The sequence below is a fragment of the Ambystoma mexicanum genome, chromosome 4p (assembly GCF_040938575.1).
Source record: "Ambystoma mexicanum isolate Mex_15411 chromosome 4p, UKY_AmexF1_1, whole genome shotgun sequence".
Classification (NCBI taxonomy): domain Eukaryota; kingdom Metazoa; phylum Chordata; class Amphibia; order Caudata; family Ambystomatidae; genus Ambystoma; species Ambystoma mexicanum.
Window position 1 is genome coordinate 1,069,280,413 of NC_090927.1, and position 72,089 is coordinate 1,069,352,501.

A 72,089-nucleotide genomic window follows, 5' to 3' on the forward strand; every position below is an offset into this window, starting at 1 on the left:
GGGTTTTCTTTATCCCCCATGGATGCTTTATGGTGACAGGACAGCACTGGAAAGCCAGTGATGCCAGCAACTTTATTAAAGGTTGCGCTTGAACAGCTACATTACCCTGTGCATGAAACTAGAGAACGTCCTGCTGCTAGTATTGCAGAAGACTGATTTATTCTAATTTATTGGAGCACGTTGCACTATTTATGGTGAATTGCATCGTCTGTCAAAAGTTTACTGCTGGGCATACACTGAGGACGATTAGAGAAGTAATACCTCAACCGAATGGTCCATTTCAGCATTTACATATCGACTATCTTGATATGCTGCAGACATGTAATAGATATAGGTATTGGTGGTGGTGTGTCCCTTCTCTGGGTGGATAGAGGCAGGTCTGTGTACACACCCTGATGCCACTTGCGCAGCAAATTTTTAGTGTGCAAAGTATTTCCAAGGTGGGGTGTGTGTGAGGTACTAAGATCTGATAATGGGCCACATTTTGATAATGACCTATTTGAACAGATAGAGCATTTACTGAGTATAAAACACAAGTTCTCTTCTCCCTATCACCCACAAGCGAATGGGATATGTGAGAGACTCAACAGCCTTCTCAAGGAAAGGATCACCAAGATTAAATTGACTTTGAAAAAGGGATGGCTGTATTGCCTAACCCCAGCCTTATATGCCCTTCGGAATCAGATAGGGTTGGAGCACCACCTCACCCTGCATGAACTAGTGACAGGGCGTTGAATGAGAATGCCCCTCTTACACCGTCTAGGAGTAAGAGTGATGCCCAGAGCATAGCCTAAACTTTAGGTGATGAAATGCATGATTATTTGACACGCATGACTTCTAGTATTTCTTTCATTTCAGATCAAGTCAAGCATCAGGGGGTCAGTCTAAGAACATGGAAGAAAATAATTTGGCAACCAATCCAAGTGAACTATTACCACCACCTAAGTTATATGCTGGGGACCTAGTGTTGATTAAAAAGTTTACCAGGAAGTGGCATGAGCCATGTTTCCATGAGCTTGGTTGCGCCTGAGCGACGTGAAGATTTATAAAGGCAAGACCTTCCCTCCCATTGTTGCTGATCCATAAGCAAGACAAGAAGAAGAATTTCCACTTGTGCCGACTCGATCGATGACCAAGAAGAAGGACGATAAAACAACAAGTGATTAACGTGTACTTTATTTGGACTGGAATTCAATAGGCAGTCCTTATGTTTATTTTTAGCAGGGACTGTGAGGACTTGCAGAGAATTACAAGAATTTTGAAATGAACTTTTAGAAATATATTAACGTAGATAATAATGCATCAGTGTTATATCTAAACGTCAGTTTTTGATCAGAAATTGGAAATAAGACCAGTATCCAGATTCATTTCATGGAGAATATTTGTTTTACGTAATCAAACATATGGTACCTGCCAACAGCGATGTTCACCGCCTTGTGGTTGCTGTCTTTGTGTTCATACTTCAATCTTACCCTGCACTTGTTAGAAGAGATGTTAATATTCACACTTTTTGACAGGATCCTAAGAACGGGCCAGTGATAAGAAGACTCCTTATTGCTATAATTGGACACATTTTACAGTTGCAAATATAAAGGAACTTGATGATTGTATTAAAAATGATTAATGAAGTAGATGGCATGATCATAGAGAATGAACAAGTTCGTCAAGCAGTAGGATGGTGTGAGAAATGGATGCCTAGATTTCGATGCATGATATATATTTGTATGATTGTTCTTGTTGTCTTTCTGTTTCTTATTTTTCACACTCCCTATCATCTTAGTACTTCTGCTGAAGAAAGAGTTCCTATGATTCTCCCCACTGTGAAAGCAAATAATGACACACTCTTTGATCTCTATAAGTATATTGGGAGACATAAAAGAGATGCAGAGGAAGATATTGAAGGGATAAATACCTATCTAGGTAATACAGCTCACCTGGGGAATAACATGTGGTACCCACACATGAATAATGTGGGGGGAAAAGCATCTGATGAGGGTTGCTATGTCTGCTCGCTCAACCCTATGCCATGAATACAGTAACGACTTTCATTGCAAAGGAGTTCCCAGAGCATAATGCAAAGTGCTTCAGCCATCTTACAACATGTACTACTCGAGGACAGTTCCAAGGATGTTGGGCGACCTTGTGTTGGAGATCAAAATGGTTGTATCCATACCAGGATGACTGCATCAAGACTCTACCATTGGAGAAGGTGCCTGGACGGAAAAGTTAGATGCTTGTGTATCCTGCCGCAGGACCAGGACAGGATGAGGTGATCATTGAAGAAATGAAGAGGATGAATTGCCCTGATGTGATGGAAGTAGCTGAATCACCTGAATGTTGGGAATGAACTCAATTATTGATCTATGGATGAGGGAATTCCAAGAAGGGATGGGAAGAATCCCTGTGCAGCTCATCTGCTGAAAACAGATTAAGTACAAGCGGTGCAGACGGTGAATGATGGATGATTAAAGTCATGGGCCAAGCACTCCAAACTATTGACATGGGTAGAAGACCAATCAGGCCCAGTAGTTGTAATCCCATTGGTTAATACGACAATATGTTTCCAAAGAAACAGAAAGAACAATGTGGGGTATACCAAAGAATGCAAGAGCACAATTGACGTCCCCAGGATGTGAGAAAGGACAGCCGTCCTTATGGATCGATATTGAGCTTGTGAATCTAGAGTTTATATGAGGGTGCCCAAGGATTGGGGCGGAGTATGTTACTTGGTGCTCATCCAGGTTCCAGCATTAGTGAGTCCTCATAGCGATCTGAACATTGGAGAATTCCCAAAAGTGGATGCCCACTTAAGAAAAAAAGATCACTTGAACTTCACCGACGGACAAAAACAGAAAATTATTTCTCAGCCAAATCGATATCAGCACAGGTTGTTCAGCAGGACTGCTATGATAACGATGACTATATTTATTCCTGGAATCCAAACAGTAGCAAATGCCAAGTGGTTACAAATCACTAGATGGGAGCTTCTGCAGACAATCAGTGCTACCATAAAATGATTCAATGCCATTAATAAAAGATCTGAGACCCATAGGACTGATGACCCTCCAGAATAGGTATGTCCTTGATATGATCACAGTGATGGAAAGAGGAGTTTGTGCCATCATGTTGCACATTTATACCTTCTCACGATTAACAAAATGGAACCTTGACAGAGGGCGTAAAATTGTTGACAGACCTGCATAACAAGATGGAAGATAAGACGGATGAAATTGAAGATGACAGTGGGTTTGCGTCCTTGTTTTCATGGATCCCTCAGTGGTTGGCAAACATATCCAAAGCTTTTGGAGTAATATTGGTGTTGGTGATGTTTGGATTCTGCGTAGTCAGATGGTGATTGCCCAATGCAAGAAAACAGCAAAGAAAGTGGTAGGGATGAAGATCATGGTCAATGACAAACCTGAAGCAAACGCCAACAAGATGACTGATGACGCTGTCAGGAAATACATAGAAGCCAGCATCCAAAGAATCATAAGAAGTACATGGGATAATGGGTCTATTGTACCCTGAATGGACAATGTAAATACATGACCTGGAGTGTGGATGAACATGTCAAATCAGCAAGCTCCCTGAGGGGGGTGATGAAGATATGGACGTCAAAGAAAAACTTCTTCAAGAGAAAATTACTGGGTATGGAAACAATTGAGGAGGTGGTTAAGGACTCGACCAGAGGGGAAATGTAGAGGATCAGCTACATGCCTCTGCAGGAAACCCTGCCCCCTACCTCCTATATGTTGGGAGCCTGAGATCATGCCATGTTTGACACCAGCAATTGTGCCAATACTGCAACATACGGTCGAAAGAAGATACCCATTGAGACAACCCTATCGAATGTATCCCGGAAGGGACAACAATTTGAGGGAGGAACTCCCTGAAGGAATATGAGAAGGAGCACAGAAAAGAATCCTGTGATGCCATAAGAGAATATGAACGTCAAATTGGGGCACTGGCTGAAGAGGATGTATAGATCCTGAAGAGAATGATGAATTAAAAAATCAAGTGAACCTTTAAATACCAAAAGAAGATTACATGTGCTCAAAATGCTTCAGAGAATCAACTGTTCAATAACAGTACAGACGCTGAAATGCAAGTAGACTAAGTCATCATCAAAGCTGGCTATATGTAGTGAATAGAATGCAGGCAAAGCCACCATTGTATAGAAGCTGGACATCGGTATCATGAATTAAGTAAGCCAGGACCCATGAAGAGGGAAGAGAAAACTAGGTTGAAGCAAGAATAAGCTGAATCGTGGAGCTGCATGACAAGGTTATCTGGCCTGGAGTCAAGACTGAAGCAGCCAAGGTCAGTTATCTATTCTCGAAAGGAGCGTGTGTGTGAAGTATGAATCGTCCCTTGTTAAGGTGCAAGGAGAGAACACCAAGAGTGCCAAGTTTTATTCATTTAAGACATTTCCAACCTGCAAAATTGACCAAATTGTGGTCTCCTGTCATGTGAGCCAAGGATGAAAATAAAGTTCGGACTTGGAGTTCCAAAATACGATAGTGAGTGCTCGCACTCCCATGTATTCTGAAGACAAAGATACTTTTGCCAGGCCATGTTCAAAGACAATCTTCGTGGCAGAAGGCTTGGGTGATGAGAGATGCTGGGCTAATTGAGTGGGGTGGTAGTGGCATGCTCTATTTCCTTGCACCTGGGTCTGGGCTGATGTGCTGCTAAGTGAACCAAATGTTCCAGACTTGGCACAAGCATGCCAACCAACTGTAGTGGACCATATAACAAAGGACCTTAAAGTTTGAAAACCAATGAAAAACCGTGTATCTAAAGTTTCTGAAAATTACATGTTTTAGGGGTAGGCATATGTTGTTGCACCTGACAGTCGGCAGCCAATTACAATCCTAGTTAATATAGATAATATACTTAGATGTTCCCCTTAAACCAATCCCGATCCCTAGTACATTTTTCATTATTTGCCACATAGTATGATGCCACCTCTGAAGTATTTTGGATATATAATCATTGTTTCGCGAAAAGATCACTGAGAGAAATTGAGCGTACATCCGTTGATGTTCGTTGTAACTCTCTGTTTTAGATAATTGTTAATAAACAGTGTTTTGCCATTTTCCTGAGTTGGTTCGGTTATTTGGACTTGGAGTTATTCTGTGTGATCACATCCATTACATATGGACGTTCCTAAAGGGCCCTAAGCTCAGGAGAATTGTGGGGGCCTTCCAAGCCGACACCGGGATTGAGTTCCAGGTTTATTGTGCGTAGTGCTGACTCCATAGGGGCTCTGATTGTGCATTGAATCTGGTTGTGCTGGGACTCCAATTGTAGCAATCACGCCACACCTGGGGTGGGGGGCATACATGGCTGGTAACGGCCCACCATCCCGAGACTAGGCAGGCCTGAAGGGAAGAACGGGCCTCAACGAAGACTGAAGGCCATTAGCGGCCTGTATTCCCCCCAGGTGGGATGTGATTGCAATTCGGGTTCTTTCTTTTTTCTGTTAGTTTCTGAGGATTGCCCTCTTAGTATTGAGTACAAAAACACTGGTGTTGAGACTCATGATTTTCTCTGATAAAGAAACACTTTTACCACAGCATTTTCTTAACTGTGCAGAATGTTATTGTTCATAAAAAGACCAATGTTGTTAAGCAACTAAGTTGCCAACTGTGGTTTTTGGAAAGATGGGGTGTAGTACTATCTTCTCCACTCAATCACCATATTCCTCAGTTCCCTTACCTATCTGCATTTGGAGTACTTGGAATCTAATCAACCACAGGCTTTGAGGTCCATGGCAAAAGCTGGCCGAATAGAACAATTCTCACATTTCTTGTTAATCATTGTATGATAAAATATGTTTAATCAACAGCATTCTGAATGATCAAACTGGAGCTCAGACACCATAGAAAAAAGCACATTGAAAAGTGTCGGTTACATCCTAGCCAGAGTTTCCCACTACTCCGGTAGCCGGTAGCCGGTGAAAGCAATGACAGTTCTTATACATCTAGATAGGCTGATTCTGTGCTCATGGCTGTAACTATAGTATCAACATATCAAAAACATCCTATAACTCACAGAAACACATACAAACTGAACAAAAAAGTAAGTGCCTGTGCCAAAACCCTGGACCTCCAGCTGTCTATATGTCAATGGAAGGTTAAGAATTTACCACAATGAGGAGCCACATCTCCTTGACCGGAACTTTAAAATGTTGACATGCCTATAAAATATATTTATTTAACAATAATTCACAGCAACAAAAGTTGACTGTTATTCAAAGTGGTCTTCAAAAATAGTTTAACAGTTAACAAAGGCAATGCTGGCAGTTTTGTTAGCTTTTAACTACACTTTCAAATTGACATTATTTTTGTTATACGTTTTGTTTTAAAAAAAACGCTCTCAAGTCTGTTTAAGTCCATGTTTTCTTCAAACTGAGTTTAATACAAAAACAAATCAAAATGAAGTGTTCAATTTGTACTGGCTTTCAGAATTAAGCTTGATTGTGGGAACAGTGGTCCATATTACGTTATTACATCATCATAGTTGGATTAAAAAAATCAATCACTCATTCCATGGCCCTCATTGATGGGAGACTCAAAGTGCCTCTGAGCAAACTTCCCAAAATAGTTCCCATAAGACCCCCAAATCCTTTTAGGAAGATTCAGCCAAGTTTTCAGGTTTAACAGAGGTTTATGACAAGGTTGAATCGCGGAACAAATCTCGATCTGGGATTCCGAGTGTTGAATCTCATGTCGAATCTACGATTGATCTCTTGATTTCGTTCAATAAGTCGGAAGCCTCCTAGAGGAAGTACAAGGTTACTCAACGGGTTCAGCTCTCTTCCTGGTCCCTTCTGGGTTTTGTTTGGGCTGTGAGAGAAAGAGTGAGTCACAGCAGGGTCATGATTGGAGGATGTTTGGTACATTTCAACAACTTTTTAATTTTCTTTTTTTTTTTTTATTGTATTTGGTAAAATTACAAACCTTTACAATTTACAAAACAAAAAAAAAAGAAAATTGCGAATACACATTTTTATAAATACAACATTTTTAAAAATACACATTTTTCATTTTTCCTTTTCAGTAACCACGATTCCTTTGCTACAATTCATGTGTAGTTAAAAGTTTTCTTCATATATAATACAATAGTCAAAAAACATAACAGAACTACACTTGGCCAAATCATAACATCATTTTTGTCAGGAAACCAGCTCCCCGTACCGTCAAATATTATACTAAACATGCAAGTCCCGAATCCCCGAGATCTTTGGAGCCGAAGCGTTTCTCCTTACGTTTCCAAACCCTTCGACAACGCATGGGGGTTGCCTTGGAAACGCTGGTCGCCTGAGCACATACGTGCACGACTACGGCGTGTGCAATGTTCCCCTCGCGGTCACGTGACTCTATAAAGCTCCGCACTGACCATAGAACGCTGCTTCTGAATTTTGTCTTTTTGGAGCTCATCTTGTTGTTACCTCATGCCTTGAACCACGACCTTGTTTTGTCTTACGGATTGATATTGGACACCCCTGGCTTGTACTTTGATACCTGGTTATCCTTGACTTCGGAACGAACGACCATTCTCTTGTCTTACGCTAATTTGCCTTGTCGCCTCATAACTCCCTTTCTGCACATCCTGATACACTCGACCAATCATCTGTTTTGTCCACCGTCCTTTTGCAAGCACAAACTCTCCTCTTCATCTACAAAGGAACTATTTCCACTTTTGGGAACTCGTCTCACGGAACTTGATACACGGAACGCTCACTTTGGGAACTTGTCACAAGGAACACATTTACTTTGGAACCTTATCACAGACTTCCATTCCTCTACAGGCGTCCGCGTGCCGGCGGGTACAGGTTTAGGTTGGATTGTCCTTATTTTTGGAACCACGCTCCTCGGACGGACTTCCTATCTCTTCTGGGTTTCCACTTCCACTGCTGGAACACTTCACGGACAAGCACCAAGACTGGTTTCCTGGATATCTCTGGCCCTCAGTTTGACTTTCTATCATTCCCCAGAAGTATCCCTTTATGTGAGTACTTTGGTTTGCTCAGTTATTGTTTTTTCTCTTGTTTGTGTCGTGAACAAAACTCCTGACACTGTGTTCTCTGTCTAGGGAGCTGTGTTCCGACTCACCATAATCTTCCGGGCAATTCCCCTTCCAAAACAGTTCTTTGGTACTATTGGGAGTTGCAGTGTCAGGAAGATTTCTACGGCTACACTACGCGCTCAACTGAATCCCAGTCTCGCCACCAGGTCCACGTGGGTGATTCCTCACATATTCAGAAGCCGTATAATTAACCATGATGGAAGCTGCCGACGATCCGTTGGCAGCTTTGGTTCAGTTGGTTGCTGGTTTACGCGCAGATATGACTGCGGCTCATGATGCCATCCAGCGTCGGATCGACGCCCTGCAAGTTAACTTACAGGCAGGTGGTGGTGCAAGTGCCCCTTCTTCTGGTTCTGCCCTTGGGGCAGGCGCTCCTCAACAAGAGAACGCGCCAGTTTACATGACGCACAGTTTCCTTTGGCCCCCCCGGAACGGTTCATGGGGGATCCTAAGACGTTCCGTACTTTCATTAACCAATGTAGACTACATTTCTTATGTCGTCCTACGTCTTTCCCTGATGCCACTACCAAGGCGGCTTTTGTGTTATCCTACTTTGGGGGAACAGCAGCGGTCTGGGCTAATCCTTTATTGGAACAGGGTAGCCATCTTTTGTACGATTGCGATGCCCTCATCTCTGCTATGTCCCATGGTTTTGATACTTGGTACAAGTCCCAAGCCTCTGATCTGGAGCTACTTTCCTTACAACAGAAGGATATGCCATTGTTGTCCTACTTGGCGAAATTCAACCAACTGGTAGCAGAGACGGATTGGCCTGAGGCGAAGAAAGGGGCTCTGTTTTATAAGGGTCTTTCAGACTCACTCAAGGATGTTCTGTCCACTGTCCCCGTGGTTCCTGCCACTTTTTCTGAGTTGGTGGACCTGGTTCTATAAGTCGATGCACGAAGGGCAGAACGCAAAGGGGAAAAGAGTCTGGTTCCCTATCCAACACCAGCATCTAGTGATCAAAGCCATGCTACACCTGAGCCTATGCAGATAGTCACCCTCAGGGCTCCTCTGTCGTCTGAGGAAAGAGAAACCCGCAGGAAGAATAATTTATTTTATTACTGTGGTTCCTCAGAACATTTCTTGAGACAGTGCCCCAAGAACCCACGTAAACAGGGAAACTCCAAAGCTCGGCAATAGAGAGAGCCCCTTTGTCGAGTCCCACCACTGCGGGCTCTAATACCATGGTTTTGTTTCCCATTACTGTTGACATTTTCGCTCCTTTAATGGTTTCTTGTTCTGTTGATGCAGTATTGGATTCAGGGGCTACTGGGAATTATGTTGATAGTCAGTTTGTTCAGGACTATGGTATTCCTCTGATTCCCAAGCCATCCCCCGAACTGGTCAACGCCGTTGACGGCACGACTCTGTTATCAGGTTTGGTTACCGAACAAACAGTAGATCTCCTTATGACTACGTCCTCTGGTCATACCCAAACCATAGCCTTTGATGTCATTACAGCACCCCAATTCAAACTTATCCTTGGGCTGCCTTGGTTAAAGAAACATAATCCGTTAGTGGATTGGGTTAAAGGGTCGGTATCCTTTCATTCAGAATTCTGTGCTACATCTTGTGGGACATTAGGATCCTCATCTTTGGGACCCAGTACTCATCTATTGGATTCTGCTTTGGTCATTGGAACAGTCATTACTACGGTATTGCCTCGGGAGTACAGAGGTTACAAAGACATCTTTGATAAGAAAGGCGCTGAGATCCTACCACCACATCGACAGTATGACTGTCCCATTGATTTGGTCCCTAATGCCACGGTACCCTCTGGTCGTGTCTATTCCCTAACCCAGAAGGAGGACGCAGTGCTGAAGGAGTATCTGGACAGATCCTTGGCTTCTGGCTTTATCAGACCATCACGTTCTCCGGCTGCATCGCCTCTCTTCTTTGTCCCGAAAAAAGAAGGCGATTTGCGCCCCTGCATCGACTACTGCGCATTGAACGCTATGACCGTTCGTAACCAGTACCCAATTCCGCTTATCTCAGTTCTTTTAGACCAATTGGGCTCTTCTACCATCTTCACTAAGTTGGATTTACGGGGCGCTTACAACCTGGTCAGAATGCGGAAGGGTGACGAATGGAAGACGGCTTTTAAAACAAAGTATGGCCTGTATGAATACTTGGTTATGCCGTTTGGCTTATGTAATGCCCCAGCTACGTTTCAATATTTTATCAATGATGTTTTCAGTGATTTACTCGACCAATACGTCATTGTATACCTTGATGATATTCTGATCTACTCCCCCGATTATGATACTCATGTTCAGCATGTCTCCACAGTACTACAAAGGTTACGAGACCATCGTCTCTATGCGAAATTAGAGAAGTGCATCTTCCATGCCAAGCATGTTGAGTTTCTGGGATATGACATCACGAACTATGGAGTTGGTATGAGTGATTCTAAAGTAAGGGCTGTACTGGATTGGCCTGCTCCTATGTCTATCAAGTCCTTGCAGTCCTTTTTAGGATTTGCGAATTTTTATAGACGTTTTATACGTTCATTTTCTGCCATTGTGGCCCCCTTGACTGCCCTTACCAGCCCTAAGAACGGGTTCAAATGGACGAAGGAAGCACAGACAGCCTTTGACAACCTCAAAACAGCCTTTACCTCCGCACCAGTCCTCCAGCATCCCAGGCCTATGCAACAGTTCTACGTGGAGGCTGATGCTTCGGATCAAGTAGTTGGTTCGGTGTTGTCTCAGTATTGTAAGGACACGGGTTTCCTTCATCCTGTGGCGTTTCATTCTAGGAAACTTACCAAATATGAAACGAACTACACTGTCACCGAGCGTGAACTGTTGTCTGTGCGTGATGCTTTCAAGGTTTGGCGACATCACTTCCTGGGTACTGATACTCCGGTTCAGGTTTACACTGATCATCGTAACCTTCTTGCTATGCAGTCAGTGAAATGCACCACAGCCAGGCATGCCGGGTGGCACGAGTTCTTTTCACAGTTCAATTTTCAGATTACATATCGTCCTGGAGCTCTACATTCTAAAGCGGATACACTATCTAGGAGGTATGGGGATAATTCCTCTCCCAAGGACTTTGGTGGCTTGGTGTTACCCAATCAGGTCATATGCTCTTGTACCTTGAAGCCTTCGTTAAAGGATTCCATTAGAAAATGGGTTTTGGGGAATCCTCCGGAGATAGAACGCTTTAACATGACAATTGTTAACACATTGCCTTATGTCAACGGTCGTCTGTTTCTTCCAGATGTTGATTCCAGACGAACAGCGTTACATTGGGGTCATGACTCTTTGATTTCAGCCCATTCCGGTTTGCGTAAGACCTTGGAGCAACTTAAGAGATGGTGCTGGTGGCCTTCAATGCAGAAAGACATCTCGGATTACATCTCTACCTGCGCCGTTTGTGCCCAGTATAAATCCACAACTACGAAACCCATGGGATTATTATGTCCCCTTCCGGTTCCACGCAAACCATGGACTATGATATCTATGGATTTTATCACAGAACTCCCATCCGTCCAGGGCTTTGATACCATATGGGTGGTGATCGATTCTTTCTCTAAACTGGCCGTCTTTGTCCCATGTCAAGGTCTACCTACGGCACCATTGTTAGCGGATCTGTTTCTTCGCCACGTTTTCCGCTGTTTTGGTCTACCTGACATAATATCTGATAGAGGCTCGCAATTCACCTCGTGATTCTGGAAACACCTTACCATGTCCCTGGGGGTTGATGCGAGGTACTCTACTGCTTATCATCCGGAAACGGACGGTCAGACAGAAAGATTGAATGCCACTCTTGAGCAGTACCTACGTTGTTTAACTATGCAGCATCAAGTGTCATGGTTGTCGGTGTTAGTGGCAGCCGAGTTTGCTTATAACAACTCGGTTCACACTTCCACCGGTACTTCTCCTTTCTTTGCCTTGTATGGTTACCATCCACGTTCTTTACCATTGGATCTGCCGGTTTTGTCGGACAATCCCGCAGTCCAGGACAGTCTCAGGGACATTACTATTCTGCATCAACAGGTACATTCTCGTCTGAAAGAAGCCCAAGAACGTTCTAAGGACAACGCCGACCGACATAGGTCTCCCGCGCCCGATTATCATCCGGGTATGTTTGTTTGGCTTTCTACCAAGCACCTCCGTATTCCCATCAGAAGTTGTTTGAAACCTAGATACGTAGGTCCTTATCGGATCAAGGATGTCATCAACCAGGCTGCAGTTAGACTGGAACTACCGGACAAATGGAAAATCCATCCGGTTTTTCATGTGTCTCTTTTGAAACCCTGTTCTGAGGGGACTAGGCTCCCCGTTCATCCACCTCCGGTCAGGGTACAGGGTGAGGAAGAGTATGAGGTGAAGGCTATTCTTGCTTCCAAGATCTCCCGAGGTGTTCGGTATTTCCTTATTGACTGGAAGGGTTATGGTCCCGAGGATCGTACCTGGGAACCTGAATCTAATTTGCATGCTCCAGTTCTTTTGGCTCGGTTTCTGGCCTCTCGGGGGGGGAGTGCATCTTTGGGGGAGGATACTGTCAGGAAACCAGCTCCCCGTACCGCCAAATATTATACTAAACATGCAAGTCCCGAATCCCCGAGATCTTTGGAGCCGAAGCGTTTCTCCTTCCGTTTCCAAACCCTTCGACAACGCTGGGGGTTGCCTTGGAAACGCTGGTCGCCTGAGCACGTACGTGCACGACTACGGCGTGTACAACGTTCCCCTCGCGGTCACGTGACTCTATAAAGCTCCGCCCTGACCATAGAACGCTGCTTCTGAATTTTGTCTTTTTGGAGCTCATCTTGTTGTTACCTCTTGCCTTGAACCACGACCTTGTTTTGTCTTACGGATTGATATTGGACACCCCTGGCCTTGTACTTTGATATCTGGTTATCCTTGACTTCGGAACGAACGACCATTCTCTTGTCTTCCGCTAATTTGCCTTGTCGCCTCGGAACTCCCTTTCTGCACGTCCTGATACACTCGACCAATCATCTGTTTTGTCCACGGTCCTTTTGCAAGCACAAACTCTCCTCTTCATCTACAAAGGAACTATTTCCACTTTTGGGAACTCGTCTCACGGAACTTGTTACACGGAACGCTCACTTTTTGAACTTGTCACAAGGAACACATTTACTTTGGAACCTTATCACAGACTTCCATTCCTCTACAGGTGTCCGCGTGCCGGCGGGTACAGGTTTAGGTTGGATTGTCCTTATTTTTGGAACCACGCTCCTCAGACGGACTTCCTATCTCTTCTGGGTTTCTACTTCCACTGCTGGAACACTTCACGGACAAGCACCAAGACTGGTTTCCTGGATATCTCTGGCCCTCAGTTTGAGTTTCTATCATTCCCCAGAAGTATCCCTTTACCTGAGTACTTTGGTTTGCTCAGTTATTGTTTTTTCTCTTGTTTGTGTCGTGAACAAAACTTCTGACACTGTGTTCTCTGTCTAGGCAGCTGTGTTCCGACTCACCATAATCTTCCGGGCAATTCCCCTTCCAAAACAGTTCTTTGGTACTATTGGGAGTTGCATTGTCAGGAAGATTTCTACGGCTACACTATGCGCTCAACTGAATCCCGGTCTCGCCACCAGGTCCACGTGGGTGATTCCTCACAATTTTAAACCTTAATTGTTGTTGGTTTTATACTATATAAATAAAGAATTAATATCCTCCAGTTTCTTATCAATTTCACACAGTAGCATAGTCAGTTTCATAGTGATTTTGGTGCTATTGCCTAACATACACCTAGACCAAAGGGTCATTCTCGCCAACAGAGAAGAGGGATTAAAGTAGGCTCCAAGAATGCTAAGTCTCAAGATCTCAAAATAATCACAAAAGACAACCAGATATTGTAAAGATTCAATCATATTATCCTTCTGACAAAATCTACAAGTATCTGGTTGTAATAATTCATGGCATCTTCCCCATTGGGCTAGCATTTCATTCGTGTGAAATTGGTTCAACCTAAAGCGGAGGTATAAATTTAGTCCAGCAGCAGATACTGTATGAGATATCTGGGACAAGTTCCCCATTTCCTTCGGATCTGTGCATATTCCTGATACGAGATATACAAACCTATTCTGTCAGATTGACAGCACCAATAGTATAATTGCATTTTCCTTTTACAGCTTGGTAAGCTCAAAATTAGATGTTCTTCAGGAATAAGTGTACAAGACAGGATATACTTCATTTTTTCCACAAATGCTGATATGGAAGGTGGGTGCTTAAGCGACACCTGGTTACTTAGATCTTCATAGAGGCTATTAGCAGGTGGTTTTAAAAACGTAACATAATTATTAAGCATCCGCCAATGCCATTTTACGGATAAAGGAAGAAGTCCCATTTCATGTCGGATGATATCGTTTGAAATTGAAGTGGCCAAACCCAATACTTGCTTCCATATACCCCCTTGTAAGGAATCAAGGACCTCTTCAATTTCATAGAGACTTATATCAAGAAAGTATAATATGCATGGTTCCACTTTTAGTAAATAAAATTGTAGGACTGGTAATATGGAAAAGCAACAGTGTTTCCTCATAATAATTTTCATTTGAGAAATTAGGGGCCTAGCTTTTTCATATAATTTATTTTTCCCCCATTGCAATGAGTAAACATCGGACAAAATATAGCCAAGATATTTAATTGATTTTACTGTCTCGATAGAAATCCCATCAATAGACCAATTAAATCGATATGCCTTTTTTTCCCATCTGTAAAAACAAGTATATTAGATTTAGACTGATTCACTTTTAAGTTATGCTCTGATGCATATAAAGAAAATTAATTCAACTTGTTTTGGAGACCAAAAGGTGTCTTGTCAAATAATAATAAATCATAAGCAAAACCCATGTAATTAAGCTTAAGCAGCACCAAGTTTACTGAGAAAGTGATGACATCCGCCCAACAATCCTCGATATCGCAAATACATAGATTAAATAGTACCGCTGCAAGAGTGCAGCCTTGTTTAAGTCCCATATCAGTTGGTATTGCATCCATGGTCACTCCTGCTCTATTTAGTCTAACCTTATAATACGTCGAGGTATGCAGAAGAGCAATTAGTGACACCAGGTATGAAGGATAACACATGTGTAACATTTTTTCCCACAATAATTCTCTCATAACTGAATCAAAGGCTGCACTCAAATGGAGAGCAGCCATATAGACTGCACCCGTGTGATGGTGTTTTGTGTTCCATTGGATGTGAGATATTATTGTAGCATTTAGGGAGCATCCCATTGAGCGATGAAAACCCGTTTGGTATCTTGATAGAATAGCATTGACATTCATGTGCTCCAAAAGCTCCTCCAGGATAAGGTGGCAGAATACTTTTGAGGAGGCATCAGTGAGGGCTATTGGTCTAAAGTTGTTAGGATCATTTATAGGGCCCTTTTTATAGATTGGAATGATCGTAGTGGCAGACCATGATCGAGGTAATGTTTGTGTGGCAAATACTGTATCGATTTTATATTTTATGATTTTTGCCCAGAAATGTGTATCTGATTTTAGAAGGCACGCTGGAATTCCATCGGGGCCAACAGCTCTAGATGCATTTAATTTCATGTTTGCCCTATCAATATCATTAAGGGACCACAGAGTGCTAGCCAACCATACATTTGTAGGAGGAAGTATTTTTCTTATAGCGAAATCAATAGGCAATGTATACTTTATCTTAAAGTGATCCACCCATTCAAAACCCGCAATTGCATTTTCTTTTAAACCTACATTTTCATCATTTATAGATCTTAGCATAGCCCAAATGTTACTTGTGTCACTTTTCAACAGATGGTGCATCATATTTTGGTTGTCTTTTAGGTGTTGAGTTACTTTGAGACTCTTCAGTGAATTTTTATACGTCTGCAAAATTCTGGTTTTTGAGTCCCAATATGAGTCCCTGTCAGTAACCATTCTTGCAAGGTGTCTGAGGTTTGCATTTTTAACTTTCTTTAGATTGAAGATCTCAATGTTAAAGCTATGCTTATGTATTTTATAGGTACTGACAGGAGCCATCTTCCTAACCGAGGCCATTAAGTGGAAGTTAGTTTGCTTTGTTAGGAGTGCATCCATACGGGCTGGATCCATATTTTCTAGTGTCAGATTATCCATAATTACAGGGTCATTTTTCATCCGCCAAATAAGTTGATGACAGAGGGATGCAGACCATCTAACTGACAGTCCAGGTCTGTCCGTGTCCACAAGTGTAAGAACTGGACAAGAGTTATAACCCCATTCTCCAATATCAAGTTTAAGGGAAATAGCACAATGATCCCCAAAACCCAAATCTTCAATTGTAACCGGATCAAAGGATTTATACAGTGAAGTGGACAGAAAAAAATGATCAATATGAGAAAAGGACCCCACTCGTGACCATGTATACAGGGATGTTTGATCACCCCCATCAACCACCTGGATGTCCCAATTTAGAAAAAATTCTACCAATTTTTTACTGTTCCTGACCGTTAGAGTGGATGATGACAATTTCCGCCCTTTATATAAACAAGATGAATTAAAGTCTCCTCCAACCAAGACACCTATATTCGCATGTCGGCCCAATGCATCCTATAAAATTGAATCAATTATACCTTCCAACTCCTTGTAAGTAATAGTCACCCTATTCCAATAAACACATAAAATAAGAATTGGACTCACATGAGCCAAGCAGGAAGATATCTCAACCGCAATCACACTTCATCATTAAAATCCAATTTTGAAGTTAGCTTACAGGAGTTGTTAATAAGGATGGCCAAACCTCCTGATGGCCTCCCCATTTCCCCCCTTTTAGCAGATTGAGAGTAACATATAAAACCTTCAACATTAAAATGCAACATATGCATTGTCTCCTGTAGAAAAATGACATCAAGATGACTTATATCTTTAGCTGTGTCCCACCATCTAAAAACATTAGCCAGACCACAGCTGTTCCAGGAGCAGCACACAATATTAGCCTCATTACTGAGTTGATTAGGGGGGTGGCATAGTTATTTTGGTAACAGCATTAGAGAGAGTACTATTCAAACCATTCAAGCCATTCAGGGCAGCTGTCAATGCCATTAGTTGTTTGATCATGTCATCATTAGCCAGTATTGATGCACCCATTACAATATTTGGTTGATCATTACTAATCTTCACGACTGGCCTTTCAAGAAATGTTTTAGCTCCGATATCAGTTTGAAACAAGCAGGGTGTTAAGCCAACATACACAAAGTTCTCCCTCTGCTCCCAAACCAGTTTCATAATCAGCAATGAATGAAATCCTGTAAGGATATTTAGCACTACTGCACAAGTAGCATTTTTTTTGCAGCACCACCACAAGGGTGCGGTGCATTGCTATATGGGTTAGCAGATTAACAAGGAAAGACAGGCTATTCAGTCAAAAAACGATTTTAACATATAAGATGCAAAGCTATTTTTACAGTTAAAAGCACACGTGTTCATTTAAAAATGCACACTATTTTTCACCTGAAATGCCTATATTGCTAGAGACACATTTGAAAATTAACAGCTAACATATTAACCATTAACCTGACTAATAAAACCTTATTTTATTATAACTCACTAATAAAATGTGTTCTCTACTGCAGAATTAGGCATATTTTGAAAACCAGTTAAATGAGTGTGCAGATTTTTCCTCTCTTCTCTGCCTGATTATCCGTGTTGTTGTGCACAGTAACTGCAGGAGGAAGGAAGTCAGATTTGCAACAATTGCAAATGTATAAGCGAAGCTATTGTTTAAAAGTAGGAGGATGAGAGATGATGGATTTCATTGGAACACGTCATAAAGAGGGCTGAGAGGAAAGTTTTAGTGGGCAGTAGCAGGGAAAAAGACAGGCAGACATCTTTCTGCACTACTGGGGAGAAGACCTGGCTGTGGGGGTGTCCTGCTGCAGTCGAGACTGGGGAAAGCTGAAAGAATTACATTTCCACTGGCAGAGGCTGTCCTATCTGAAAAAGCTGAGAATTCCAGGCAATGACCCCGGCTTGAGAAGGCAAGCGTCCCTTTTCGTTGGAGTTAAGCCAAGAGAGCCACATTCACAGAGAGAATCCTCTAAACAGATAAGGTAATTACCTAACTGGGGGAGCTGTGTGTGTGCACGAAAGTATGCAGTCAGTGTAGAAAAATGAAAGTCCCGTGCGTGTCTTAATCAAGTGCTAATGTTGCAATTTAAGTTCTGTTCTCCGCCACTATAATTGCAGTGTGTCATTGAAAATGCTTAGATTGTTCCCTTTTATTGCTGTAAAGAATGAGATTATGTCTAAATGCAAATTTTATAATACAGAAAATATTTGAAAACAGAAGGGTGGTTTATTTTCTATTTACCATTACAATGCCAATGATGTGGGGAGATTTTTAAACAGTGCAATGGTCATTTTAAGACAGATGTGTGTATGTCAGAATCAGTATGAATAATTGTGAGTGACTGTAGTATAACTTGTTGGAGGTACATGAGCCAACGGGAAGAGAGACTCTCTGAACATAGCTCCCTACCGTATATAAGGTAGTGGAAATTACCACAAGACTACCACACATAGCTCTCTGTCGTAAATAAGTCAGTGAGTTTGCCCATGGTGGCGCACCAACACTATCCCTGGAAATTGTGGTTTCCCTAGAATGCAGGTCTGAGGTCTCTCTAGTGATCACACGAAAAATCTAAGCGAAGATAAGGGATTCTGGACATTGGGGCCACAAATAAAACAAGGGAATTATGCTCACCAAAATACCACCAACCACGTATACCAAATATGCAGGTCTGGGTGCTGAAATAATGCATGTCCATTGTATTATTGTTGCACATGGCCAAATCTGAATACAAAGAGTGATTATTGCTAAGTTATTTCTCAGCGGTAATAAAATACCGTCAGGCCCCAAATCTCCACAAAATACCCTACATATTTATGGTGCGTTGGCCGGGAACCGAACCCGGGTCAACTGCTTGGAAGGCAGCTATGCTCACCACTATACCACCAACGCCGGATGCAGCGGAAAGAGGGACAATAGTTTATGTGGATGATGTCTTGATAAAAAATGAAAACCTTAAAAGCCATTTTGATGAAATAAGACATGTGCTTGGCCAATTGCAGAAAGCAGGCGCCAAAGTATCTTTGCAAAAAGCACAATGGTGCAAGAAAAAAGTGAACTTTCTAGGGCATGAGGTGACTGAACATGGGCTAAATCCACAAAGGAAGAAAATAGAGGCCATACAAAGATTAAAAGATCCTAAAAATGTGAAAGGAGTAAAAAGTTTATTAGGGATGACAGGCTATAACAGAAAGTTCATTGAGAATTATGCAGAAATCACTCAACCATTGACTAAACTGCTTAAACTAAATACTCCCTGGAAATGGGGAAGAGAGCAGTCTGATGCAGTGGCTAGATTGAAGGAATGTCTTGTAAAGGCACCATGTTTAGCATACCCCATAAAGGACAGGGATTTCTTTATAGAAATAGGCTTTTCTGAACATTGTATGTCAGCAGTGTTATCACAAAAACACGATTTGAATCACAAAACCATTGCATATGCAAGTAAGGCATTTTCCCAAGTTGAAATGAAATTTAATGAATGCGAAAAGGCCCTATTAACCACTGTGTGGGCGCTACAACATTTCCGCCCCATTGTTCAGGGAGAAAAGGTGATTATTGAAACAAATCATCAACCTTTGCAATTTTTAGAGAGTAAAAGAATTAGATCAGGCAATCTAGCGCAATCCAGAATCACTTCATGGACGCTGGCATTACAAGGTTTTCCCGTAGAAGTAAGATATGGACAAAATAAAAAGAGCCCAATTGCTCAAGGGTTAGCTGACTTACATGACTGTGCAGCTGAACAAATAACAAATGAAATGGATGTGGAAGCTAGTTTGCAGGAGTTTGAACAATCACCACACAAAGCTTTTGATGAAAAAACATGCAAGGATTTGCCAACTGTATATGTGGATGGTTGTGCTTTTCACATTGAAAATGACAGTAATAAACAATTAGTGGCAGGAATAGGAAATGTCTGGTTGAAATGTGAAGGCGTTCCTAGTATAGGGATGAGGATTGGAGATAGGAGCAGTCAGGTAGCGGAATTGGCAGCCATCTATAAAGCAATTGCTACTGCAGTTGATAAAAAGTTCAGTGAAATTGTCCTGGTGACTGATTCTGACTATGCACGGAATAGCTTTGTGGAGTATTTGCCTGGTTGGAAAGCAAGAGGCATGGTTACATACAACAAAAAGCCACTTAAACATGGAAAAATGATACAAGCCATAGACAAATTGGTGTCAGAAAATAATTTAACAATATACTGGAGAAAAATTCGTGGGCATTTAAAAACACCAGGAGAGGATAAGGAGGGAAATGATAAGGCAGACCATCTGGCTAAGATTGGGGCTGTGATGGGAGAATTGCTACCTATTGATTATTTAATGGGTGAAATACAAATTGATGCAGTCACACGTTCTAAAGCACCAAAGGAGGTAGATCAACCGGTGGTGCAGTGGAGTCATGACACGCCAGACCAAGATTTGATTGAGGCACAAAAGAATGATCAAATTTTGGGAATCTATTATAATCATTTGATAGATCCTGAAAAAAATCCTTTAACAGAAAATGATTGTATGGGAAAAGAAGAGTTGAGGGTGTTATTAAAGAACAAAACACGAATTAGATTACAGGATGGGCTCATGATTAGAGAGTCCATAACAGGGCAAATACAGTGGGTAGTACCCCTTTCATTCAGAGGACTAATGCTACACCATGCACACGATGCCATAACTGCAGGCCATAGAGGTTCACAAAAGACATTAGAAATACTAAAAGATTATGCTTACTGGCCACATATGTCCCAAGATGTGGAATTATATACTAGAGGATGTCTAGTATGCGCCCAATTTAAACCTGCTTCACCAATGCATAGAGCACCATTGATGAAAAGAGGCCTAACTCTCCCATGGTCAGATTTGCAAATAGACTATGTAGGTCCTTTAAAAAGGTCGAGCAGGGGACACCGCTATATTTTGAGTGTGGTATGTTTGATGTCAAAGTGGATTGAGTGCATTCCCGCACCAGATTGTAGTGCGCAAACAGCAGCCACATTGCTGGTGAACCATGTGTTCTCAAGGTTTGGGTTGCCACAAAGAATTGAGTGCACCATAAATATGTAGGGTATTTTGTGGAGATTTGGGGCCTGACGGTATTTTATTACCGCTGAGAAATAACTTAGCAATAATCACTCTTTGTATTCAGATTTGGCCATGTGCAACAATAATACAATGGACATGCATTATTTCAGCACCCAGACCTGCATATTTGGTATACGTGGTTGGTGGTATTTTGGTGAGCATAATTCCCTTGTTTTATTTGTGGCCCCAATGTCCAGAATCCCTTATCTTCGCTTAGATTTTTCGTGTGATCACTAGAGAGACCTCAGACCTGCATTCTAGGGAAACCACAATTTCCAGGGATAGTGTTGGTATTTAGAGGCAAAGTTATTTGCACATGGGAATTGGTCTTCGAACAGTACCTTAGAATGGAGTAACCGCATTCAGGGTGAGGTGCAGAAAGAAAAACTAGACAATATTTTTGCAGAAGGCAGCATAATTCAGGTCTGCCTTACAAGATTATTGAATGCAGCCGATAAAAGTGCAGAGAAAGACTGTTTAATACGGCTATGCGGCAAAATATGGTTTATTTTAAACAAGTCACTGCGAATGCAAGAGAATGATACTCAGCTAATTAACAGGTTAAAGACTGAATTAGATGGGGCAAGTAAAAATCAGGAAATGTTGAGAGCAGAATTGGATGTATGCCAAAAAGACATGCAATTAAAATGCAGAGACTTTGATACTCAGTTATCCAAAAACAAGAAACAATTTGAAGATAGTGAGCAAGAATTGACACACTTAAAAGCCTTAGTGGATCACATTAGGCAGGATAAAGATGAGGTTGTTTCAGAAATGCAGATTTTACAAAAAGAACATTGCGAAAAAGAAGGTGATCTCCAGAGTGTAGAACAAGAAATGATTAAAATGATCCAAGAAAGAGACAAGAGAAGTAAAGAGTTCAATGAATGCCAAATGCAAATGTGCGATATGCAGGAGGCAATTAATAAAATGAGTGATGAAAATAATTATTTGCATGATGAAGCCAACAGACTCCTTAAAAAGTGTAAGGACTTAGAACAGCAAATGTGCATTCCCAGGTCCCAGGAGAGGCGGCAGGGCACCACATTCAATGGAGTGGAGGTGAATTCTAGCTCTGCCCAAAGAGCTAGTGCCCCAGTGACTGGGCCGGTGACTGAACTTGGTTGCAGCGCTCTTGGGGGATTTGATACTCCCATTGGGGGCAGCCACCAATCTCATACACCTGAAAACAGGATTGAATCACAAAATAGTGCAATTCCATGCATTGCAACAAGTAGCCCCATAAAAATAATGAAATCCATTAAAGCCCTGATCAAACCATTTAAAAAGGGAGGTGAATGCTGCATTGAGGATCACTTAGAAGCGGTGCATGACATTTTTAAAGCGCTCCAGATACCTAAGGAACAGTACAGACAATATTTTCATTTAACTTTAGATGCCCCGACGGCCAGCATCATAAGGGGATTAAATGAACAGCAGAATATGACATGGCTGGAGTTTGAAAAAGAAATTAGGCGCCATTTTTCTCCTTTTCAGTCATTGCAGGAGGCAAAGAAAGTTGCGTACACTATTACTGCTGGACCTAATACATCACCTCGCCAATTTTTACAAGACTTAAAAAGAGCATTCTCTCGCTTTGATGTATCTTTTGACTCAAATTCCAATGAGTTTAAAACCGCATACTTCTATGGGCTACAGAAAGACATTATATCCCAATTGGTCCGTGAATTTGACCGTGACAAGTCCCTTGAATGGATTGTACATCAAAGCACCAAGCTATATGAGGTACTCTATTGTCAGGGTAGAGAAAGTGATAAAATGAAAGATACTAGGCCTAAATCTAAAGAACCCTCAGCCACAGTAATGGAAATCAGGTCAGCCAAAATGTCCCTTGAGTCTGCTCAAAGCCAAGGTAAAAATAATGTGACACCTGAACAAAGGGGTAATCAACAAAGATCGCCATTTACTGTACCAATATTCCAATCACATGATCCTAGTAATAGGGAGAGCTACATCAGCCCTAGATATTTAGGAGATAGACCCCGGGTAAGATACCGGTCTGATATGGCAGGTATGAACAATAATCAGAGACAAAATCAAGATCAAAGAAATGATGGTCCCTACCAGTCATTGGGGACACAGAGCAGATTTGATCCCAGCACCATGATATATGGTAATCAGGATAGGCCCCGATATGTGGATCGATTTACTGATAATGGAAATCAATATAGGGGCCAGTACCCACAATCTGAGAAACAGGACATGAAGCAAAACGTGAACTACAGTCCACGCCAGTACAATGATTCCCCACCAGGGGACTATAATCAAAGGATGGGTGCAACCCGCTCCCCTCCACAAATGAATCAAGAGTTCAGAAACCATCCCAACCGGTATCAATCACCTGAGAGGTATCAGAATAGATCCAATCAGGGGGAAAACAACCAATATCGACCTAGGCCACAGAAAGAGGATCCTAGAGAGGTGGAAAGGTTCCAATGCCTTGAGGCCCAAGTGAAAATGTTAGCTGAGCAAATAGGAAAGCTCTATACAGCGCAAAAACAACCTTCCAAAGAGGGGGCTGATGGCCATAGCAATGACCGGGGGGCTTCCGAAAAGTGACTAAGTACTCATGATAACTGCAGTGCCAAAATGACAGATTGCTCTGATATAATTTTGCATAACGACTCTGAGATGTCTAATGGATTAAAAATGAAAGTACCAGTAAATGAAATTGTGACAGAAAGTGCAAATACTTCTAAAAAAGAGGTACGGTTTAACTTAGAGCTAAATAAAACAGTAAAGGTTTGCACAAATGAAAAAGAAACATTAGGAATTCCAAAAGAACAAAGGGACAGATTTAAGAAAAATGACTCATGCATGGGGAATACCAGTGAACAGGGAGTAAGTGGGGATGCCATAGCTCCTTCCCTGGGCAAGCAAAACAATGACCAAACACAGACAGAAAAAGGAAATACTCACAAGGAGGGTACAAGTCAATCACCTGAAAAATTCTTTGAGCCACATATTTTTGAAGAGGCTGAAAGGGCTGGTATTACACTAAATGATCACAAATGCACAGAATTAAAAAATGACAAATTGCTGAATGATGTTGTGACACATGTTCAGTTGGAAGGTTGTAATGTGGTCTCTGATGTTACCCAGATGGATGGGCGAACGGTGGCCACACTCCAAAAAACCTCTGAACATGGAGAAATGAATAAAATACCTCGCACAGAAATGGGTAAAAAGGAGGGAAAAATGTCTTTTCATTTACCAATGTGCTTAGCCAAAAGTGAAAAAGACCTGAGAAAGGTGAGCCCTGAAATCAGTAAGAATTCACATTTCTTATGTGTATTAGAGGAAGTTGAGGACAGATATTATGCACCCATCACTGTAGAAGAAAAATGCCACACCTTTGCTATGATTGACACTGGCGCACAGGCCACAATTATGTCCAAGGAGCTGGTAAAGAGTATCAATGAAGGGAGGCCTCCACAGAGTCAGATCACAGTGAAGGCAAATCAAGGCCCAGTGCATAACTTTAATGGGGAGGAGGTGCCCATCATAGGTGTAACTGAGGTTGACATAAAAATAGGAAAGCACAGAATGAAACAAGAGGTATTGATCACATCTATTTGTGAAATTCCATTTCTGATGGGGACAGATTGCCTGAAAAGATTGTCTCCTCTCATAGATGGGGTGAATGGAGTGCTGTGGTCCTTAACCAAAAAACCATTGAGGCCTAAGAAACTAAAATCACAAAACAGCAATATAAAAGAATGTCACACCGTTGCCAAAACAAATGATGCTGTGGAGGTATATCTCCAGAATAGCTGCATACCTAGTGTCACTGTTATATTAAGGTGTCAAGACAAAGATCAGAGCGACAATGAAAAACTACCTGTACAAATATACTTGGACCCAAGGAAAGATTGGCAGACTGCCATAGACGAACACACATTACGTTTCTATTTAAAAGAGAATACATGCAAACAGAATAGTGTTCCTAAAACAGATTCAGAAAAACACATTACCACTCTGGCAGAGATACACATGGAAGATGAGCAACCATGGGTTCACGCTGGTATAAATGATTATCTTAAAACAATAAAAGCCACTTTAGCGCTTGAACATGAAAGGAGTTTCATTAATGAGAAATTGTTGCAAAAAATTATGGAGAGGGAAGAAATCCCGAAATTTAGGATTAAAAACCAATATGTTTCTGGGTTGGACAGTCCAGACTTTGAAAACCGAATTACAGGCAGATGCATGCTTAAAATTAGCATTGGGCAGAAAGCAATTTACCATAATGTATGGATAGTGAGTGGAGCACAAAATGAATTTTACATGGGCAATGACATCATGCACAGAATGTGTATGGTGTTAGATTTCCTTAATCAAAAAATATGGTCACGCCTAGGTGGGCCGGCGCCTGAATTTGAAGACAAAAGAAGGGCTTATCATTGTGCACAACTAGTTCCTTATGCAGTCGAATTACAGATGAGGAAAAATACTATTGTTCCTGCATTTACAAAACAGTTTGCAATAACACTGAAATGCAAAAATGGACAGCAGATGAAAGGCTCTGATGCATTTGTATGCCTGAATGAATCCATAAAACAGCAAGGCCTGGATTATGAATACATTCCATTGGTAGACATTGGTGAGGGATCTGTAAAAATCATGGTGAATAATAAAGGTTGTCAGGATATTCATTTAGAGGAAAACTCCCCATTAGGAATGGCCATACAAAAATCACATTATACGGCAGATTTAAATAACATGGTGATTGGGAATATTCCTGAAAAATATGTAGATGCCAAGGGCGAGTTGCCAGAACACCTGGACTCTCAGCCCAAAGGAATATTTAAAATTCATTCTGTGTATCCTTATGATTCAAATGAGACAGTGTGCTGCCATCAAGAGGATTGCATAATATTTAATTTAAATGAAAATGAAACAGGAAATCAGCCCATTGAAGTGGAAGCTGATATGCCAAAATATTTGAAAGTGGCAGCCCTACAAAAAGACACAGCCACACAGTTAGAGGAAAGCGCTGAGATTCCTTTACCAGAAGAGTTTCCAGAATTTTCCAGAATGGTAGAAGAGCAGATCTCCTTAGCGGATGCATGTAACAGCGATGAGGATCGACGCAATCTGAGGGAAATATTTATGGAGTTTAAGGATGTATTTGCAAAAGATGCTTATGATTGTGGTTTAACTGATTTACATGTGGCCACACTACCAGAAGGTTGTAGCAGAAATCCAGTGTTTGTACGCCAGTATAGACTACCGCTGGCATGTTTAGAATCATTGGCAGAGATTATTAAAAATTTGGAATCACGGGGAATAATTAGGCCCATTCATAGCACATCCAATACGCCTATTTTAGGTGTGTTAAAGCCAAATGGTCAATGGCGGCTGTGTGCAGACTTAAGAGAGTTAAATAAAAGAGTACCAGTATCTAGATGGCCACTACCATTCATTGATCAGGGCCTAGCTCAGATACATGGTTCAAATGTATTTACCACGTTAGATCTCACATCTGGATATTGGTGTGTGCCATTGGCAGAGGAGATACAACACCTATTTTCCTTTACATTTGACAGGACTCAATATGCCTGGCTTAGAGCTCCGTTCGGGTACATCAATAGTGGGAGTGAATTTGGCATATTTTTGAGAAAGGCCATGCCGGATGCAGCGGAAAGAGGGACAATAGTTTATGTGGATGATGTCTTGATAAAAAATGAAAACCTTAAAAGCCATTTTGATGAAATAAGACATGTGCTTGGCCAATTGCAGAAAGCAGGCGCCAAAGTATCTTTGCAAAAAGCACAATGGTGCAAGAAAAAAGTGAACTTTCTAGGGCATGAGGTGACTGAACATGGGCTAAATCCACAAAGGAAGAAAATAGAGGCCATACAAAGATTAAAAGATCCTAAAAATGTGAAAGGAGTAAAAAGTTTATTAGGGATGACAGGCTATAACAGAAAGTTCATTGAGAATTATGCAGAAATCACTCAACCATTGACTAAACTGCTTAAACTAAATACTCCCTGGAAATGGGGAAGAGAGCAGTCTGATGCAGTGGCTAGATTGAAGGAATGTCTTGTAAAGGCACCATGTTTAGCATACCCCATAAAGGACAGGGATTTCTTTATAGAAATAGGCTTTTCTGAACATTGTATGTCAGCAGTGTTATCACAAAAACACGATTTGAATCACAAAACCATTGCATATGCAAGTAAGGCATTTTCCCAAGTTGAAATGAAATTTAATGAATGCGAAAAGGCCCTATTAACCACTGTGTGGGCGCTACAACATTTCCGCCCCATTGTTCAGGGAGAAAAGGTGATTATTGAAACAAATCATCAACCTTTGCAATTTTTAGAGAGTAAAAGAATTAGATCAGGCAATCTAGCGCAATCCAGAATCACTTCATGGACGCTGGCATTACAAGGTTTTCCCGTAGAAGTAAGATATGGACAAAATAAAAAGAGCCCAATTGCTCAAGGGTTAGCTGACTTACATGACTGTGCAGCTGAACAAATAACAAATGAAATGGATGTGGAAGCTAGTTTGCAGGAGTTTGAACAATCACCACACAAAGCTTTTGATGAAAAAACATGCAAGGATTTGCCAACTGTATATGTGGATGGTTGTGCTTTTCACATTGAAAATGACAGTAATAAACAATTAGTGGCAGGAATAGGAAATGTCTGGTTGAAATGTGAAGGCGTTCCTAGTATAGGGATGAGGATTGGAGATAGGAGCAGTCAGGTAGCGGAATTGGCAGCCATCTATAAAGCAATTGCTACTGCAGTTGATAAAAAGTTCAGTGAAATTGTCCTGGTGACTGATTCTGACTATGCACGGAATAGCTTTGTGGAGTATTTGCCTGGTTGGAAAGCAAGAGGCATGGTTACATACAACAAAAAGCCACTTAAACATGGAAAAATGATACAAGCCATAGACAAATTGGTGTCAGAAAATAATTTAACAATATACTGGAGAAAAATTCGTGGGCATTTAAAAACACCAGGAGAGGATAAGGAGGGAAATGATAAGGCAGACCATCTGGCTAAGATTGGGGCTGTGATGGGAGAATTGCTACCTATTGATTATTTAATGGGTGAAATACAAATTGATGCAGTCACACGTTCTAAAGCACCAAAGGAGGTAGATCAACCGGTGGTGCAGTGGAGTCATGACACGCCAGACCAAGATTTGATTGAGGCACAAAAGAATGATCAAATTTTGGGAATCTATTATAATCATTTGATAGATCCTGAAAAAAATCCTTTAACAGAAAATGATTGTATGGGAAAAGAAGAGTTGAGGGTGTTATTAAAGAACAAAACACGAATTAGATTACAGGATGGGCTCATGATTAGAGAGTCCATAACAGGGCAAATACAGTGGGTAGTACCCCTTTCATTCAGAGGACTAATGCTACACCATGCACACGATGCCATAACTGCAGGCCATAGAGGTTCACAAAAGACATTAGAAATACTAAAAGATTATGCTTACTGGCCACATATGTCCCAAGATGTGGAATTATATACTAGAGGATGTCTAGTATGCGCCCAATTTAAACCTGCTTCACCAATGCATAGAGCACCATTGATGAAAAGAGGCCTAACTCTCCCATGGTCAGATTTGCAAATAGACTATGTAGGTCCTTTAAAAAGGTCGAGCAGGGGACACCGCTATATTTTGAGTGTGGTATGTTTGATGTCAAAGTGGATTGAGTGCATTCCCGCACCAGATTGTAGTGCGCAAACAGCAGCCACATTGCTGGTGAACCATGTGTTCTCAAGGTTTGGGTTGCCACAAAGAATTGAGTCAGACAGAGGAAGTCATTTCACAAGTACTCTAATGAGTAAGGTATGGCAAATACTAGGTGTGAAAAGGAAACTACATATCGCATATCGGGCGGCGTCTTCAGGTACAGTTGAAAGAAGCAATAGGTCTGTTGTGGACATTTTAAAGAAATTTGTGGCAGAAGCAGGTTCCAGCTGGGATTTGCGTTTACCATTGGTTTTGATGGCAATCAGGTCGACTCCTGCCAAAGCAACAGGTGTTAGCCCCCATGAGGTATTAACAGGTAGGAAAATAGTGTTACCACAACACCTACTATACAGAACACATGAGCAAACTCTAGTGAGTGCATCCACAGTTCATGAATATATTGATGAACTGAGGAGGCATTTGCAACATGCATTTGCTTTTGTGCAGAGAAATCTGGAAAGAGCTGCTGACAGTGCTAAGTCATATTATGACAAAAAGACATCAGTAAAGGAATACAATGTAGGGGATCAGGTGTACAAGTTTCATTTTGGAAAAAGTAAACAGAAAAATTCTAAATTTCTGGCAGCCTGGCAGGGGCCATTTCGAATTATAGATAAAGTCTCTCCTGTAGTGTATAAAATTTTGAAAAATGAAGGTGAAACAGCAATAGAGCAGTTTGTCCATGTAAATCAAATCAAACCATGCCATCCCAGACATGAGATCAGGCAGCTTGAGCATGTGGAAACGGATAGAGTCCCTTGAGAAAATAAATGGGTGTGATCAGGAGGCAGTGACAAAGAAGTTAAAAAAAAAAAAAAAAAAAAAAAGTTGATTGTAATGATGGCACATAAACACTGTAATATATGTGAAAATATATAATATAAATAAATAAATAAATAAATAAATAAATGCACATATAACGGAAGCTCGTGGTTGGTGTGCAGAGAGAAAGTGTATTAAATATTGAATGCTGTTTTATATGTGTTTGTTTTCTTTTAACTTGTGTTTAATTTCAGAAAAAAGAAAAAAAAAAACGAAGTATTTTTACCAAGCATGTTTTATTTTTGGCAAAAGGATGAAGTTAGTATTGTGCTATGTACTTAATCTGTTTATTTTCTATTTTGATTTAGACGATTAACATTATTTGATCGGAGGTTCCGGGATCAGAGGCCACGGGAGACGATGGAGTCCTGGAGTCCCCTGGATGAAGACCAAAAGATGCCTGCCTCCAGGTGGAGGTGAAGACAAAATAACCGGAATGCCAAAAGAGATGACTACTGTGGATTCAAGATTGCCAAGATGAAAGAGTACTCGAATGAACCGAATAACATCGCTGGCCGGGACATACCAAAAGAGACAAAGCAAAAGTTCCGGCATATGAAGTTCCACGTATTTATTATTTTAATTATTTATTTTAACTTGTTATATTACTTATTTGTTTTAGTTAGTTGTTTTATTTCATTGTTTTTAATTGACTTGGAAAATTTAAACTTAAAGTAATGCCACTTCCACTGAGAAGGCAAATGTGGAACATTTTATGAACTGATGGACTCAGATGAAATGTTAATTGCAAATTTTCATTGATGCACATGAATATTCATTTTGTTGGATTGCTATATTGTAAAAAAAAAAAAAATAGAACAAGTTGTTTTTAGGAATTGGCTTGGATTATAGCCAAGTTCTAAAAACAAAAGGAGGGTATATGTAAGGATATTTAGCACTACTGCACAAGTAGCATTTTTTTTGCAGCACCACCACAAGGGTGCGGTGCATTGCTATATGGGTTAGCAGATTAACAAGGAAAGACAGGCTATTCAGTCAAAAAACGATTTTAACATATAAGATGCAAAGCTATTTTTACAGTTAAAAGCACACGTGTTCATTTAAAAATGCACACTATTTTTCACCTGAAATGCCTATATTGCTAGAGACACATTTGAAAATTAACAGCTAACATATTAACCATTAACCTGACTAATAAAACCTTATTTTATTATAACTCACTAATAAAATGTGTTCTCTACTGCAGAATTAGGCATATTTTGAAAACCAGTTAAATGAGTGTGCAGATTTTTCCTCTCTTCTCTGCCTGATTATCCGTGTTGTTGTGCACAGTAACTGCAGGAGGAAGGAAGTCAGATTTGCAACAATTGCAAATGTATAAGCGAAGCTATTGTTTAAAAGTAGGAGGATGAGAGATGATGGATTTCATTGGAACACGTCATAAAGAGGGCTGAGAGGAAAGTTTTAGTGGGCAGTAGCAGGGAAAAAGACAGGCAGACATCTTTCTGCACTACTGGGGAGAAGACCTGGCTGTGGGGGTGTCCTGCTGCAGTCGAGACTGGGGAAAGCTGAAAGAATTACATTTCCACTGGCAGAGGCTGTCCTATCTGAAAAAGCTGAGAATTCCAGGCAATGACCCCGGCTTGAGAAGGCAAGCGTCCCTTTTCGTTGGAGTTAAGCCAAGAGAGCCACATTCACAGAGAGAATCCTCTAAACAGATAAGGTAATTACCTAACTGGGGGAGCTGTGTGTGTGCACGAAAGTATGCAGTCAGTGTAGAAAAATGAAAGTCCCGTGCGTGTCTTAATCAAGTGCTAATGTTGCAATTTAAGTTCTGTTCTCCGCCACTATAATTGCAGTGTGTCATTGAAAATGCTTAGATTGTTCCCTTTTATTGCTGTAAAGAATGAGATTATGTCTAAATGCAAATTTTATAATACAGAAAATATTTGAAAACAGAAGGGTGGTTTATTTTCTATTTACCATTACAATGCCAATGATGTGGGGAGATTTTTAAACAGTGCAATGGTCATTTTAAGACAGATGTGTGTATGTCAGAATCAGTATGAATAATTGTGAGTGACTGTAGTATAACTTGTTGGAGGTACATGAGCCAACGGGAAGAGAGACTCTCTGAACATAGCTCCCTACCGTATATAAGGTAGTGGAAATTACCACAAGACTACCACACATAGCTCTCTGTCGTAAATAAGTCAGTGAGTTTGCCCATGGTGGCGCACCAACACTATCCCTGGAAATTGTGGTTTCCCTAGAATGCAGGTCTGAGGTCTCTCTAGTGATCACACGAAAAATCTAAGCGAAGATAAGGGATTCTGGACATTGGGGCCACAAATAAAACAAGGGAATTATGCTCACCAAAATACCACCAACCACGTATACCAAATATGCAGGTCTGGGTGCTGAAATAATGCATGTCCATTGTATTATTGTTGCACATGGCCAAATCTGAATACAAAGAGTGATTATTGCTAAGTTATTTCTCAGCGGTAATAAAATACCGTCAGGCCCCAAATCTCCACAAAATACCCTACAATCCACAAATCATCCTATTGTTATGAAACGTGGTTAGTCTCACCCAATCAATATCATCCGAACAGAGCGTTCTTAGTGATGGGATAGACTGGAATGCTTTTAACAGAGAAGATTGATTTAGATTAAGTTTACCATTAACTTTCGGATCGCTCTCCCATCCCAGAATGAGTGGCATCTCAGGGGTAATTAAGATTTCCCGGTTTTCCAATTGTTTCACATTGGCACTCTGAATATCATGCACCACCACTTCTTCAAGCGCTAGGTCGGGAGATGTTTGAGGCAACACTTCCCTAGCAGCTGGAGGTGGAGTTACATTATTTTTAGACACTGCAGTATTTAAAGCAACTTTGTTAGAGATACTAGGCAAATTTGTATGTGTACTGGATACAAAGGGTTGTTCATCTTTGCCCAAAAATCCCATCATCCATGGTTCACCCAACTCCTTTTGTTAATTTGGAACCTGCTTATTTGGCAAGTACTCATTAAGAGTCTTTTATGGATGTGGTTTTGTGAACCATAGGATAGAATTGAGAGAGTGAATATTGAGAGGTAGCAATCATCACATCAGAGGGCAACTGTAATTTTTTAATGGAATTTTTATTGGTATTGCTTAGATTTGTGTCCCTAGCCTTTTTAGGTGTTAGGCTGGTGTTGTTTCGGCCCTTCGGGACTCCAGCCGTACCTTCAGGTTTATGATCAAGAAGAACCCTTGATTCTTCATTTAATTGAGATAAATCAATGACCACCTCGTCACTATGCGCACCAGGGATTACCTGCGAGTGGCGGTCATGATTAGATTTAGCAATATCCTTCGCTATTTTTTTCTTTATACAGTTGGCTTTGGCCCTTCTCTTCTGAGCTCTCCCAGCTAATCTTTTTTCCCTTCGGGTGAGTACAACTATGGGTTTCACTTGAGATTCGACTTCCCTTATATCCTGTGCTTGTGAACCCTCTCCCACAGCACAGTCATCAGTAAGATCAATTAAGTCAGTCAAGGGAGAGGGACTATCAGGTCCCTCATTATTAATCAGAACCTGAACAAGAGGAACTTCAGACCCCATATGTCACAAGGACCCAAAAAGATCCTTTAGTTCGTCAAGATTATGTTCCATTTTTCAAATTGATGTAGCCGTATTTATGGCCCCCACTTCATTATGGGGTAAAGGATCCATCTGGCACCATGTAGTTTGCATCACTCTGGGGGTAGTAACCTCAGCTAAAGTTCTCTTATCCCTATCCGATAAACCAGGCTCACTATGGGATTGAGTTGCTTTGTCCACCCTGGCTTTCCCTGTGCTGGACTTCCCTGTTAGGGGGGCTATTGCTTCACACGTAAATAATAGTCCCTCAATCCGATTAGTTTTGTTCACAAGCTCTTCAATTGTTGTCCTCAAAAGACCTATCTCATAGTGTGAGCGTTCATGTCCTTTGTCAAGTAGGTCTAGAATTCTTGCTATCACAGGAAAGTCTAGTTCAGCGATGGCCCTTCTAATATATCTGATTCAACCACAGGAGAAGAGAACTCCTTGTCTTGGTCATTTAGGGTCGATTGAAACTCTTGGATATCGAGGTTCATTCGAGCATCAATGACCATTTGAGGGCTGGTCTTTTTAGGAGAGATCATTTTAGATTTTTCTACAAGATAGTCTGATGAGAAGTCAGGTTCCCATTGTGCCCCTGTTTTAACATCTTCCTGTGATTTCAGATAGGGTAATGCTACCTTGTTTTTTTTTATAGACGGGTTGCTAAGCATAAATACATCTTCACGACCCATGATTCTGTAATTCACTGGGGTAGAGGGGCCAAGCGAAAGCCGCACCCTCTTCCCCAGTTCGACTTCAATGGTGGGATCCATCATAGAACAATCTATAGCATTGTCCTTCGACAATTTGATTGAGGCATCAGGCATGTCATTATTAATCTGCCTCATAGGTTCCGCATCAGGATCGTCGTACGACTCATCAGAATGTAAAATATTATTAAGATCCTTTACGGCATATTTGGGTACAGAATCACACATGACATGGCTAGTATTGGAAGTGTGCACCAGTGCAGTTACCAGATTTTTCGGGATTATTCCCATTTCATTTAGAATCTTCTCTTTACAATCTGCTGACAAGCGTGTCTCTTTACTGCCGGCCTCTCCCACCACACCATTATGTGGGCGTAGTGGCAGCATATCATCGTCCATAAAAGAGGACATTATCGCTGCATTATTATGGGTCGACCCCGTAAGGCATTGTGGGTCCAGTAGTTTCTTCAAGCTCCTCAGACCATTTGCCATATTGAAAGTAAAGCTAAGCTCTACTGGTTATTACCAATAAATGAAAAGTGTGAAGAGATGGGAAGTTATCTATACCAAGTATATGGAATTTGTCCCAATATACTCACTCACCTATTATGTTAAGTTCAATATATGGTATAAGAAGCTAACTTTGTCTGGGCAAATGCCACTTCCTCAGAGATGCACAAACCACCAACAATCTTTCCCAACAGTTATTTCATTGACCTGTGAACCGATGTCTTTCTAGCCACAAGAACAATTTTTTCAATACATGCGAGTTATAGATGAATTACAATACCTTTCTTTTATAAAACAGAAAGGCCTGCCCCACGCCAACCTAGCCGAACAGCCAAACAGCCAAGCCACTTGTGTCCACTTGGTGCACAGACTTTCAACAACTTTGATGATTGTCATTTGTGCACTTTGCATAGTTTGGTGTTGTTTGGGGAGGCAGTTTTTGCTGTCTGTTTGGTGATTTTGTACCCTTTTGTCAGTTGATTTAGCCCCCGCTGACCAAAAAAGCAACAACGCAAAATAAAACTCTGCCCTTTTCCATTGTGTATCCCACGAGAAAATATTAAACGTGTGAGCAGGTCTTTCCTCTTCCCTTTTCTTTCCATTAACAAACACACAAAATAATTGTTTACAACTTCCTAGTTTCCACCTGTATGTTTTCTGTTCTGATTTCCTAACAACTTGGTTGTGTTAGTTTGTCATTCTAGTTTTGTGTACCTGTAGTTTGAGAGTATTGTATTGTTGCTGTATGATGTGTCTTGTTCTTTGGGTGTGATCCTTCTGGAGTTCCATTGGTTATCTTGGTGTTTGTTAGCTTATTTAGGTTTGCATTCTCATAATTAATAGTTTTCTGGCTGTCTTCTAGATTTGGGTTCTTATTTCAGGTGGCAATACAGAGGTGAACGGCATGCTTTGGGCTGTGGGGAGAGAAGCTCACAAGCTTCCCCCAGGGATTATCTGCTCCTCCTCCTTCTCCTCCTCCAACCAAGTGTCCCAAAATGACATGAATGTCATTCACTGACTTAAATAGACAGACACTGAAAGGTTACTGCTACTTCTCTAAATCCCTGCAACTTTCTCCCAAAAATATCACAGGAGCTTGTGTCTTGAATAAGCTTCCCACAGGGATTCTCTGCTCCTCTTGCCAGACAAGGGCTAAAGCTGTTTTCACTCTCAAGGATTTCCCCTCCCAATACTCACATGATGACATGACGGCATGTGTTCTTCAGCCGCTTCAGATCAACGAACATGTCACACTGCGCAGAGTGAACATATCAAAACCTATCCAAACAAAACGTGTCCAAAATCTAATTCACAACCTATACGTTCACTGCTTCATACTCAACTTCTCTAACTTCAATGTATAAACCCAAATGTTCTAAGCCTGCCACCATGAAGAACCTCATGCGTCTCTGAAAGCTGCCATAACCTGAACTCCAACTGTGTGTGCACCATTATAGCACACAAGATCAAACTTGGACTTCTTAAAAAGTATGTCTGAAATTCAACCTGGCCAAAACCCCTGAAATGTGTTTGATTCAGGGTCCATCCGAAAAAGATTTGTCTATAACAAACATACATATACAGAAAACAACCCAAACACTGGGCCTAACCCTTACGGATACACAATCCATTGTGCTCAACCACAACCTTAAGTACCAGCCAATTTAAAAACAAGACACACAAACACACACCCAACATGAGAGACATTCACATACAACAAACAACCCAGGAATTGGGCCTCACCCATATGGATACAACAAGCCAGTGCACGCAGACAACTCACCTGCAACCCAACACAGCGATCCTATCCCTCTGACCTCACTAACCAACCCATTCCTCTTTCTTGCAGAGCCACGTGACTGCCTGGAGACTGCCGTGGGCGGTAGCAGTGCGCGTAATAAATCAGCATAACATAACAGAACTGATTCAATGTGCTGTGTCATTGTTATTTGCTCAACAGATGAGCAGATGTGGGGTAAGGCAAACAGCAAAGAAAATCCAAATGCTCCCTCAATTGGTGCTGAATCCTGACATTGCAATCAAGCCCACAATAGCATACAATTGTTCTTGTATCCACTATGGATGCACAAAATGACGTTGTTAAGACTCTAGAGTATTTTATTAAATCTATTAAGTTGAACATCATTGATTGGTACCTCTACAAGTTGGAACGGTCAGCTGGGTTTCTAACGGCCGGGAGGGGACAGGGGGATCAATATGACTTTTTCTTGTTCTCAGTGCATCTCCAGAGGAGGGCTGGCCACTGGAATAGATGTGAGGATGATTCTGACCTTATGAATATGGTACACCCACTTCTGTAATGGAACAGCTGAGCTATACGCAATCCTACGCAAAGGAATTCCAGTGTTTAAGAAGGCTTCGCATAGCATGACTGTCCACCGCTATACGGTTTCTACGTTTCCATGTAGGCCCCCCGTTAGTCCTACTGTTTATTTTTTTTAATTTTTTTTACTGTGACTAGCAACATGGCGCTCAACCCGGCTTTAAGGCATTGACTGTGAGTCCAAGGAACGGATTAGCTGTGAATCGTCCAATGCATGCAGGGGGTTCCTTTTAATTTTCGACCACTGAACACTCCTGCTGCTACATTTCGATATGATGCATTTAAAAAAGTTGAGTATATCAAGTTGCCTCTTAGTTCTCTCCAGTGCTGGAAATGGGAAAACGTTACTGTGGGAACCCTCGCTAATGTGTGCGGGTGGAAGGCGGGTGTGTGTGGGTGGGGACAATGGGCTGAACCCAAGCCCAAGCCAAGAGGCACCCTATTTCTTCAGGGAACCCAACCCTAACGATTAGCATTAAGCAAAGAGCATTTTGGGAGCCTAAGAATGACCACATCTTGCATTCAAAATATGTCTTGGATAGTTATTCTGCATGAAAACGTGCTGATCAAGTAATGCGAAAAGAGATTGAAAATTGGGTTTCTGAAAGACAGATTTTGCATTATGCCCAAACTGGCTTTAGACCCGAAGCAGGCACTACCCATAACATCAGGGTCCTAGACATGCTAATAAATAACACCATGAGCTGTAAGGATGCCACACTCTTCATTCTGTTTGTAGACTTCACAAGTGCTTTCGATCTGGTGGATCGGGATACCCTGTGGTGTAAGCTAAAAGATATGGAATGCCCACACTGGATCGTAGATATTCTGATAGCCCTGCATAGTAATACCGTAACAAGGGTCCGCCTTAATGACCGAGGGGAGGTAACCAAAGAGATTTGTACCAACATAGGAGTAAAGCAGGGATGCGTAACGGCTCCTATGCTATATAATTTATATATAGCAGATCTGCTGGCACGTATGGCATCAAAATCAAACTGCCCTCCTAAATTGAAGGATACCCCACTTACGGGAATGCTATATGCAGATGACTTAATTCTATTCGACCGGACACTATCCGGTATCAAGACTCTACTTAATGAACTACAGGAATATTCTGCTAAACTGGGTCTTGTTATAAACTTGGAAAAAACAAAAATAATGGCTATTGCAAGAAAAGGGCCAAGACGTTCTGGCATTGATACTAACTTGGGAACCATTGCACTGGTGAAGCAATACCCATATCTGGGGCTGGATTTTATGGCCTTATCAGACTATGAAGCCATTATCAGAAACAAAAAAAGACGAGCTAAACTGCTTACCCTTCAGGCATGTAGATTTGCTAAGGGGACTGCTGGCTTTAGTATGGCTGGTATTATGAAGTTGTACATGCAGTGCTTTGTCCCTGCTGTACTATATGGCCTGGAGGCCTTAGCAATGCAAGACTTGTCGTGGTTAAACATTCTAGAGGGACACTACTGGCGCTCTGTCTTTGGCCTGGGACCTTCTTGTTCAGTACAGTATCTAAGATTGGAACTGGGTCTTGTCTCCCTGAGTGGGATGGCACTGCGCGCGAGAGGCTCCTTCTACTTGAAAGCCTTAGCCAACCCACGTTGTAAATTGCTCAAACTGACAGGGCAAAGCTTTGATCTGGAAAAACATCCTAGGGGTGGGTCTTATAAACAGTTGAATGAATCACTGTTTATGGAGATTGACCGGCCCTATGAAAAGCTAAAACACTTACCGTTTATTCACCAGAAAAGAGCATTCCAAGATAAGCTGAACAAGTGGGACTGGTGTTTGAATGTGGAGCATTTAGCTACCCTAAAAAAAAAAGGGTATGAGGCAGTACTTCATGTTACCCATAGATATCTTAGACCCCAGGTGTATCTCTTGCTCACCCCGGCACCTGATGTTAGACGCTTTTTGCTACAATTAAGAGCTAACCAGCTCCCGGTGCTTACCATAATTGGTCCAAGGCTAAAAATCCCTCGTGAATCCAGAACATGTAGAATATGTAAGAAAATAGGAGTTCTGGAATCGGCACGGCATGTATTAACACTTTGCCCAAAATTGGGACCGCTATATATGAACTCATATGAAAAATGGGTCCACAACCTTGAGGCAATAAAAGATGAGTTCTTTTGGTATGGATGTCTGAATCCAGTCACTTTAGGCCTTCAGTTAGCTCTCTTTAGGGTATGGAACCATGTGAAGCCTTTACTTCAGTGAAAACCTTATCACTTTAGCAACAAAGTGATACTTAATGGTCTCTTCTACACACTGTTGTATTGGGATGGGGAATTCCCAATAACTATAGGTGCTCACCTGTTAGTGTAACTCACCCACCTTAAACCATAACTTATCAAACTCCTCTACGTGGCTGTTATGTGATGTATCTGTACTTTTATATTTTATATTTTATTTTTATATCTTATATTTTTTATATGATTGAGTTGATCTTTCTTGTTTATGCTCTGTTTATGTTTATGTTTTGTTTGTACTTTGAGATGTATATATGTTCTTGGGATGTATATACCTATGAGTTGTGTAAAACCCAATTTTTGGATTGTATCACAATAAAGTATATATATATGGGCTCACTGCCTTTTCATGTGTCTTAAATACTCCCTCTCAAAAAAAGGTATGTCCATTCCGAGACACATATTCCTAGCTGAACAGCTCATTAAAAGATGTGGGTTCGTGCTACTTCTACAAGAGCCCCGTAACAAGTGAAACGCTGCTCCCGCTGGTCTGCGTCTTCAGAAGTCCCCGGGGTGGGTGAGGGCTGCAGCTTGGGGCTAGAGTGAGGTTAGCGCAACAGCGTGAGCTCGACACCTGCAGAGAGGAGACATGTGCGGCTTAGCTGAACGCTTATGTTTGGACATTTGTTTTGGGGACTGTTGGACTGGCCTAGACTGGGCCTCAAGGCACGCCATGAAGTAAACTTAGTCTTGTTCCAAAACTTGGCAGAAATGAACTTCCCTGTACATCGGATAATTTATACACAAGTTCTTGACTTTTGATCTAAACCAATTAATAGCCGTTTTTAGGGGCGTTGGCCATAACTGGATTCACTATTAGCGACATAACCAAATTTTGATTCCCGGAAAGAGGAGAAATTGATTATGTACAGTAGTGCCACTCCCATAAAACACGCGCACGCACGCACGCACATACACGGTTTCCCAGTCAATATTGTGTAATTCTGCTTAGCTTGCTTTCTCGAACAACCATAGAACCCCACCATGGGTTGCGCTTACTACATTATTTTCGCCTACTGACCACTTCCGGGAAATGCACGGATATGTTATATGGAAGGAAGAATCTAGAAGGAATAATGATACGGCTTGTTAATCACGCCTGTCGTGCCATCGATTGACAGGAAGCGGCAATAACTTGTGCTCCGAACGCCTCCCCCTGTGTATGAATTCCGGTCAGAGGTGCAAAGGAACATGGCAAGCCACGCTTCGCGTGTGCAGGCGTCTGCGCGAACATCTGCTGGCATTTTTCACATGAATATGCAAGCGGCATCCATCATCATTTTGCTGGCGATTACCCGGAACAAAAACAAATCATTAAAAGAAACACTTCCAGTCACCTTAGCAATTGAGAAAATGGGACTCTCTGTCTACAAGGACATGAATACTTTAAAAGGGGCTGTAGTGCAAACGATGGGCTGGAGACACTGGGGAACAGATGGTGAAAGAGGAGGGGGCGAGGAGGTTCCCCACATCTGCCTGGGTGGGAGGCTAGTGCCCCAGCAGCCTAGACACACGAGTGCACCTCTAAGCTATGAATGGACCTTTGAGCACTGGCAGAGAACATGGGCACACCCAATAATCAAAACCACGCCAAAAAACGAAGCAATAAGCTGCGGATAACAAGAAGGATCAACCATGCGAGATGATACCAGATGTTCAATATTTAATTCGTGTCGTTTTTCATGCCAATTGAAAACACGAAACATCCATGATGTTCCATAAATAGGTGCAGGTGGGTGAGCAGGCACAGAGAAATGGCCAAGGGCTAGAGTGCTTGTTGATCGGAATTTCTCCATGCACGTTTAATTTAAAAGCCGTGGAGTGAAAGGAGCGGGAATTTTAATGGATGTATTTCTGTATTCATTTACGTTCATACATCTATTTCTAGACTAGTAAACTATGTTCACTCTCAGGCACCAACCATCCCTACATTTTTAGTTTGGGCTTTTAGGAGGCTCTGTTAAGTGCTGCCTATGAGCGGAAACTATTGGCATGAGAAGTGAAGAGCGGAGAGAGATGGGGTGTGAGGAGGGATACACAGCCTGTAGTAGGCGCTGCTTGGTCCTTCACTGACCCACTGACGGGCCGTGGTCATGCTGTGATGATTCCCACTCACTACCAGTCCTTCTCTGCCCCAAAACACCCCTGCAGGATTTCGTGGGATAGCTGTATGCTTCTAGCGGGGTGCAGTTTTTTTTTGCTTAATTGCAGCAGTAACCCAGCTCCTGGTGTAATACAAATGTCTTCAATAAGTATGCATTTAGCCACTTGCTTTATAATCAATATGTATGTCCTAGCATCTGTTCCCTAGACTGAAATCAAAAATGTTCTGAGCAGAAGGACACCTCTGCCTTCAAGCAATCACGTTCTGTCAGCATGATGGATACTCAGGCACGAGGACCCGTGTAGGAGAGATGGGTCGGGTGGTTCGAGAATAACCTTGAATCCCAGTAATCCTCAACCTTTTGCACACTCTGGTGGGTTATGAGGTTGTGGATCTTCTACCTTCATTTCCAGGGACAAGAATAAGTCCTACAAGGACATGCAGCGGTGCTTAGATTAGTATTTTGACCATCAAAGAATCGCCGACGATAAAAGGTGCATGTTCAACTTGCCATGTCAACTGCTTAGCGAATCCTTTGATATGTTTGCTTTGCAACTGAGGAAGTGTGTCGCTCACTGTGAATTTCACAAATGCATTAATGAAAGTGCAGTAAGGCAGAGAATCATTGAAGGTTGCTCTTGCATCAGCCTGCACAGGTGACTTCGGAAGGAAGTGCTGGCAGCTTTCGATACACTAGCTGAACAAGGGTGCATGCTCAAATTACCCACATTGAAAAAGGCAAGACCCATGTAGAAGAACTGGTGTCCGATGTCGAAGGGAGACATAATAGGGATGAACCCAGAATGGCTTCGGACACGGTTATCAAAATGTGAGCAAGCAATGGAAACTGGCGCTGTGTAGCACTTCGACACATGGGAAAGCTCCCAGAAAATGGTCATCAATGAGGCAAGTGTGGCATGGTAAACCCTTTCTCTGGATTCTGCAGATCAGTACTGAAAAAAGAGCACCAGGAACCCAAGAAACGCATCTGCGGCATTGAGGTCAAACCAAACAAATCCAGGTGTTCGATCCAGAGATCCACTGTATATCTACTTGATGTCTGCCCAAGAGGCATCGAATCAGAGCAAGGTGGCATTGACCTTCATGTATAAAGTCATTGAACATCATGAGCAACATCAGTGTGCCTTTGAACAGCATCTGGGATTTAAGCACATCCCCATAGCAGATGCGTCTTTGGGCTTATAAGAACATGTCAATTCACTTGGAGCCATGTTGTACTCAACCCTATCCATAGCAGCACACTAAAAAGTTCTCGCAACTACGATTTCATGATGCTATGCCAGACTAATCCTTCTCTATTGGAGGTAAATCCTGCTGGCATTACTTGGGCTGTGTTTGGCGCCAAGTCCGATTATGGTATCATCTTGTTTTTTGAGGCTAATCAAAAAATCATCCAATGGCTTCAACTCCTATTGAACATAGCAGTGAGGGTGGTTAGGTAAGCACATATCTCTCCTGGAATAGGTGTGTGAGCTGGCGTGGTTGAATATGCAGGATGACACGTTTATGGAGCTGGTGGTGCCGGCTTCACGCCCCAAGGATTATTGGGGATCTTTCCAAGCATACTTGAGTAAAAGGGCTGCCAAAGATAGAGCTGAGGATAACTCTGGTGCATGAGTATGGACAGAAATAATGTAGGTAGCTGATGAGGCATCGCAAGCAGACTGGGTCCTATGAAGAAATGGCATTGGGATAGGGATGGCCAGAGTGGTGGAGTTGGGTTCAGTTCTGGTAGCAGTGGAAGAATCAACAGTGCCGTAGAATACAACGTTTGCTAAGTGTCTCGTTAAGCATAGTGTCACGGTTTTAGAACGCGGCACACTCCAGCCAGGGACTCCTTCCCAGGACAATGAACGTGGCGCACAATAAACACGCTTTCTATCTTGAATAACCCAAGGGCTATTTTATTTCAGTAGGCCTCCAACCCATCTCGCACCCACCTTGACAAATACCCTGTGTCACAATGGACTAGGAACCCAGGACGATGTGTATCAATAATATTTTTATTAATTTATTATTTAATGGGAAAAAAAACATATCAAACAATTTGACAACACACACCAATGTTGTGGCACACAATGCAATGTTTCCTAATGAACAATTGGTTCACAAATCCTAAACACAATTCACATGGATCTTTAATGGCAAACAGGAACAATAGTTTTAAAGCAGGTGATTGCACTAAGGTTAGGCACTCCCCCTGCAACACTCACCCTCAAATATCCAAACATCAGCTAACTTAATTCCCTTTGGATGGAAGGCAGTGGCAGGGAGTAAGGATAAAGAGAGAAAAATTGGATATGGGATACAGTCCACCACCCCAAGATGGCAGGCCAGAAAAGAAAATGTAAACCCGTTTTAGGAGCAAAACGGCAGTATCGGATTTTGATTATTATGCACACAGCTACGAGACAGAATGCAATGAAATTAGTGTTGCTACACTCGAAGAGATAGGGAAGCTTATACAGAACAACTTGGAAACAGGGTAGGAAGATCGATTTTGGAAAAGAAAGCAAATGCAAAAGATAAATACACACAGCAATGAAATTTCGTTTTTACACATGACTTGTATTGATGTATTGACAGGCAGCTAAGGAAAGGGGCTTAGCTGTTAAAATTGGAAATCATTTTTTAAGGACAAGGGCACACAACAGGTAAGATTCTAGACAAAAGGGATTGCTCTGAATGGGACTATGGATTGGGTTTTCAATGGTACAGATGCAAATTGGAATTTGTGGGGTAAGCACACAACACAAGGACAAATTTGGTTTTCAGTTATAAGGACTAATTCTGATGAGGCTAAACTTTAAGGACTATAGTTAGTAAAAACACCCGACAAAACTGTTGATTTTGAATGACAACAGTATTGAACATGAATTTCAATGGGAAATTAATTGATTTATTTCAAAATGATACTAAGGACCAGTTCCAAGCATCAATTGCAATCCAGTGAAATCGCGTCTCGGGAGAAATCCAAGGAAGAATAAAAAGTAGGGACTGCCCCAGCATATATTTAAAGTAACTTCTTCAGCAATACGCAGGAAACCTATAACTATATCAGCAACCAAGAGGCACAAGAAACCAGATCTGAAAAATAAATAGATATGTTTACGTCCTGAAGAACCACTGAACTAAAGTGGGGAAACACGTGTAGAGGGCAACAACTTTTTCGTTTTGAACAAGTACATCTAGTACAACTTTTTTGCAACATCTAGACCAATAAAATATCCAGTGTGGAGCGCCTGATAAACAGTGTTTGGAGTTTTTTCTTTGATACTAAGGACTTATACAGACAACTGAAAGATTTACCAAAGGAATAGGCTAACATTGGCTAAACAAATTCTTCAATGGGAAGGTGAATTAATTAAATTGGCAATTTGGGGACTTTCAATGGGATTTTCTAAGAGATTTTCAATGGGGTTATGTTGCAAAAAGGAAAGGTGTATGCAATTTGGGATTGAGGCTGTTTGCTACTTACAAAGTAAGCCTTGGTTAGGGATTCTGGAAAGTCAGCTGGATCTCAGGACTCCCTGGACAGCTAGGCAAGGTGTCTGGTCTCTCTACTCCTGGATGGGATTCTGGACAAAACACACCTCCCAGAACTATGGTCATTGACAACTACAACAAACCGTGGTTCTACTTCAAAAGCCCCGACAGTATTACAAACAGGTGGGTGTGTTAATCACGCCATTCTTGATGTTTGAACATATGTACCCAGTCTCTTTAGTACTAAATGCGAAGAAACCATTATAACATATATTGAGCCTCATCACGACTTGGGCGGTAACGGTAACGCTATTAGCGCGGGCGGTATTAGCCCTACCGCCGAACTCCCCGGCGCTAATAGCGCCGGATCACGAGTTCAGCAGTAATGTAAGCCCCCATTCCCCACTGAGCCCATTCGGGAATGCCCCATTCCCCATTGGGCTGAATGGGGAATCTTCGCGCTAATACCGCCGGCGGATTTCCCGCCGGCGGTAATAGCGCAAATTTTCGGCGGATTTCCCCCCAGCTCAGAGCTGGGGCGAAATCCGCCGAAGCCCTAATTCGGCGGACCCTTAAATCCGGCAGTAATAGCGCTACCGCCGGATTTAAGGGTTACCGCCGAAGTCGTGATGAGGCCCATAGCATTAACAATCAGTTCTTCCTATCCATAGATCATTGTTAATTAAAAGAACATTTGTCGCTCGCTGTACCGCGCACAGCACAGATTTGACACCCAACAGGATTTTGTCACCATTTAACGCATAGGTGAGATTACATTTATGAAGATGTTAATGGGATCCCCTCTTTCTCGCAGTTTTACAGCGATTGAAATAAAAAAGCATGCTCATTTCAGACACATGCTGTTCTTTCCAGTTCATCACATTTATTGTATAGAAGGTTGATACAAATACACCCGTTTCAATAATGCATGAATAATTAGGCATTTCATGCTTGTCTCTCGGCCACACCCAGTAACGATATCAATGATGTGCACTATTAAGGAAGACTTTGCCTTTTAACATGGTTACCATTTCAATATATATCATTCCACAACCACTATTTTTAATCTGTATACATTTATGTATTTTGTATGTTTATTTTGTAGTGGGTCCTATTCTTACAACAGTACGGTCAATAAGAAGCATTCAACACTATCAAGTTTCATATTTTTTTTTATCTCCTTGTCCTGAAGACGGCAACATTTGCATCAACTGACAATTGTTTTGTGTATTGCCTGATTCTTTTGTTGCTATTAGACGAAACATATGTTGACTTTCACAAAAATATACCTAAGACACCTAATAGGTTTTTCTTTTGATAGAGCCGGTTTAATTAAGTAGAGCTCTACCTTTCCGTGCTTGATGTTGAACATTTAGTGTCCACAAGACACCATACTCACGAACTAACCCCACTACGGTCTCCGTGTGTGTTACACCGGATTTTTCATTTGAGTCTGTAACATTTTCGTCAAATATCTTTGTTATGCCTATTCTTACACTTGATGTGAAGATTGTTTCATTTCTTTTAAACAAAGAATTTTTATATAGTTCTTATTGTGATTAAAAATATAATTATTTTTGTTATTATCCAGTGGTTGTTTTTCTAATTGTTTTTCTAACTGTGTTTTTACTTTTGAACAGGTTGTGTGTTATCTGTATACTCACAGCCTCTGACTTAGTGTTTTAGTGGTTCTTGGTCTTCCGACGGTAGGCACATTGTTTACCTGAGTGTGGCATTAAGAGACAGGGTCACCACCCCCCTTGCTCTTTTCTTACATGGGATTTGGGACAGCCAGACTGGATCTCAGGAACCTCTGGACAGCTAGACAAGGGTCTGGTCACTGCACTCTCTTGGATGAGATCAGCTGCCTCCTCTCTGTCCGCTTTCTCCTGTTTCCCTGGATTCTTGTGTGTGGGTCTCCTCCTGTGTCTAGTACAGTCCCCTCTTATTTAGCCCAAATTACACCACTCACTTTAAAATCTAGGGGAGTACTCTAAAATCACCCCTAACCCCAGGATTGGACATTCTATCATTCCTCTCTACACCCCCTGGCGTCATTGGTTCAGGGGAGAGAGCATCATTTGTTTGTTTGGTCATATATGACAGTTCTTTGTTTCTCAGGTCCACTTTTTAGCAAAACTGATTTATGCATCATAACTTCAAACTTATACTAGCCACTTCCATAAGAAGTAGATAGGCGGTTTCACTGGGCCGCAGGGAATTAGACAGTCCGCTCCCCAACTCTGTGCGAGGTAGAATAGCCCTTTGGCACATTTTTGCCCTTTTCATGAAATGCATAGCAGTTACAATTTTGCAAATAATTAGACATGTTCACAATCTCATTTCCCATCTGTCCACCAATTGTCCTCTTTGTCCCATTTATACATCAGCCAGAAACAAGTCTTTACTGGCCATTTCAGTTCACAAAGGGCTAGGAAAATGTACTTAGTCTCTTAACATCTGACTGGAAATTGCATGGAACAATAGCATAAAACGAACAAATGTTCTTATTCTGAGTGCTGGGAAAAATGCCTAAAATAAATCAATATTTTAATGTCAATTTGGAGGATCTGTCACATATGGGGGGCGGTGCCTCATTCCCCACAGCAAACTGTTTACCCGTGGCTCAGCTTGCAACAAAAGACTTTTATTGCCCCTTTGAAGTTTGTCAGTTTGTCCTTCAGAGTGGGTACTGGAGGAACTCGCACTTCTTGGTCAAGCATTAGCCCGACTGGCTTTCTTTGTCCCTCTGCTAGTACTACCTTTCAGTCTGGCAGAACAGGTAATTATCACGCCCTCAGCCACCTCATATGTCATTGCAGAATGATTCACTTATAAGTGTGACTTCAAGGGGGAAGCAAGACTTCCAATTGAGTTTTTCCTGCCTGAGCCAAACTGGTTTTACTGGTATTCTTGAGCCTCTGCCAAGTTGATTGAAGTCTTGTGGGGGGAAAACATAATATACATGGCTTAGTCAGCCCCCCACCCCCAACATATTCACTTACAATCCTGTGCAAACAAAGCTACCCTTACACGGTGGCTTTTCAAAGTGATTTTCCTTTTTCCTATTTTACACGTGTGCAAGCTGTATTTCATCCAGTGTTTAAAATGCGGTCTGTACATCAGGGGATTCTTTTGATTTATCCTTCTTGAATGGGTTTGCATTTGTAGTTGATCCATAGACACGGAGGGGTAGACCCCCTGCACAAGGTTCTTTTGATTTGACACGGAAGAAAGCCAAGCCGTTTTCCATTGATTTGCAGTGTTACAGAGTGCTGCCATTCACATGAAAGGGAAAATGAAAGCCGTATGGGTTGCAACGTGAAATCCCTGCCCCTCATGTGAATGAACAGTAAGATAAGGCTATTTTTCAGATGTATTTCCTAACTTTTTGGCATTCAGATGATAGAACATCAAATGTAGAGCCGTGTTTCAATGCAATGCATAACTTGGTGGTTCAGATGAAAGCAAAGCAAACGCAAGGCCATTCTTCAATGCAGTGTTCAACTGCTTGCCACACATGTGCCAGGGAACAAAGCACAGCCGTTTTTGCTGAAAGGTTCAAATGCTTGCCATACAAGTGCCAGGGAAGCAGAGCACAGGCGTTTTTCATGCCAATGTTTAAATGCAGTTTTTAGGTGAAGGGGATTTCTGCTTAGGGCCTTAAATGCACCCCACAATAGTCAATAGTGAGACTTTTGAATATATATTGTTTCTTAAAATGAGGTTGTTGGAGAGGGGTGGTTGCGTGTGGGGGTGGAGAGCCTATGTTGTAAACTTGATTGACAAGATTGTGATGGGGAAAACAAGAGCAAACTCGTGTTATTCTTTTGTAAACTGAATAAATGAAGTTTAAAATAAAAGGTAAGCACATTTCTCCCCTGACAAGAAAAAAAACTGCATAGGCTGGCAGTAAAATCCAGAATTTAATTCACACCCCTCAACGAAGTCCATAAGGCAATGTATTGCACAGTGCCTGATTATCTAGAAGATAAAGTCAGCTGGCTGTGCCCCAAGAGAATGTTATGAGTCAGACATAAATGTCTGGTCAGCACCTCACATTTTAAAATATATAAGGCCATGGGAAGATATTTTCAAGTCTTGCCCATCCGGCTATGGAATCCTGCATCTGAGGAGATGTGCAGAATTGGTGAACTTTCACATGTTATGAAGGGAAAAAAAAGTGCCCTGTTAAGATTTCAGTGGGCTGATGCTGAGATGAACTTTGTACTCTAGTGATCTATACATCAATCAATCAAACAATTAAACACATACATAAATACATAAATACACAGATAATGTGCATTGCAGAATATGGGAAAATTGAGTTGAAATCTCCACTGTTATACTGTGATTTCAGGGTATACATCTAGGCTGCAACAGACCCTGTGCTCAATTGTGGGGAACCAATGCGACTTGAGGCAAAAGGAAAAGGAAGTAGTTGGTGACATAAATGCCCGGAAGCGTGAAGTCCAATGCAAGAACTTATAAGGCGGCAACAAAGCTAAACAAATGGGCATAGTTACCATCAATTTGTTCATGTCCTCTGAACATGCCATCATCCATCATCACTCCTGCTGTCTCCCATTCAAATTGTCTTTGAACTAGGCATTGCAAAGTATGACTGCACCTGAGAATAAAAGGGAGTGTGAGCACAGTCTTACCGTCAGTCTCGATGTGGCTTGCCCAAAGTCTTTTTTCATCTTCACCATGTAACAGGACACTGTGTTTTAGCTCCTTCCTCACATTTAATATTATTAAATGAATACAACTTGGAACTCATAGTGTTTTTCCACTGCACCTCAACAGGAGTTTGCCTCGCATCTCACGTTCATTGTATCTTCTCGAATAGATAACCAGTTTCTTGGCTGGCTCAACCCTTGACACTGGGCCAGACAAGCCTTCTCAATTCTTTCTCCATCGTCAGCCATCTTTCTCTGCTGCGGCAAACTTTCAGCCCTTTTTCTCAGGGTGTCCTGGTTTGCTAAAATGCAGCGTGGAACATCCTCATTCTATATATATATATATATATATATATATATATATATATATATATATTCAGTAAAAAAACTTTGTTAACAAGACGTTATGGTTAAGTTGCCCTACTAAAAACCTGTGAAATTCAGTAAAAAAAACTTTGCTAATGGGACGTTATGGTTCCAAGTAAAACCGAAAAAACCCTTGAAATTCGCCAGTTATGGTAAGCTAAGCAACCATAACTCGCACCACCACTGTGCACTGCTAACACTAACACCCAGGACATCAAAGATGACACCATAAATGTCATTGATGACATCACAAATGACATCACATGTACATTTACTTTGAAAGAAACCTCTGTAGAAGGTACAGAGTCCGTGTAGAGGATCTGAGCATGACGACTGTACATTTAAATAGTGTTCCCCATTTCCCCTATAAGGTGGGCTCTGAAAAGAGCTGTTTTTTTTTCAGATGCCTGACACAGACACCTGTTATTTTGTACTTTTTTGGGGGGTTTTCTTCTTAGTTTACTCCTACAATCATTACATAACCTTCTCCAAAGCAAGCCTTACATTCCAAAAGAACATGGCATTTCCCAAAAAAGATAAAGAAACACCATCTGCTTCAAAATAAGCCGCATTACTGGAAACAATGTTCTTGTGGCTGCAGAAAAACATACGAGCTCTTAACATGAAAGCACGCATGCCGCGATTGATTGCACACCTAGCAGTACTTTGATCAGGACAAAAAACAGAACTGTTGTCCCATTTTGCTCGAGGGAGTAAGCCAGAAAAATGTACTTTAGCAGTTGGAAAGATGTTGATGACTGCTTTAACCAACTGTTCCAAATCTCCCAGCAAAGTAGGTGATTTCACGTAGCCCAAATGGAAAGCACCATAATGCAAAACTACCACATGGGGACTGTTCATCCTACACATATCTCTGCAAACTTCGAGAATTGCCTCTACATTGCAATCCGTCGCAGCGCTCCACACCACCTCCACTCCTCGTACATCGAAATTGTTTGCCACATGCCTACATTCAGAATAGTGCTGTAAACCACGGACAAAAATATCTCCGAGCACCAACACCCTCACTGTCTCCACCTCTGCCATCTTCACTACACACTCTCTCTTTCTACACAAATGAACGATGTCAACATCTGATTGGCTGATCCCTAAAGTCCCCTTTCCATGCTGGATTTGCTGTAAAACCCTGTATGTGGCACGCCCTACCTGCGGACAAGCGCGGTGTCTGTGCGGTACGTAACTCTTAGCCAGCCCTTCTACCATTTCCACATCACTCGCAAATCCATTCCCTCATTGGACACAGCTAAGCAGTCACACAACCATCCACCAATCACATCCAAGTCCTCTACATCTCACTCCGTCATCAGAGTTCTGCACTTCAAATGTACTGTTGATCACTCTGAATACAAGTCTCATATCATTGCAAAGCACCTACTACAAAAAGTACTGTGAAAGTTTCGAGGATTTCTACTTACAGCTCCATGCATATCCACATACATGATTACAAAGTACAGGTATGCATATTTTATTCAGAGTACATGTACAACTCTTATGAATCCTTTTAAACAAATTAATGCCACTAAATCTGCATAGCCAATACATACATACCAACGCTCCCGCTTTAAGAGTGGGACTTCCGATTTGTCATTGAAAAATCGCACTACTTCTTACTATTTCCGACATAACCTATACATACGTGCCAACCCTCCCGATTTACGCACGAAACTCAATTTTTCATTAAAAAATGTCACAATTTTTTACTGTCTTCCGCCTAAATGAATGCTACTTCCAATGCGATTATGCGATCGTACGAGAAAAATAAATGGTGACATCTCCCTCCCGATTTTTCACATTCCTACTTATAATATGAAAGTATTCAAATTTTTCCCATCTACTATAATAACCTGTCACTTCCAAATCTCTCTGCTATCTGCAACACAGCTGCAAAAAAACAAGGGCATTCCATGAACTTAAAATTGTACTCATTTGCGAAGCAGGTTCAAATAACATATTTCAAATAACATATAAAGGCTGCACATAGTCAAATGAAATGCACGCATACACTATGTCGAGATATCAAACGAGAATACTTCCACAAAAGCTGAAAAATGAACGTGTGCATTAACATCAGTGCTATAAACACACACAATTACTAACTTCTTCCTTTTACAATTTCAGTGAAGACCACTCTCCTGAAAATCAACAGCATCTACACTACAAACAACATATCCGAAGAAACCTAGTCATTGCACAAAAAAAAGTAAGTACAAAACTACCTTTATATTCTTACTCTTCCTCAAGGAGATTGTGTGGGTTATGTATGTAATTTGCGCACCAAAAAAAACATTGATTTCTGAACCATTCTGCCCACAAATCCCCATTTATTAAACAGAGATTAGCAGGCAGAATGGCACACAAATCTCTGTTTTTTTTGGAACATAAATAACATACTCATCCCCTAGAATGTTAGTACTAGAAAACAAAAAGCTGTTATAATTTTATACCATTACGTTTACTATTAATGCTTCTCCTCACCACCAGCTCACTTTCTACTCTCATCTGAACCGCAGTGTAGTAACATACAAACAGAAGAATAGCCTTCCCAGCTCATTGTAACTGCCCAATGCACATTCACACATCACCACATACATATTCCCCATCAAACTCATACACGCATGCACAAAGCACACATACATTGTAAAACAGACCAACCCATACCTTCATTTTCTTTCAACAGACCCCAAAGAATGCCTACCAAAAAGCAAATCCGTAGAAAGGAATGCAGAAATAGAGCAAATGAAAATAAGTAAGCATCCATCTCGACCAGAGTTTGTACAAAATGTTAAAACAAAACAGCTAATGCAATCATTTAGCGAAACAAATGAATCTTCAACTACAAAAACTTTGCCTCCTCTATCAAAATGTTGCGCGAAACACAAAATACTTAACAAGAATTCGGCTACCACTACTGCTAACACTGCTCCTATAAATCCTGATATAGTAGCAAGAAACCATAGTAAAAAAAGTATTTTAGCAAAAATGTTCCGCCACAGAGTCCTTCAGAATCTAATAAGAAGAGTGAAATCATCCACAACCCTTAAAAAGTATCGTAGAAAATTAATCCTAGAAGCTCTCGTAGACAGTCCTTCTCAAAAGGAAGTTATTTATTTTAGTTATAAACAGGATAAAACCACTAACAAAACTAAGTACTAAACTAAAAAAGAAACTTCTCAATAAACGGAATGTCAACAAAATAACTTCATAAATAACTTTATAAATATTTGTGGAGGTGAATGGAGTCACACCACAGACCACAGAACCATATTTTTATGAAGAAACATACAAACAAAATCAAACAAACACAATTGCCACCCATAGCAGTGGACGACGATATGAAAAAATCAATAATACCATCATGGAACAAGAAACACTGCTTACCACAGTTCCCAAAGAAAACTCAGAATTACCTCTCCATTCGACTGAGCCAGACCATCCAGTATACAAATGGCCGTGCACATCAACGTGTAACATTCCTAACAAATCATTAAAATCTTTACGACAGTTCCTCAATCAGTATGTGAAAGCGAAAGACAAAATCAAAATGAAAGTGCTGAAAAATATGGATACCTGTCCAGTGCGCAGATACACAGGACTACAAGGGCATTCATTAGCCTGCATTTCAGGACCTATTTGCAAAAGCACCTTCCATGATATCAAAATGATTTCAACACATCATGCAAATGTAAGAAATCTAGTGTATAAACTGTACTATGCTAAAAGTCCAGCTTTAGAACTAGCCTATTTAAATAACACTCTTCTGCATGGTACACCCAAATACCTACAAGAGGAAATCGACCGTATCCAGAGAAAATATTTTGGAAGTGAAAGCCAAGTACAAAATGCAACAGTTTTAGAACAGACTAGCAACAATTCTGCACATGGCAACCTTCTATTACACACATACAAAAAAGAAATACTAAAATGTAAACGTACATCCGCTGAAGTACCAAACCATGTGTGTTTGTGTTGCTGCAGAACTTTTTACAAAAGTAACACAAAAACTATAGACGTAACATACAAAATAGAAGGCAATGAACATTCGAAATGGTTTGAATTAGCTCTGTACCTTTTAGCAGAAAACAAATACCAAATAAGTGAACCCCTAATATGTTGCAGTTACTGCACTACAAAACCTGACAACAACCAAACTCATTTTGCTATCACAAATAATTTGGAATTATTCCCACTACCAAAACTCCTGCAACAACTCAATTTGTATGAGAGCATCATAATTCAAACAGTACACCCATTTCAAGCAATAATACGCCTTCAACCAAAAATTACCTCCCTCGGAATTGGTGAAAGGCATTCGTGGCAAAGTAGTTTATTTACCATTAGATCTGACAGAAAATGTGCACACTCTAGGAGTGCAACGTCCAATAGAGCATTCTTTAATTGTCTTAGTAAATGGTCTACCAACAAAAGACAAAAAAATTTGGCAACAACTCGTGAACTTACATAAAGTTAGGCAAGCCTTGCAATATCTGATACACAATAATGAATACTACAAAGACATAAATATTGACGAAAGCTTAAGGGAAACAACTGAAATAATTAAAGACTCATCAGAAACTGGTCAATTTGAACTTCTGGATCCTGCTGCACTATCCACTCTTTTAGACTATTATAAAATTCATCCACTGCACTCTAATGAGAGCATAGATGATGCTCTAGAAACTTAACAAATGCGACAAACCAAAGGGTCACTAATCGGCATATGGGAAAAAAGTATAGAAGAACGTGCTTTTCCACTACTATTTCCTACTGGCAAAGGAGGAAGATACGATGATAGACCCACTCAGATAACAGCATCAGAATACTGCTCATTACGAATCTATTCTGAAGATCCCAGATTTAGACAAAATGTGGAATACATATTCCACCTACTCTTTGAAAGTGAACTAGCAACCCTATGTTATGGAGTTACACACATATTGAAATCTGGAACCCACTTTCAAAATATGTCAGCTACGCAATTAATACAAAACTTGCAAGAATAAGATGAGGTTTTACAATCAAGCATAACAAATCTGTTTGCAAACATGCGTGGTACGAAAGAATACTGGTTCTGACGTCACGCAGATGTACGTTGTATGATCAGAAACCTTGGACCACCCACTTGGTTTGTTACATTAAGTTGTGCAGAATATGCATGGGAAGATTTACATGATTTCCTATGCATATCAAACAACAACAAAACCAACATAGATATAATTACATTTGAAGAACTTTGCTCTCTAGATCCTGTTAATGTTTCAAGATATTTCCACAATTGTTTCATTGCTATGCTACACTTTATTTGTAATAAAACTGTTCTTCCCCTCGCAGAAGTGCAACACTTCTTTTGGAGAAAAGAATACGAAGCCAGAGGAGCACCACATATCCACATGCTTTTATGGATTAAAGGTGCACCTAAATTTGGTCAGGACAGTGATGCCACTGTTTTGCAGTTCATCCAAAAATATGTCACTTGTGAAATATCTTCACAAAGGACACATAGTGACCTTCATGGACAAATTGTACAATTTCAAAGACACAAATGTGGCAAATATTGTCCTCGCAAATACAAAAGCAAAAGGAAATACTACACCAAATACCGCTTTGGTTTCCATAGACCAGTTACAGAAACAGGTGAAGTGAACAACTTCATGTCTTCAGTTCGACATAGTGTTAAAGGTAAATCACCTAAGAACACGTATTACATAAAAAGAACAGAAGAATCAAAATATATCAATGATTACAATGCAATCAGTGCCATCTTATGGATGCAAACATAGATGTGCAGTACATTGCAGACAATTCCACTGCAGTTGCACGATATGTTACAGCCTACTTAACAAAAGCAGAAAAAAACAGAGTTGGCAGACCACTGGAATGACCTATCATCAGACAAAACACTATCTCAGAAATTGTACAGCCTAGGCATAAAAATGCTCTCTCATAGAGAATGTGGCGCTTATGAAGCTGCAGATCATTTAACCGGTACTGCTTTATATGGAAAATCTGAAAATATAGTGTGGCTAAGTCTTGGTCCTGCTAAATCTAGAAAAAGAGTTCTCATATCATATGAGGACATAGAAACAATAGCCAAAAATGATCCCAACAGCCAAGACATTTTAAAGAACAATTTACTAGACACATACTACCCGAACAGGTGTACCACTTTGGAAACCATGTGTCTATACCACATAGCCCAACACTTTGCATACAATAATAACATAAAACCCGATGAAAGCAAAGGTAGGTATAGAGTGACAGATTGTGATGGCAGCTTAGTGAAACTTACCAAACGAAGCTTAATTAATCATGTCAAATTGTCATTAAAAACTCCTCAACAGAAAGAACTATATTACATGTCCCTGCTACAACTTTTTAAACCATGGAGAAAAGATGAAGAGATACTAGATAACTATGACTGCTACGAAGAGGCTTTCAAAGCAAATGAAAGCGCTATCACCGATGTGACCTTCACGCAGTACAAAACAATGTTGCACAATGAACAGCAACACGAAGAAGAACTCCAGGCCCAACTAGATAAGGACACTTCCGACAGTAGTCAACCTTCTATAACAGGAAGTCAAGAACCACTAGGACAGCCACTAATAGCAAATGAGGCAGAATTAGCTATGACAGAAGTGGAAAACACCATGTGTCACTATGAAGAACATACAGAAGACTTAACTGTACTACAATCAAAACTTAACGAAGACCAGCGCTCCATTTTTGAAGAAGTAACAAAAGAAATTGCACATGGTGTACAGCACGAAAATAAAGAATGTACCTGCCAAAATGTACAAACCTATACTGCTGTGCGTCAGTGGGGAAGCTGGTTCAGGCAAAACATTCTTAATCAAAATCATCAGCAAGTTCCTTCAACAATTGACAAACAACAAACTGTCAGCTGTTGTAACTGCCCCCACAGGTTTTGCTGCCTTCAACATAGGCGGTGTGACTTTACACCGATTACTACTCCTTCCAGTAGAACACTAAAACAAATTAGAGTATTATAAACTTTCTACAGAAGCTGCAATGGAACTAGGCAGAGTATTAAAACAAATGAAAATGCTACTAATAGATGAAGTGAGCATGGTCTCCAACCTAATGTTGACTTTGATTCACCTCAGATTGCAAGAAGTACTTAAAACAAAGTACGAAGAACTCTTTGCAGGAAAACACATTATCGTTTTTGGAGATCTTCTACAATTGACACCAGTGAAAGGTGAACCTATTTTTAAAACCTTAGGACACAAACTCTGCCGTAAAACTGTTGGCAGCATAGGAAATGACAACCTTTGGCAACATTTCCAATACAGAGAATTAACAGAAAACATGCGTCAATCTGCAGACCTCACTTACGCCAACATTTTAAAAAGTATTAGAATTGGTGTACTATCTCTAGAAGCACAAGCAATATTGAAAAACCGACACATCCATGCACTTTATGGCGATAACGCAAGTGCTACTGATGTTATGGAACAGCGCACAAAAATGTCAATTGTATGGCCTTAATGCCAACTCTTGCAAGCTGTTCCAAATTCAATGAAACAATGTTAAAAAAAGAAATGCAACCAATAATTGAAATTTGCTCCACAGACAAACTGGACGTACATGGTATGACACTACCCATGTGTCAGCAAGCCACAACAAGACTAAATACCTTAGAAAATTCAATCTCCAACACAGCTGGTTTGGAGAAAATATTAAAATTGTCCTTAAATTGTAGAGTAATGCTTAAACGTAACCTTGACGTGGAGTAAGGACTAGTTAATGGGGCACTGGCTACAGTTGTTGGCTTTCAAACATACCCATGTGAGAACAACATTCAGTTTGTCAATATTCTCTTTGACAAACTTTCAGAAATAAAAAGGATAGGGCGCTCAACAACATTCCTTCTCTTCAATAACATGTATGTACGTAGAGAATCATTTTCTGTAACTCTTGCATATGCAGTCACCATTCATAAATCCCAAGGCCTTACCCTAGACAAAGCATTGATAGATATTGGACACACAGTCTTTAAAGAAGGCATGAGCTACGTAGCACTATCACGGTTACGTACACTTGACGGGCTATTTCTAATCAACTTTGATGCAAGTAAAGTGAACAATGATATTCCTTGCATTTTAGAATACAATAGACTGTGTTCACAGTACACCCCCCATCTGAAATCATATCCTGTTCCATAAAAAAGAAAATGTTGTTAAAGAAAACTAATTCAAACAGAAATGCAACAGGATCTGACTGCAAATCCTTCAAAGAAATCAAAGGAAGCTAATACTTCACCAATTACCACAAGCAAAGAAGAACCAATTAGTGAAAGTAAATCAGGTACTTCTTCTCAAATGTAACTGGTGTAAGTTGCTACGCAAATGTAGCAATTAATATTCTATTTCAATTGCCACCAATTGTTAACAACATTTACTTACACAGTACAGGCCAATTGTGTTTGCAAATGTTAGTCCTTCATAGAAACGCAACAAACAATCCTGACAACACGTATAGTGTTCAAGGAATAAGACAAGAATTGGACTACTGTGCTGGAATGGTGAGGTTCACTATAAACTCACAAGAAGATCCACAAGAATTTCTAATGTACTTACTACAAGTACTTGAAAACAAAAACATACCTATGAATGAAATCTTCCAGATTTCATACATATGGAAACATACATGCGCTCTCTGCAACAATGTGACACAGGAACAAATCCCTAATGAGGGATTTGTGTATGTATCCATACCTATTTGTGAATCCATTCCATTTCAGCAACTTCTACAAAATGCAAACCATGGCAGATTATGTACTATCTGCAATTCAGATAATTGCTCCACCTTACAGATTAAAACACATTGGGGGTCATTATGACCCTGGCGCTAAGGGGTTAACGGCGCCGTAAAAGGCTGCAGCACCGTTAACCCCTTAGCGCCTAATTACGAGGTCCCTTTGCGAGACCCGACTTGAACGGCTGGTCTGGACCAGCCGTTAAAGTAGGGACCCGCAAAGGGACCTTCGAGGTAATTACGGTACCACAATTTGTGGTACCGTAATTACCGCCTTCCCCAGTCCCATTGAGCCCTATTGGGCAAAAATGGGAATGGGGAAGGGCCAATGTTCAATGGGGAATTACCGCCCCGCCAACCTTGGATTGGGGTGGTGATTCCCCATTGAACATTGGCGGACTCGTTACAACACCGGCAGCAACCATGGTGCTAATAGCGCCATGGGTTACTGCCAGTGTTTTAATGATGGCCATAGTAACTACATAATACTAATTTGTCTATGTTACAATGCAGATGGTACCAAAAACAACTGCAAGCTGACTGGATTCACACACGGTCAAGTGTCACTTGGTAAGAAAACCTTCACAACAATAGGTATAATCTACCACGCAGGAACCACAACCAATGCAGGTCACTACACTGCATACATTAAAAAGAAAAGTGGATAGTTCGACTGTAATGATAGTAGCATTACTCTAAAGCAGAGATTACCAGCAAATCTTACAAACGCTTATTTAATCTTCTTAAAGCCAAAATTTAATAACTAATGTGTACGTCAACATTAACAAAAAATCAATTAAAAAACTGTAAACAGTTAGAATACGCCAACAGGTATCTAACTGCCCAAGGTTGTACAACAACCACACAGATAAATCAATACCACTGATTTGCAACAAAAAATACACAGTTAGAATACGCCAACAGGTATCTAACTGTTTAAAAAATCTTCAAAAAGCCAACATATAGAACATTAATCAGAAATAACAAGTGAACAATCAAAGGAAACAAAGAAATTGTTTGTAGCATAGCAAAGAAAGGTTTTTTTTAAATCCGACAAGGATTTTTTTCCCCCAGACCCAATGATTTCAAAAACAAAATGCACAGTACACTGGTTTGTGAACTAAATATGAGGGTAAAAAAAAAGATAAAATCTCTATTATACAATGTAATAAGTCTTTATAAAATACAAACATTAACATGCTCTTTTCTTTTATCACAGACATTGAAAAAGAATATTTTCTCCAAGTACTAAAGTCATGTAAGAAATATATGCAATCTCAACAAATTAAACAGTAAGTATAATTTCACACATTTCTTACATATTCGAATCTATAAGTGTGATCTATGGTTGTAATATGGTGCAGTGGCTGTGGGCAGGGCCTAGAGTCTTGGATGTATAACCTACAGCCTACACCCTGCGGCCATGCAAAGAAGACTCTAGGTCCTACCCACAACCACCGCAGCATATCAAAACCATGGTTGCTTATAACTTCACTGCTTATAACTTTGGTCTTAGGTGCATGGCCGCAGGCCATGCACCTAAGATTCTAGGTCGTGCACACAACCACCGCACCACAGCACACCCATGCTGACTTATAACTTCAGTGCTTATAACTTCAGTCTTGGGAGCATGGCCTATAACTGAATGGCAATCTTCAGCTGCTTGATGAGTGGGTGATGCAAGGCTGTGGACAGGACAATAAGTGAAAGTATAAGCAGTATAGAGGGTGACTGCAGTTGAGAGAAAGCCAAAAGATAGATCTTGACTCCAGCTAGGTGGACAGCTAGTGAGTTTTGGTAAATATCCTTTTAATGATGGGGTGGTGGGCGAGGGGGAGATGAGATGGGACTGCCATGGGAAAGCAGAGGAAACAGTCAACAAACTAGTGGGGGCATGCCTTAGGGGTTGCCATCATCGGAGAAAGGCCAATAGGCCCTGGCATTGCGACTTAGGGAGGCATCCAAATACATTTCGCTGAGGTCGCTGGCAGTGGGAGGATTTGTGCGCCCAGTCAACAGCTGCCCTCAATCAGCTGTTACACATTTAAGGTCAACACCCGCCCATGCCAGGTGTGGATTATTGAGGAACACAGCATGGGCGGGCACAGTATCTGGAGTGAGCGGAGGACAGGAGCAGACACAGAAAGCACTGGAGAGAAGAACACAGACTCACGCCATGCAGAGGCGACACCGGGAAGCTCCGTTAGTATTGTGCAGTTACAACATCGTCCGGTCACGGGGCTCCCGGACTTCCGTTAAGTGCCGGCACCGCATTTACTCATTGTATTCTTCATTGTATTCTCTTGGCCTCACATTCCCTTAGCGCACATGCAGCAAATGACTTACATATTAACACATTCAGTTAATTCATATGGTTTATTTAATTTTTGACTTACATACTAACACATTCAGTTACTAAGACTGCATGAAGGAATGTGTGGTGACAAACACATTTCCAAATCAGAGTGTGTGAAGAAAAAACATGTTAACAAGTTAGTGTGGGCAAAGGTAAGGGAAAGATTTGTTTGCTTGCAGCATATTATGTGTTCGGTTTTACGCCTTTACTGTCAGGCCATGAGTCATGTGAATCACATGGGGAGATTCCCCAGGTGTATGATCCATCATGCATGCTATGTTCATTTAATGTGGGTCCAGCTCATCATGTGCTTATCATGTTTTTGTTATTAGACCAGCTGTGGTTGGTTGCTTAAGGTGGAGGGTGAATGAAAGTTAATCTATGACTACATGTTTAGGATCCCAAGAGCAGGTTCAGGGGAGAGTGCTTATGCCAGTTCATGCAGGTTGGACAATAAATAGGTGAGATCACATTACAGGGATATGTATTACATGGTATTGTGGTGCTCGTTTTCCTAACTTCACACTACCCATTCAATCTCATGACCCTAATCCTCTTTCTGGTTTACCTAACTCCCTCTTCCTATCTACAACCTCCCCCTTAACCTTCTTCCCCCATTGGCTACCACATGGTTACCTTTACTTCTAACATCAGGAACCCTGTGCAACCACAGTGGCAGGGTTGATCTCATTTGGCTTCTGTGGTTCGGGAGAGGGTGTCGATGTTCTCCCATTTATTTATTTATTTACTTGTGTTTGTGCCTATTGTCATACAACCTTTGCACATACAAAAGATGAAAATCACATCTTAACACAATATCACATTAAGTTAAACACACAATACTAAAAAAACAGACATTAAATAATTAAAAACCAGGGTTTTCCACTTTGTAAACAACACTTGATAAAAAGCGAATAGGTATCGCTATCAAAGAGCATTTGGTGGAAAGTGCAGGCAACTGTAAATCATTCTATCCTTAATCCGGTTCCATATGTGGAAATCAGCCGCCGTAATCATGAGTGATTTGGCAGCATATATGTCGCTCCAAAGCTAATTCAAAACAAGATTCAGGAATTCCACATAACCTTTTTTTATAAAGGTTAGCCAGTGAGCAACAGCTGGTGAGGACATGTCTCGCCGTTTCAATATCCCTTTTACGTATGATACAAATCCAATCTTCTCTTGGGATGCCAATTCAAGCCAACAAATTACTGAGTGCAGGTAAAAGTTTGAGTCTCAGATATACTATGAAACGTTTTAAAGGGGAGAATGGCACTTGATTAAATAGTTATGTGGTGGTCTCTCTGTGACTCCATCTGGGTGTGTATATCTCTTGTATTTAGGTTTCCCCAAGAGATTTGATAGAGACTGCATTCGATCATGTTCCATGTTTTTTTTGACCAGGTGCGAGAGATGAAACTCTATGAGACTGGCTGGAAGTTGCAATAACCCAATTGCAGAAAAATTATTATCAACCATACGGTCTAAGTTTCTGTACCAAATATTTTGTGAGCGCCTTGTCTGATGTGACAAGGCTGCCCTCGACAGCTGATTACACGTTTCCTCTGAAAACATTATATTGGCCCAAAGTCTACATGCCGCAATTTTCCAATTGGCAATTAGTGATGGTAGCCCAAGTTCCAGTCTGATCTCCTCGACAGGTGTGGCACAGAGTAGACCAAGTATAGAACGCAGTATTTTCAAGAGGCATCAGCCATTTAATGGTGTCTTCAGGATACACCTCTGGCGCATATAGCATGGCTGGAACAATTGCAATCCTACTGACTCGAACATTTGCTCCAATTGAGCCTCCACCAATCCTGTTGGTGATCTTGCTCATGACCATCTACTTCTTCCAGCATTTAGATATGGAACTACTAGATAAAGGTTTACAAGACAGGTCATTCGACAGCTGAATTCCTAGATATTTGCACATGCCAATCCGCTCAATTTGGGAGTTATCCAAACACCAGGCAAAGGTGTTGTTCTTTTGCACCTGCTTTCCAAATGTAAGGATCTTGGGTTTAGATGCATACATTTCCACCCAATTATCATTGGAATATTGATAAAGTGTGGTTGATGAAGGTTGTAGTCCAATCGGAGTAAGACAATGAAGGGGGTTTAGACCGTAAATAGGTGGATGATTATTGCCATTTATTTCCAAATACTCTGGAAAATCAGAAACATAAAGGTTGTATAGTTAAAGCACCAATGGGCAGCCCTGTTTCAATCCTTCATTGGTAGGATACGCTTCCGATAATTCTTATCTCTGTATCAGAGTATATCATCCTAAGGAAGTATAGCAGTGGTGGATCTATGCCCCAACCACTTAACCTCCTCCACAGTCTGCTACAAATGACACAGTCAAAGGCACCCGAATAATCCACAAAAACAACATATAAGGGAGGCTTTTCTTAGTGCCAAGAGTCGGATATAAGGGTTTGGATAACCCAAATCGGGTGAGTGGTGTTATAATTCTTCTTAAATCCCATGAGAATAGTGAAGAAGAAGCCCCCTCCCTTTGACCCAAGTTCTCAACATTCCCAGCAATGCTCTTGAGAACATTTTGGATGAGCTATCCAGCATAGTTAACATATGAAAATTAGAGAGAATATCCTGCCGGCCCGATTTATGGATCGGCACCAAGACTGATTGCCTCCAAGACCCCGGTATTATAACAAAGTAGATAAAGAATGTCTGCACAAAGTGTGGGGGGTCGTCATTAAGGACCAGATTACTCATCCCATTGGGCCCTATGGCCGCAGAAGATTTCACACTGTTTATAGTTGCCTGAAGGTCCATTTCATTGAGGTAGTGCCAAACCCGTGTATCTTTCATAGAGTGAGTTTGGATGCTGTCAGAGACCTCACTAGCACCCCAGTATATATTCTTTATATGGGACACCCATGCTTCCTCTGAGATGCCAATAATCTCATTTGTGGCAGAGCCAGCCATCGAAAAGTGGACTATATGCCAAAATATCTTTGTGTCATTTGTCAGAATCAATCTATTTATATAGTTCCAACTTGCACTGGCAAAGCCACGTCGGTGACTGGCAAACCACAATGTAAAGCGCTTTTAATGAGGTGCCTTTTTTCATTCCTCTCAGCCCATTCTGGGTCCTCTTGCTTTTGAATAAGTCTCAGATCCTTATTTCGCTCCCCCCTTTTTTTGCAATCTCAACATCATAGATCCCTCCCAGGCATCATTAGGTCTAAATCTTAGAACATGTCTTGGGGTGTCATGACCAGGCCATTCAACTGGCAGTTATTAATGGCCAAAGTCTTGGCTTGGGGTTTATCTAAATGTGCAGCCTTATGATTGAATTGCATAATGTTGGAGCTCGTCAGCATAGGTGATTACCCTGCAAATGTACCCCCGGGTTTGCCATTGTCCTATGACCGGCAGTTAACGTCATGAAAAGAACAGCATTGTCACTTCAAAAATGAGTTGGAGGCACATCTCCCTCCGGATTGCACTGCTGCAGATCATCATTTATAAAAATGAAATCAATCCTACTTGAATGCACACCATTGGACCATGTGGGACTGAACCCTCTCTCCTGCGGTAGCAATGCATGCATATCAAATTCCAGAAACATTTCACCCCAATCACTTTTCCCCCATTGGGGCTTAGGAGTCCCGCCCCCCCTCCTTGACTAGGCAATCTGTATTAAAATCACCAGCTACAATGATTTTACTCTTGGGATGTTTGGACAAGCCATTCTCTAAGGGAGTCCTTAACCAATTTAATTAATTTATAAGTATAATTACCATCTGGGGGATTGTACCTTGTGACCAAAAGTGAGGGGTGTGTATTAAAAAGAGAGTACAACATAACCCCACAATGAAAATTTGGATGGGACCTTCCACCCGCATTCGCCCCCACACAAAGTCCAACTTTTGAGCAGGTCACAATCGGGATCTTGGAAAGGCTGAAGAGCAGGGTACAACCATCTAATGTAAACCTACTAGTCAGCCAAATCTCCTGCAACATAAATATGTTAGCATTCTTCAACTTTGCAAACCCCTCCGGGTTTACCAAAAAAGAGCTATAGCTTTGTGTGTTCCAAGAAATCATACATGTCTTGCCACATCAGGGAGGCCTAAGTCATTGCGAAGAAGTGGGTATAAGGGGGTATATTTAGCCAGGTGCCCAAAACACAACCTTCATGCCTAGGCTGATCCTTTTCGGGGTTGTAGGGTTGGAATCCACTCTGATGGTCCTTCGGCCTCAGGTCATAGGCACTGGCTAACTCTTTGTATAGTTTGAATCTAGCCACCTCAAACCCCATGCAGAAAGGTCACTAGAATGTTTACAGATAATTTCTGTGATCTCGGGCAAGATCGTAGTTATCAACACCCAGTTAGTAGCACTGCCTATCCATGGTAATTCGAGGGAGGAAATGTCAGAGTGTCAGCTTGGATAACGAAGGAATGAGCACAAACAGCTGAAAAAGCCATGATCGATTCAAAAAAGGGCTTGAGTTCGAAGGGACTTTCTCCACTATTTTCACAAACCTCGAACCCAGTGAATGACTACCAAGCATTTGGTCTTGCCCCAAAGATTATTTGCATTCTTGTAGCTGTTCCACAGATTGAAGCCAAGAATGTTGGCCGTTGATAAGACCGTTTTTGGAGTAGGCCTTTGGAGGAGCCTGCACATGATGATTTTGATGGCAGGTCAACATTATGCACTCAATAACTGGCTCAGGCTGCCAGTTTGAATAGTGGTCTTCACTTGGGCGATAGTTTTGCCTTTCCTTGCTTGTCCACTCACAGCACACTCCTTCAACTGTATCCAGGGCTCTGCTACCACTATCCAGATAGGTTAGATATGGCTGACATCATCGAGGAAATGGTATTATGTGAATTGTACCAGTATTTCTAGAGTTTGCCTTAGTGCCATGGTTATCTTCTTTGTGTGCAACTCCCTGCATAGGACATCCCTCATTCCCCTTCCCGTTGGGTACAGTGGCCCATCCACCTAAGGGGACACATAACCATACCTGTCTTGTCATACCTTCTCCCAGTTCCTTAGTGATGGTGTAGCATCCAGAAACTGATGGAGGATTCAACTTATTTTTAGGGTTGGTGTGTCGAGTACTGTCCTGCTGAATACGTACACGTGTGCACATGGTAGAAGTGTGGCTGTTATGATCATAGATATGGGTCATAGTCAACAGACTATTTAACATTGACATATCAGCACAAAGTGCCCCAAGGGCATGATCCTCTGAGTGGACCACAATGTTCACCAGGCCCTGTTCTCTTTCTCTTGTGGTGACCGGCTGGGTTCTGCCCCAATTGACCCCACCGTGGGGCGACTGGTTTGAACCTTCTTGCTTCTATGTGCTTTAATTACTGCCGTCTGATAACTGCCACCCTTGGCTGGAACAGAACTTTTTTTGGTTGCAAGTATTAACCAGCAATTATTCTTTGCATAATGATTTCCAAGAGGGAAGTAGTGTTCGATTGGTTTTCTGCCAGTTTGGTAACTAGTAATAAAAGGGCTTCCAATTTCCATTCAATGGATTGGAGAGCCTGCAAATTACCACCCTCACCCTCACCAGAACCCAGGTCATCACTGTATGTTCTATCCATTTCAGATTTGCTGTCTCCATCAACACTATTGGACATAGAAGCAAATTTATCTAGGTGCAGAGTACCGGACAAATTAGTGGCCAAGATTGGAGTTTGAGCTCGAGTTTCCAAGCCTAAAGATTTTCTCCTAAAGTTTTCACAAGGGTTGAGTAGAGAGCCATTGTTGTTGATCGTGAATGAATTAGCCAAGGGAGATGGCTGTGCCATGGCATCAGATGGTTCCCACAGAGTGTAAACCTATGTAGGCGGGGGAATCAGTTTTTCTTTGAGCATTGGGGGAACCAATGTTTTGATGAAATAGCCCACAATGTTTGTTTAGCTGGTCCTGTCGCTTCCTTTTTTCCTTTCTTGGCTCGAGGCAAGCCAAGTTTTCCCTGTGCCTGAAGGGGCGGACTATGCCTCTGTTTCCCTCTTAAAGACGAGGTACTTCGAAGTTCATATCTTGTTTTCTTAAAGTCCATCTGGTTAATGGAGTAGGGGTGAGTTTTAAATTGAGAAGACAGTACAGATAAGAAACCCCCCGCCGTGCAAAATATAGTCTTTCCAGCGGCTCGCTGGGATCAGAAACCCCACAATCAACACCTTGAGTTAAAGACTATAAAGGTGAGAGCTGAGGTGTGGGGGAAATAAGGAAAAGTCCAATCAACCAATCAACCTTCCCACCGAGAGCACTTACTTGTGTCTGGCCACAACTCCCCCGACTCCTGCGGACCACTGCAGACCACTTTCTCTACCACTTTCCAATCAACGTTCCGTGGACCAAATTGCTTCAAAAAGGCTTTGGCTCAGTGCGTCCTTCTGATGCCCCACCTCCTATGATAGGCAGCAATGAAAGACTCTGATCACTGCAGATCACTTTCTCTCCCACCTTCTGCTCTCCCTCTTATGGTCTTGATAGAAACAGTGGTGAGGCTTCAAGAGGTGAGAGTTTAGGGGATGTAAATTAGGTTGTGTGAGTTTCCACAATCATGTATGAGTCTGTTGTGAAGGGAAGTCAGGGTGTATTAGAGAGGGAATAGTCTAGATTGTACAGTTGAGATGTGAGGGGGTTGAAGTGTCCCATTATCGCCGTAGAGGCCTTAGTGTTAAAAGATTCTAGGTGGAAGTCAAGGTAAAGAAGATAGAGTTGAAGGAGCTCTGGATTGGTTAACAGTAAGAAAAGTAAGAGGGGTAGAAACTATTAGTTGGACATAATTCTGCTTAAAGAACGAGGGAAGGAATTCAGATTGGTGAAGAGGGGCAGATGGAAAAGTCTTACTGATCATGATACTAACTTCTTGACCTTGTTTGGCAAGTGAAGGTGGTGGGATTGGTGAGGAGGCAGCATATTCAGTGGAGAGAGTAGCAAGCACAATGGTGCCACAACAGAGATGCAGGATTTCGTGATGGCCAGTAATTTTAGGGTTGGGTGGGTGGTCAATTAATGATACCAGTGTTTTAGGAAAATATATTACTGAATGGTTAGCCATTCTAGCAATTCTAGAGCCCACTAGTGAGATTAGAAAGGAGGCAGGACGTGGAGAGAGGCCCCAAAGTAGAAAGAGATGATGAATGACTTTGGGTGATGTTGCTATTAGAGCAAGTGGACTAGACATGGTGCTGGTGTGTGGCATTTGATTGACTGCACAGGGTGGAAGGATACTCCCATATTATGTGTAGAAATGCCATGGGAAGTGTGTTGAGGAGGGGCATTGGCATGTGGAGGTGGGGTGGAGCATGGATTTGGGGGACGCACAGTGAAGGTGGTGGCTAACACTGTTTAAAAACAATCCAGTAGCAACCGATCAATAGGACAGCAATTACCAACACCCTTAAATAATTAGTTGCTAGTTACCAAAATGAATAACTTTTAGAGAGACTAGTGTGAATTCACTTTACATCGTCTGCAATCACTATGATTAAGTAACAGTTATTTGTGATCAACACAATCAACACACCACTAATGAATGAGACAATTGCAAAACAGGCATTTACCCGGCAGCATGATAAATCAGTCAGCCATTGAAGATGATTAAATAGGATATTGGTTGAGATTGAGGTTATGTAGAAGAAGGCTGCATGGTGATAGCTTTGGGCCATATGTAGAGTCATCTTTGATCAGAGTCCTTATATGGTGTAGAAGACAGTGATCTTGCGGGAAAGAGATTTTAGGGCAAGGCAAGTTAATAGAGAAACGGGTGAAACCCTTTAGTAAATGTCATTTGCCTGAAATTCCAGCAGCCTGGATGCCTTGGAGTGTTGAACAAAGGGTTTGAGACAAAGTCACATGGCTCTCTAGGACTAATACAGAGCCTGAAGGACTTGTATAAGATCTTATGAGTCATTCCTGGGACTGGGCAAGCATATGCTCACTCACACTGCCATGTCCCTATACGGAAGCACTCACTGCACTCCAGACCCAATACATCATCCATCAGTCCCCCCGTAACATGGTGCTCATGATCCAATCTAGGGCATGCGGGCAGAGTGCAAGGTCTTATTGGTCACTGTTATCTGACCCCTTTACTCACACGTCACTGTGTGCAGGCAAAGTCAAGCTGCACTCTTTACTAGGTCAACATAGTCCATCCTCCAAGTCGTCCATCCTCTGAGCCCTTCTCCTTCATCTTAGTCCTGCTGTCCTGCTAGCCTTCCAGCCTGATTCATTACCCTGATATGCCACCTTCATCATAGTCCTTTTTCCCAGTAATCTTTTATCTCAGGCCTTCTCCTTTGTCATAGACCTTTGTTTTCATCCTTCACCCTCGTTCCCAATTGTTTTAGCCCACAATTGTCCTACTTCTCTTTTGTCTAACGAATTCTCCTTCATCCATCTCCTTCATCCTGGTCCTTCCACCATAATCATTGTCGTTTTCCTTCATCCTATCACCATTACTCCATCCTGGCTCTCGGGCATAGCTCACATTTCACTGTCCACCTAAGTTTGGCAATTCACGTGCACCACTTGTGAGAACATTTTTCACAAACTGTATAATGTAAACACGACTTGCTAAACTGACAGGACACATTTCGGGTAAATGCCTAAACTTTCCTCCGAATGTGTAGTTTTAAATAACTAATATTTCTTATTTTCTTTATAATTTCCTATCAAAGATTATGAAAATAAATTGGTTTCAAAATCTTTTCAAGTACCTAAATATTGCCAAGAATTTCATCAACCACGGATTTAGCGAAATGCTTCTGATGATTGCCAAAAGGAAGACGCTGCATGAACTAGACCCGCGGCTGCCAGATATTGTTACTGGAATTTGACATGGATTATGCTGTTTCTTAGGTAATTGTGTCCCAGGTTCCAAGAACTGTGCGAAATGTACTTTCTGGCTCCCGGGAGCCACTACTGGCATCTGTCTGGAACATGTTCCCAGTCTGGTGTATGGAAGGGACTGTTCACCACTGCTCTACTTGCTGCTGCATGCTGTTAAACATCCTAAAATGGGAAAAAGAGGTTAACATGCATCATTTACTCACATATACTTACAACTTACAAGATCAGCACAAGTCACTAAACTTGGCTTCCCACCTGTCCTCTGCTTCCCACCTGTCCTCTTTTGAAGTGTATGGCCTAGGTTAACCTTGGTGTAGTGAACCAGGTTACAGGTACCAACAGCTCAATGGGGGTCATTCCGAGGTTGGAGGTAAGGGATTACCGGCGCCTGTAAGGGCACCGATGGCGGTAATCCCTTACCTCCGTATTCCGAGTTCCCTTTGCGGGTCCCTCTTTACCTCCTGCTTTTAGCAGGAGTAAATTACGGGACCCGCAAAGTGACCTTGGAGTAAATTACGGCACCGTAATTTACGGTGCCGTAATTACCTCCTTCCCCATTCCCATTGAGCACTATGGGGGCAGAAATGGGGATGGAGAAGGACTATGGTGAATGGGGAATTACCGGTCCATTCAACCTTGGAATGGACCGGTAATTACTCCATTCACCATGCCGGTATTCCATGGGGTAAATAGCTCCATGGTTGCCAACCATGGAGCTATTTACTCCATGGTGTAGTCCTAACTCGGAATGAGGGCCAATGGCTGATTTGTAATGGGAAGATGCTATAGCATGTTTGACTGTATGGTGTGAGCAATTCACTGGGGAAGTGGAAGCCGAAGAGAAGGCCTTCATTATGACAAAGTTGCATAATTCGTTGTTCTAAAATAGCGTTCTGTGACACGTCTGGCCATTAAAGGATAATAACCTGTTTTTGGCAGTATTTTTATTTTTTATTTTGTATACTGCTAAAGTTAAACACAGACATACATGCATCTATCTGCATGCTTTTGCTCATTTTGAAGCACAAAACGTTTTTAGATGCATGTTATGCAACTCCTTAAGCATTGGAAGCTGCATATCAGTTTTTTTTAAAGTCTAAATTGCTTATATGTGTCAGTAAATGGAATATATCTTACATTCTAGTAAATAAGAGGCCAGTTATTAAAGCAGAAGACATTGGCCCTCATTACGACCCTGGCGGAGTGGGTTTACGCCAGCGGTATTCGCGGCGGACCCGTCCGCCCTACTACGAGTTCCCGTAGCGCCATGGAGCCGTTTTCCGCCTGGTTTTTCCAGGCGGAGAAATCCATGGCGCTACGGGACCTTGTTGTTAATTACGCCACCGTATTTTACGGTGGCATAATTAACGCCTTCCCCACTCCCATTATACCCTATGGGGCAAAAATGGGAATGGGGAAAGGTAAAATGGGGAATGGGGATTTACCGCCCCGCCAAGGTCGGAATGGGGCGGTAAATCCGCCAACCCCCATGGCGGTATCGGCAGCTTTCCGCCGTGCTCCATGGTGCATATTGCACCACGATCTCCGCCAGGGTCGTAATGAGGGCCATTGTGTTGCCATGCATTATAAGGGATACAACACATCCTACAGTATTTAAACCGGATACTGCCAGTCACCTGGGAGTGCTGTGACCATGTAAAGAAAACTCCTTGGTTACTTGCAATATTCTTGTAACGTACGGGAGGGGCTTTATCCAATAAATTAAATAAGTAAGAGGTATTTTCATAATACTACATAGAGCTATGTTTTATTTAAATGTAGTGTGGTATTGTTAAAAAAAAAAAAACTTCTCACACATACAATAAATATCATTGATATCAAACAGACAAACAGATCATAGTAAAAAAATAAGCCTTATGCCATTCTTATCGTTTCATACAATAAATGATCACTTGATCAGATCATTCAAATCTACATTCAGTGTCATTAGATTGCTTATACTTTTGCATAAATAACTCAATTTATAAATGTTTTTGATGAATACATTGCTCATCAATATTAACTATAATGTAATAACAGCGAGTAAAAAGGATAATTGCTTGCTCCCAAGACAACGTAACCAGAAAGCGTTTGATTAATCCCACCAAACTATTACACAATGTTGATAAGTGTCTAGCAGTTTCAAATATAGTTTTTATATTGCAGATCC